The sequence below is a fragment of the Columba livia genome, chromosome 1 (genome assembly GCF_036013475.1).
Source record: "Columba livia isolate bColLiv1 breed racing homer chromosome 1, bColLiv1.pat.W.v2, whole genome shotgun sequence".
Taxonomy (NCBI): Eukaryota; Metazoa; Chordata; class Aves; order Columbiformes; family Columbidae; genus Columba; species Columba livia.
The window spans coordinates 4,107,170-4,179,258 of NC_088602.1; the positions used below are offsets into that span (position 1 = coordinate 4,107,170).

General features: G+C 43.6%; 1 protein-coding gene across 1 annotated transcript; it reads right to left on the minus strand.

Moving 5' to 3' along the window:
• Window positions 1–5,203: 5,203 nt before the first annotated feature.
• On the minus strand, window positions 5,204–54,761 carry LOC102086091 (retinal guanylyl cyclase 2). The gene is made up of 19 exons (XM_065074544.1): window positions 54,290–54,761; window positions 52,578–53,377; window positions 50,240–50,541; window positions 47,808–48,162; window positions 42,878–42,962; window positions 38,921–39,017; window positions 37,995–38,129; window positions 36,702–36,782; window positions 35,569–35,745; window positions 34,205–34,361; window positions 32,775–32,924; window positions 30,185–30,333; window positions 28,815–28,978; window positions 27,638–27,830; window positions 27,340–27,514; window positions 22,195–22,293; window positions 21,290–21,384; window positions 20,147–20,232; window positions 5,204–9,761 (listed from the first exon to the last, which is right to left on the minus strand). The coding sequence occupies exons 2-19, from the start codon at window positions 53,314–53,316 to the stop codon at window positions 9,626–9,628; spliced, it is 3,375 nt and encodes a 1,124-aa protein (XP_064930616.1). The 5' UTR covers window positions 53,317–53,377; window positions 54,290–54,761; the 3' UTR covers window positions 5,204–9,625.
• Between the last annotated feature and the right edge of the window lie 17,328 nt (window positions 54,762–72,089).

Consider the following 72,089-nt stretch of genomic DNA (forward strand, 5'->3'; position numbering starts at 1 on the left):
TGTTTTCATCTGAATTGTAACTTAGACCCGAATGTTGCAGATGTGACCAGTAATTAATTATTATCATGGGCTATAGCTGGTCTTTTTAATGTTGAAGTTTACCCACTCCATTATGTTTGTATTAATATTTAGTTCAGTTAAAATAATTCAGCGCGAAAATAATGGAAGTACAGTTAGATATTTGTTCTAGTTCTGAGAGATCAGTGTGCTCTTCATGTGTCCTCTTCCTCTCTATAAATAAACTCTGCTGAAACTGGGTGAGCTGTACAAAACTAAGAGCAAAATGTTTTTTTTTCCAGGAGCAGTTCTTGTAGCAAATACAGGACAGCATAAAAATAACTGCCGCAGCATGGATGCGCTTTTCCTTACACAATGCCAGCCTGGGTTAGCAGGAGGGTACAGAGACAAAGGTGGCCTTGGGATGGAAGCTTGGAGGAGATATGTTTCTTCACCCCCTCAGTGCAGTTTGTTTTCAGTTCAGCAAGGGCTCAACATCCTATTTCCACTATTTTCCCCTTGGAGCTGCAAGGAGCAGGGAGATCTGCCATGGCACCCTTCACACCTTCTACAAGCGTGTCCAGCACCTGGGCATCAGGTAGTGAAGATAAATGAGTTCAACACTGCAGCTCCCAGGACTTATAAAGATATAAGAGGTATTGCCTAAACTTGGTGTTCCCAACCTTTTCTATTTAGGATGACTAGTGCAGCAGGAAGGGTGAGAAGGGATGTTTAGATCAGATATTAGGAAAAGTTTATTTCATGGAAAGGGCTGTTGGGCATTAGAACAGGCTGCCCAGGGTAGTGGTGGAGTCACCATCCCTGGAGGGGTTTAAAAGACCTGTAGAGGTTCTTCGGGACATGGTTCAGTGACAGTATTGGGTTAACAGTTGGACTTGATGATCCTGAGGGTCTCTTCCAAGCAAAATGATTTTATGATTCTATGAAAGGTGAGTGGTTTTGAGGGGAAGGCTGTTAACTGGCTTTAGTGACAAGCACATGTCATTTAGTCATGCAGGTATCACCATTGCTTTCTCAGGAGCATCCCTTGGTGCTTTTCCTTTCCTGAGGCTGCAGAAGTCTCATGCAAGGTGGTTTGTTCTCAGTGCTCAGGGCCTCTTGATGTTCCATGTATGGGGAAAAGATTGTCTAGAGACATCTCAGAATGTGAAACCTACTGTTCCAGCACACCCAGAGGACTATCCAGCTACAGAATTTCTTCACTCAATTCCTTTCCCTCTGCCCATCTTCTGTGGACAACAGTGCTTGATTGTACCACTAAGGCAGGTTCATCCCACTTAAATGAAGACCTTTCTCTTCTAACCTCATCAGATCTCCTACCTCCTGTCCCTTTCCACACAGCGCGGTGTTGGACACTCTGCACCCTTCCCAATGCTCAGCCACCAGGACAAAAGTACAGCAGTAGGGGCAGAGAGGAAAAGATTTTCAGGCTGATCCATCCTCTTCATAATCCAAGATGCAGCATTCACTGGGTCACCCTGCAGATTGGACCTGGGACTTGGACCCATCATGAGTATCGGGTTGTATTTCCCCCTTGTTCTGACTCTGCTGCAGTCCTGACAGGTGCAGTCAACCAGAGCAACTTCGATGACATCTCTCCATGAATAAACTTTGGCACCTTATTTGGGTAACAACCTGTGATTATTCCCTCTGGTCCTTTCTATGGTGGTGTTTGGGGAGCTGAAGTTACAGATTTGGCCGGGCAGACAATCACCTCTGCAGGGAGCCCACACAAGTAGGTTAAACAAAAGCTTTATTTCCACACAATGTTCTCAGGAAACGGTGCCAAGATTTCACAGACAGCTCAGAACAAGGATTGGCAAGGAATGCTCTGCTCCTGTGATGATTTCTTATTGCAAACAGCATGGAGCCACAAAATTCATCTTCAGAGCCAAGCCTGAGCTTCCTTTAAAATCAAAAGTGTTCAGATTAATAGTTTTCAGGTTTGTTCTTTAGAGCAGTAATGTACCCATGCAAAGCTCAGATGCAGCGGAGCGTAAGCCATTTCTACAGCACCAGACCTGCAACCCATGGTTAAACCCTCTGGTACTACAGCAGACAAAATATTCAATAAGCCGTGGTTATTAAAGCAGTTAATTGCAGCATGTCTGCCATCAGATATTATATGCAATGTTTGAATAGTGAACAGCTCCTGGTGAGCAAAGACCTCAAGACTGGACCTTCGGCTATGCAGAGCCTGTTTGCTGCCTTCTCTTCCTGCCCACACTTTTCTGACTAGAATGGAGAAAGGTCAGTTGGTTTCCTGCAGGATTTCAGTATTCTGAAACGCTATTTCAGTTCCAGCTTTTGAATTAAAAAAATAAATAAAGAAGGAAATTGGATGTGGATGTTGGATCTCTGACATTTGCCTCCGGGGTTGCTTTGACTGAGGTAGCCCCACAGACGGGCAGCTGAGGCATCTGGCAAACAAGCTGTTAGAAAACCAGACCATTTTCCATTTAAAAACTGCAGAACATTTGCAAATTGGCAAACTCTAACAACAACAACAGCAAAAAAAAACTTCAACGCTAATAAATGCCTTCTGCTTAAGACCAACTGGAATTTCATGCATCGTATTGTGGTTTTCGTTTGGACATCAGGCTTGTGTAGATACAACATATTTCAGCTTTGGTCCTTGGCCCTGTATTGACTCTCCCTGAGCTTCTCTGTGTATGTTAATGAAAAATGCTTCAGACATTTAGCTTTGTGAAAATGAGTGTATTTATTTTCAGAGTCTGTTGTACAGTTTTTTTTATCGTGCCTGCAGTCTGTACTATCCAGTTTAGCTTCTGAGTAGCCCCAAGTTGAGAACAGATAGTGGCAAAAAAGGGATTTAATTCCTTTGAATAAAATTATTTTAATGTGTCAATGAAAGCAGTCAATAAAAGAGAAAGAGATGATAAATTTTTTCTTGACTTTCAGTAGATCCTAAACAGGTCCTTTGCAGGAAAGGAGACTGGATTGCACCAAGTAATGACACAGTGAGGGGTATATGTCATGGATCAAGGCTGATGTGGAGGCAAGAAGCAAAGAGGAGAATTACATGACCAGAATACGTTGTGCAACGACTTTTGCTGGTGGTCCTTCCGTGGACCCACTTCATCCTGCGCTGTTCAGCAGAATTTAGAGGTAGGTTGAGAAAGGAAGGAGAACCAAGGGATGCTGACATCTGTAGGTATCATGAAGTCAGGCTTGGGGAGGATTGTGGAGAACTCCAGTGAATGAGGAAAAGGATGGTGAATGAAATTTAATACCAACAGCTGTGAAGTAATGAACATCAGAGGAAAAGTGGTAGGTACTTCTTACACTGCACAGAACACAGAACCAGTTTCATCAGCTCAGGAACCCTTCCCTGTGGTCGTTGCAAGAAGATTGGAGGAATATCCTGGGGTGGGACAAGTACTGAAAAGCTTCACCTGCCTACCTGCCTCAGCAGTCAGTTGGCCACCAGCTGCAGGAAGCTGGAGGAGAGGACTACAATGACCCCCAGGGTCTGGAAATCATCCTGAATGCAATGGTTCTTGGTGTGTTTTGGGAGGTCTGGTCCAACTTTGTGTGCTAACCCAACCTCCCCTTACATCAAACTCGCTGTGTCCTACAGCCCCGTCCCCACAAGCTGACACGTCAGTCCCATAGCTCTTCATCAAGGCTGACTTTTGCCTGTAAGAACTTCATCTAAGGGCACCATTTCACACAGATTCAGTGGGAGCATGAAGAGTTGTAGTTCATTTGCCATCTCACAGAATCCCAGAATGTCAGGGATTGGAAGGGACCTGGAAAGCTCATCCAGTGCAATCCGCCCACCCGGAGCAGGAGCACCCAGATGAGGTTACACAGGAAGGTGTCCAGGCGGGTTGGAATGTCTGCAGAGAAGGAGACTCCACAACCTCCCTGGGCAGCCTGGGCCAGGCTCTGCCACTCTCAATGAGAAGAAGTTTCTTCTCAAGCTTAAATGAAACCTCCTGTGTTCCAGTTTATATACATAGCCCCTTGTCCTATCATTGGTTGTCATTGAGAAGAGCCTGGCTCCATCCTCCTGACACTCACCCTTTATATATCTGTAAACATTAATGAGGTCACCCCTCAGTCTCCTCTTCTCCAGCTCCAGAGCCCCAGCTCCCTCAGCCTTTCCTCACACGGGAGATGCTCCACTCCCTTCAGCATCTTTGTTGCCCTGCGCTGGACTCTCTCCAGCAGTTCCCTGTCCTGCTGGAACTGAGGGGCCCAGAACTGGACACAATATTCCAGATGTGGTCTCTCACCTATTCTTTTCTTCCAACAATTATTTTTAATACAGATGAGGTCAGAGATGAGTGTCACACTGAGATCTTGTGGCCTGATTGAAGGAGAATGTGTGGTTACAGCAGTAGGAAACCTTTAGCCCACCTTCGGCCCCAACACCCATAGACTTGCATCCAGCCAATGACCACTGTTACCATGTGTGATTGGGAGAGCGAAGTGGAATAAGGGTCTACCTGTGAGTAGGACCTTGTCAGACCATGTTCTCTGTTGCATGAGTAGAAGGGAGAAGGTTTCCCTGGTATCTCCGATGTATTTGACAACAGGACAAATCCATTGCTGATGCGAGGACAGAAGGCTGCATGGAAGGGAGGGCTCCTGCTGTAGCGACCATGGTGCTGTTCCTGACCTCACTGCTGAAGGCCATGTCTCTACAATGCCAAGATAACCAACCAGAGCTTCAGAGGAGGATGTGCTGAGGTTCTCGCATGAGGATCTCAGGAGATAACATAGTTTCATAGGTTCAAAGAATTACCCTCAGCCCCATTCCTGCCTTGACCCAGCTTCATTCCTAAACCCCAGAGAAGTATCTTGATATTTTCCAATAAGAAATGTGCTGTGTGGAGTGGTATTGTCCCCTCCCTCCTTTAGTATCCTCTGTCATTGGAAACTTTCCGAGACATAGGTCCTTGCAGCTCTTTTGAGACCCATCCATGTTGTGGCTGCTCCTTACCTTCCCCCTAGGTTCCTCATCATCTCCTCATACTTCTTCTGCCTGACTGTCCTGCCACTTCTGTATTTTGAGACCTGCCTCTAAACTACTGAATAAAGGAGTTAATACATGAACAGGACTCTCCATAGGTATCTTATCTGCACAGAGTGCTGAAAAGTAAACTGGGACGAAGATGAATATACAAATAGGAACAAGACTTTCAGGTGGAGGGGTAGGTCTCCAAGTATCTTTATTTGCATTTGGTTTAAATTCATTTTTAAGAATACTGTATGAAATACGAACTACATTCAGAAAGTGTTTATTGTGCATAAATATATCTTCTACAACTCTCAGCAGTTTGCACAATTACATTCACCCTGTAACGTTAGTGGTAAAACCACCTGCAATCACATGGTAGGTCCTTGTCCATAGAGGTTTCTAGAGTGGTTTCTAGAGCTTCACTGACTGAGGAATCCACCAAGTCCATGATCATCTGAGAAGCCTTCTGCAGAGCTACAAAATTTATGTCTGCTGCTTCTGGCTCCCATCTTCCTCATTACAACATCCAAACACTAGCTTTAGGAGCAAAATAACAAGAAAAGAGCCTGATACAGTAATCACAGTTAGTATGGGAAGAAACCTCTTGAGTAAACCTAAACCTGCCTAAACAGAACAATGCTGGGATAATATAAATGTATTTTATGGCTTTCTAACAGCAGAGGTTATCACACTCAAGGATGAGTCCTTGGCCTCTTCCTGTTGAAATCAAGAGGAAAAAAATACCACTGGCTTCAAAGAGAATTAAGAATTATCATGGGATTACTGAAGTCATCAGTGATCAGAACTTTGCTTCTCTGCTACCCTTTCCCACAGATTTACTATTTTATTTTTTTAAATAAATTCAAAGAATGCTGTTTATTTTAGAAGACTACAGGCTGAAGAAATAATCCAAAAACTGTGTACAGAAGGGAACATTGAAATTCTCTTGTTTAAATGGCCTTCAGCTGGAAAATTCAGTTTTTTGGCTACACAACATTTTCTTAAAGTTGTCTTTTCTCAGCCTAACAAAAACACACACTCGAAAGATTATTTCTTAGTGGTCAATTATGAAATAAAGAACTGGTTACTCCAAAATTGAAATATATGTATCTGTACATAGGTGTAGATGTTGAAAGGGAGAATATATGCACAGTGGCAGACGGAAGAGTTGTGAGTTTTGGTTTTTTTGGTCTTTTTCCCTCGTGCACTTACAAATGTTCAATTTGATATAGAGCAGAAATAGAAGGTCACTGTCCCTCCTGCTCACTGTTCAGCCAGCTAAATGGATTGATGAGAGGTTTTTCAGGAGCAATGATGGCAGAGATTCATGCAACTACCAGGTTTCTTGTGTGGTTGATAGCAAATTGCTTCGACAGTTTTTATGTTTTCTGCTTGTATGTATCTTCCTTTACATCTATTTTACTTGTGTGCAGGGAGAAACAAGTATTTCAGAGACGTTTAGCATATCTAGACAAGACAAGTGGCAGAGTTTCCAGGCCCAGGTTAAAGGTCCGTGATGAGATATCTACGTGGGTTCATCCAACTTGACTTCAGTCGTCCATCATGTAGGTTTTCCCACTTGAGCTGATTAGTGCAGCTCCTGTTAGAACTGGTGTCAAGAACTTTTTAGGACACAGTTCATCCATTTGAATACAGATACCCAGGATAGGATTCACTTTCAGATTAAGGCATCCAAATGTGTACGTCATTAAACACAGAGTCACAGAATCACAGAATAGTTTGGGTTGGAAGGGACCTTCGAAGCTCATCCAGTGCCACCCCTGCCATGAGCAGGGACATCTTCACCAGCTCAGGTTGCTCAGAGCCCCGTCCAGCCTGGCCTGGGATGTCTCCAGGGATGGTTCATCCACCACCTCTCTGGCCAACCTGGGCCAGTCTCTCACCACCCTCAGGATAAAAAAATTATTTCTCAATCCTGGCCTGAATCTCCCGTTTTTTAGTTTAAAACCATCAACCCTTGCCATATGGCAACTAAAAAGTCTGTCCCCATCTTTCTTATTGGCCCCTTCTAAGTCCAGAAAGGCTGCACCAAGGTTTCCCCGGAGCTTCTCTTCTCCAGCTGAACACCCCAACTCTCTCAGCCTGTCTGAGTATCTCTGAGTGCACCAGGCTCCCATTGCTTACATGGAAAACTTGCTGATGGTCAGTGAAATTTAGGGATGACTTTGCAAGCCAGTCATATGCACAAATTTTAGGCTCAGCCTAAAATCAGTTTTGACTTGAACTCCACTAATTGAAATGAGAACTGAGATACCCAGCACACAGAAGTATCTGCACATAGGAGCCTAAGAAACACCCCTGGGAAGTGTCTGTTTCCCTTCTCTGACTGTTGGGGGACCTGTCCGGGTGACTGTCTCCAACTGCATCTTACAGGCCAACATTTAGCCAAATTGTTCTCCTTTTGCTTATCATTGCGGGTGTTTCTCCTGCTTTGGAGGCCAGCCTTGACTTCACATAGGCCTTTCTGAGGAAAATCCATTGATGCAAGAGTATCAGACCAAGAGCAGAAGGAGATGCCACCTGTCCCCCACAGAGAGGATGTGTGCTCTGCCTGCCACATCTTGAAAGTCTCTTTAGCCAAGGTATAAGATTAGGTTGATGTAAAACACACCACCATGTAACAGAACAGCACTGATCAGTATTTTTAACATGGGAAAACAACGAAAAAAAATCCACAAATTATGCAGAAATCGTTTGATTTTAAACCCACATTTGCACAAACCAGTCCAGATGATGTCCTTCCCTGGAGCTGTATTTTGGGGTATGTTTAGTCAGAATTGCCTGGCTCATGTCTCTTCCAGAGGGCTTTATTCCTGAATGAATTTGCAAACAGAGGGTAGCACAGTGCAGAAGATGAAAGCTCTTCCAAGCCCTGTTTGACAACTCAAGTGTCATAAAAGCCTTTTGACAGATGCCTTTCAAGGGCCAACATGTCCAACCTGGAATATCAACTCCCACCAAAAAGTAAACAAAAGCTCCTGTTGCAAAAACAGATGCCATGGAGTAAAATTTCGTTATTAAAGAATATCAATGATTTCCCCTTCCATTTTCACTTTTTGTGTGTTTGTACCCCAAACAATTCTTAATCTGAGAGTATCTATGTTTTACACTCGCTACAGTGAATTATTTTTGAAAATAGTATCTTTCTTAGCTTTGTGGAGTCTGGCTTGCCTCATTTCATAAAGATATTCACAATAAGCAAAGAAGGTTTGGCCAGTTGCTGACTCTTATTTATCATCTGAGTGATGAAAATCTGCTCTGGTCACTCTGAGTTCAAACTGTGCTTGAAAAGGGTATCTGTGTTTTCAATGAACAACTTCTGGTGGTAATATTGACTAAATTACCATGTCTGCTGTTCTCTTCAGCCTTGCAGAGAGAGAACAACAATTCCCAGGAGTTTGTTTGAAGCCAGATGTTGAACAGCAGTAAAAAACTGGGAAGAAGAAGTGGCCAACAACAAAATTTTTTGACCTTGATGAAGTGTGTCCTGTTAAAAGTGGCTACAGGCCAAACGCTGACCCTTTGCAGAAAGGTATTTTTACCCCCTGCAAGGCTTACTTTGAAGAGAAGAGCCTTTAGACCACTTGTAGATTGGGAAGGAAAACGAGTGATGTTTTAGGCTTTGCACTGCCTAACTGATGCACTTCTCATTCCCTCAGTCCAGCTTTTGCAGGAAGGAAAATTCATATCTTATTAATATTACTCAGCTAAAGGAACTGCACAACATAATTCTCAGTTTTCCAATATCTTGACATTCCGTTTTCATCCTGCTCTGGGACGAAAAGTATGAAATGTTTTAGCTATGGTATATGTGAGTGCATATAAAGCAAAACAAAATGTTCTTCCAGTTGAGATCTGGAATTGAGAAGATGACATATTTTGACATTTTGAGTAGAATCACATTTTGGCATTTGGAAACAAATATTGATTCATACCAAAATGTTTCATTTCAAAACTGTCATTTCAGATTGAAAATAGCATTAAAATGGCATTTGCAACTGAAATGTCAATTTAAAAGAAAATGTTTCAGCTTAAATTGACATGCAGGAACAAAACATTTTGATCCAAAATTTCCCCTTGTGGGGGAGTAAAAAATATTTTTTGTTGTTGTCAAAAACATTTTCTTCTCAATTGCACTGATTTTCGTGAAACCAGAGTTTCCTGCAGCAACAACAACAAATCTATTTAATGCAAAACAGTTAAATAATTTTAGCACTTGGCATTATTGTTTAGTTCCAAGCCCAAGTACAGTCGGACATGTTTATGCTGCCATGCAGACATAGCTAAAATATTCTTTGGGCTTATCCTTGTGACAGATGCTGATGAAGAGCTGACTCTACCATCACCATCACTTCCCTCCCCAATGGACCACTGCCAAAAACACACACATACAGCTCTGAACTGGTGCACAATTTCACCAGAGATGATGGTCAGGATGCATCTGCCTGCTCCTGTTTACCCTGTGCAAGAACTAAAGGGCTTCATCAACTTTACTGCTTTTGGCTGGAAGGGAATTAAATGGAGGATGTGAGTTCTTCTGCTGGTTTGGCTTCAAGGTGTCCATCCCAATCTTACTAGTTCGTTGCTGTGCTCTTCTCAGATTTCATCCTCTTCAATACTTATTTCGGCCTCTTTCATGCTCCCCAGCTCTTTAAAGGTTGCTTTTGTCAGTGTCCTCTTTGTGCTACTCAGGACAGATTTGAGTTTCCTGGTCAGCACATCTGGCCAGTTGCTGTAAAATAGAGAAGAGACAAGGAATTAGCAACCCTTCTTGCTAAGGAGTAGCTTTTTGTTTTGCATCATTTTATATCAGACAAAGCAGAAACATCAGATGTTCTCAGAGCCACCAAGAAGCATCGGGCAAGGAGGGATGTTGGCAGAGAACTGCAGGAATGTGGTGGTCCCAGTAGACCATACAACTGCTGGAGCTCTTGCATGGGTTAATGGGATACATAGAGCTTTCAAGGACATTCACTTCACAAATGTAAATTGCATTTATATAAAAACAACCAGAAGGTTTCAGCAGTTCATGAAAAACATTCCTAACTGTGCATCACGAGCCTCATGCAGCCCCTAGCTTGTCACAACAGAGATTCTCTGTTAATCAGCTGGACACCTCTGGATTTGAGGTCAGGCACTGCCACAATGAGAAAGCTGAAAGTCCAGCTGCTCTGACAGCCCCGTGATCCCACCAAGTCCAAGACGGGCAGAGAACCAGAAAGCCCTGACATCCGTCTCATCTCAGATCCATATGCAGTGTCACTGCCTTGGCCTGGCACTACTCATGAGAGAATAAGCTCTACTGAGTATCAGGACTTGAGATCTGGGCTAACTGAGAGACTACAAGATCCAGGCTAGTAAACTGATGCGATGGAGCTGGAGAGTATCATCTGCTATGATGCTCTAAGTGTCCATGATGCCCAGGTTCTATCCTCTGTTGATGGGTACTAATTTATTATAACATAAGGGGGGCTTCAGAGACAAAATAAATATCAAGGACTTGTAGAAAGCCAGAAGCTGAGCGAATGTCTGGGCTCTATGCAGGTCTCAGGTCTGCAGCTGTCCTGTCTGTAAAGCATCATCTGAAATCAAATTTACTGTGTATAATAGAAGAAAATATTATTCCAGCTGTTGTAAAATGAAAAGAAGCAAATTCTTACTCATACGAATAACACCATTGTGATTATACAGATACTAAAAAGAAATAGTTCATAAATTGTTATGCATATACACATACGTATGGTTTTAAATTGTACACACCATTATTGTGTACAATGAACAAGCAGTTACTTTAGACTAGAAATATATGTAAAACTGACTACATGAAGCAGGCATCTTATTGCGAAAGGACAAGAGGTGACGGTTTTAAACTAAAAGAGGGGGATTCAGGCCAGACATGAGGAAGAAATTGTTGCCCCTGAGGGTGGTGAGAGCCTGTCCCAGGTTGGCCAGAGAGGTGGTGGATGAGCCATCCCTGGAGACATCCCAGGCCAGGCTGGACGGGGCTCTGAGCAACCTGAGCTGGTGAAGATGTCCCTGCTCATGGCAGGGGTGGCACTGGATGAGCTGTGAAGTTCCCTTCCAACCCAAACAGTTCTACGATTCTATGACTCTATGATTTTACTTGAAGAGTGTAAGACATGAGGTCTTGAAAGGAGGGGAATGAATACTATTAGGCCCAAGGACTATTCACATTAATGATCAATTATTAATATAGAATTGTTAAACAGCCCAATGAAACTGCCCTTAATGACAGCACAGGATGAGTTGCCTTTAAAGTGTGTATAAGAGTATTGCAAAGTCAACTAATAACTCTGACACCAGAACCAGGTATGCAGGGCTGACCACTCTGATACCCTGTGCTGTAGCACTACATATCTAATTATTTTTTGTTATAATTCAAGAGAATTGTGTTTTATTGTTTGATGTAAGGTTCTGTCTGATGGTCTGGTTACCTGTTGCTAATGACTGGCTATTAAATCTGGATTCAATAAGAGAAGAACCAGGACCTCCAAACTCAGCAGATTTCATGTTCCCTTCAGTCTCACACTGTGGGAGACCAAGAGCAGCCAAGGACAACCAAGGGCAAAAAAAAAAACAGGAAAGGGATCTAAAGGCAAACTGCTGAATCTTAAGAAATCTTTCAAATGTATCAACCCAATACAATTTAGGATTCAGTGGAGGATCTACCCTGAAAATTAATTCATTGAACTTTATGAGAAAGAGCTAATGCTCTCATCAAACATAATTCCAAATGGTTTGCAGTAACTAAGGAAACAAGGAAAAGAATGGGTTTTTTGTTGGCGGTAGCTTAGGTTTGCTTGGGGTTTTTTTGCCTTTCTGGTGTTGGATGAAGAAGGTATGCCTTCCAGTGTGTTGTTGGGAGATGAACCTGCATACCAAGGTAGAAGAAGTATCTAAGACAGTAGAAGAAAGGGGGAAGAGAAGAAAGATATGATGGGAAAAAAAGTCAATAGAAATCGCGTTTCACTTCCACAATTCTAGTTTTAATCTTTGGAGAGTTCATGCAGGCAAAATCATTTGAGATTATCATTGCAGAGGGGTTGGAGGAGAAATAGCAAACTAATTTTATGAGTTTCTGCATAGGTTTTGCATTTGGGGACAGATTTTTTATTAAAAACCCTGTCTTGAATGAGGTTTCAGACTTCACCTTGAGATCTTAACTACTGGTCAGCCACACATTGCTAGTCTGTGTTTTGACGAGCAAGATGAGGTGACTGGGGTGTTTAGTGTATTCTCTGAACAAGAAAGAACCTTGAGGGATCTCTTGTCACTGAGATCATGGGATGAGAGGTGGGAAGAGAGGGAGAGGCAAAGTTCTGAGGTAAAAAAAGGAGAGAAAATAACTAAAAACTTGAGCCTTAGCACTTTGAAGTGATCTTAGACTGGTTCTTTGTCCTTGCAGGACACAGTCTTTGTATGCTTATGTATCTAAAGGTCAGCAAAGAGCAATACAGATGACACTAAGATTTATACACTGTGGATCCCTCCATAAATACAGCAGCTACCAATCACATTGGGGTGAAATCTCACCTCTTTGATCTTCCTAACGAAATCTGACTGACTTGCATGGGGTCAAATCTCATCTCTACAGTGAGATCAATCTAGGGATCACAGGGTCAGTGACATCTCTCTGAGTCAGTTTTCCAGTGAGCCTTGAAAGAAAGAGAGAAATCCCTTCCTTCATGTCAGAAGCACTGCAAGATGCTAGGGTTGGGATTCAGCTGCCTGAGGATACTGTCTATAGCATTATTTGAGGTGCCATAGTTTATCCTGCATGGTCTTCAGCTGCTGTTACATGTGCCAGCTTTGCATAAGTGTGTCTGACAACCATGGTGCTCCAGGTTGAATCCCACTTGAATGGATGGTTTTGTAGGTCCATGTTAAGATCCTATATCCTACTGCAAGAGAAAAGAGAAAGATGACTGGTGGTGTAGCCGACAGGTTTATCTTCAGGTAACCGGAGGTGCACTTTGGTGTTTCTCACTCTTTGCTGCATGTTTTTATCAAGATCTGGCCAGAATCATCAATTCTCTTTGAAAACAGGTGTTCACCAAGAACAACAGAGTCCACACTCGCTCTTCCAAGGTTAAAGGATTCTCTTCCTGAGTATGAGGAGCAGAGACTTCGCCTTCCTCTAGACTCCAAGCCAGATGAATACTCTGAAACTACTGAGATGGGGATCCCTATCTTATCGCAGAACAGACTGTGAGACTGTTAATAGCTTACAGTCCTAGACCAATGGGACTGTAAACGAGGTGAATGGACTATAGATCACTATGTCTGAGATCTGTGTATAGCATTCCTTTATTGCTGTCAAGGAAAAACAAGCTTATTGATAGCATAACCCTTTTCATCATAAATTTCGAAGGTAGATCAGCTGGAAACATTACTAAACCACCAAGCGGACGCATAGGAATAAAGTGGCTGTTGAGGACATAATTGCCTCCATTGAGAGGTTCATGCATGCAAGAAGGCTTGAATTAGGACTGTTGAAAAGCTCCAGGTATAAATTCCGTATTGATTTTGCTGCCATTTCCCATAAATCGAGCCAAGTGGGCTAATGAGGACCTTCTGTTCTCTATAATGTAGCGCTAATCAGCCTTGCTTCAGTGCAGAAGTCTGTGTCTGTGGGAGATACATGCACTAGATGTTTTTATATCAGTATATGTGCAGTTTTTGTCAAGCAGAGCGAACCCGAGTGAGTGAGTGTCTCTGGCCTTGGAGGAGTAGCTTGTGCTCATAGACGTAGATCAGCAGTGTAGCCTTCTGTGCCTTGGAGCTTATATGTACCAGTCAGTGTTCACACATGGTAGTGATTACGCAGGTCTCTGCACAATATGTACCGTATTTAAATATTTTTTCTTTTTTTTTTTTTTTTTTATTTTAAATGAAGAATTTCTGCTGAGCTCCTAGAATAGGGAGAGCCTCAGACAAAAATTTAAGAATCTCTTAAGGGAGATAGAGCAGTTTAGCAACATGCCCTGAATCATTAAAAGTTGTGGTTTGGAAAGAGTCACGCTGCCAAAAGCACAATGTTGGGTTTTAGCCCTGTGAGAAAATTGGATGGAGCTTTAGTCTTTAGATTAATCTATCAGCCTGAAATGGTGTTTCTTAGGTGTTGTTAACCAGCCCGTATCTAGGGACTTTGGGCTTTCATCCACCTTTGCCCTTTACTGGGTGGAAATAAAGTAAAATTTAGTTCAGAGACACCGAGTAGAAGCACTATTGGTGTTTTCAGAGATATTAATAAAAGAAACCCCAACCATAGGGCATTTTCACAGGAAGTCAGACCCTGTATGTGCACATGTGGGTGTGCATGTTCATATACCAGCCTGTTCTGGTAGCACCTGTTTGATCAGGCTTCTCAGGTCATGCTGCTATACTCCATGTAACTTCTGAATTCCAACCAAATCCTTCTAAATCCACATTTATTTCTCATAACAGTAGGTACCATGGTGATGAATAACAGAGCTGCATCTTGTTTTATGGAATCACATCAGACAGGAGTTATATATGACAGGAAAGTAACTATAGACAATTCGGATTATTCCAGGCTTGAACTCCAGCTTTATCTCTGTGTTTACCATGGACTGGGCTCTTCCTGGCACAGTGCGATCGATAATATACTGCAGGTAAACACAGTTATACTGCATGACTGTCAGGAATGAATGTGATAACAGGTAATAAATTTGCTAGGAAATCACCCAGCAAGGCTACTACTATCATCAGACAGCTTTGCTGCTGTTCTGAGCACCTTTAGAATGAGACGCTTTAAAAGAATAATGCACATTTTTGAGGGGAAAAAAAAAAAAAAGGCATGACACTAAGACCAGCAAAGTGCAGACAAAGAACACAAAAGCAGACACAAAATAGCAGAGCTACGTTGGGACTGTCCTACAGCTACTACCTCAGATCTAGGCCCTTTTGCCAAGGAGTTTTTCAGCTTTCCTCCTTTTGAACTCTGCAATTTCTTCCGGGGGTAACCCATGAGCTCTACACCTGCAGTGAACATGTAGGCCATTAGAGAAAGAACCAGTTCAGGTTTTATCTGCAATAAAGAACAGACCGTAATGGAGACCGAGTGAAAGGCACGTGTTTCCAGATGCAAAAAAAAAAGGAAAATAACTGTTTGGCCTGGTTCTGAGTTTATTTATTCCCCTCTTGTATCGCTTCAGCTCAATTTATTGCAAAGGGCAAGGTTAGCTAATTTAATTTTAAGTGTCCAAAAGTTAGGTGCCTGCTCCAAGACAGGCATCTTTTGTAATCTGTATAGCCAGGCGCTTCCAGAGATCTCTTGGCACATCTTAGACACCTCTCCCAGGATGAGATGAATGACTTTGGTGACTGAGGAGCACAAATTTGGTATTTATCATGCCTATATTCTGAATCTATTAGACAAGATGAATCCTGAGAGAATTATTCCATTATTCCTCCAATTCTCCCCCTCATTCATCAAAGTGAAGAGCAGAACAAAATTGCTGTGAAGATCTTGACTTTGGTTAGTTCAGCTCCTGTCCTAGTGACTTTTGGTCTTCTAGGGGTGTTGTTTATAGAAACTCTCAAAGCTATGGGCACATTTCCAAATGAAAATCCTATTTAAGTGTCCCTAGAGACAGCCGGCTTTCCCTGAAAGCTTAGCATAAATTTAACAGCCTTTCCCAAAAGAAACTGGAGTCAAGTTTCATCTCTTTTGCCAATTCCATCCTACAATGGGCAACGTCTATAGCAAGCTGTCCTTCAGGCTTTCTGAAATGGGATGGTAAAAGTTGGTAAGTCAGAAGACCAAGTATGTCACTCATCTCCCTGGGACTACAAATTAACATGATCCTGGCTCTTGGGGGTTTTTTCCTGCATTTCATCAGTTATTGAATTTTTCCTGGTGTTACATTTTTTTTCAGTGTTTTGCCAAACACATCTGTGATTTAGTCCAGCTCAGGCATGTACCTGTTAGAATTGTATACCCTCATATTTTTTCCTGCTTTTTCGGCAAAGAGGAGGGATCCACCAGTGCTGACAAGGTGCCGCCTGTCCCAGTGCACCATGGGATGCCAACTTCCAATATCCTATATTAATAAACTAGCAAGTTTGTTCTTTTTCCATGGCTGCTCTTCAGCTGCAAAACTAGTCTGCTGGTGTACCCTCGGAGAAACCTCACAGTCTTCCTTTAGACCTATCTGACTGTGAAATCTCAAAAGAAAATCTGTCTTACAGGTAGGCTGCTGTTTGACTGCTCAGTATACCTGTTTTTGCCATCTCATCACCTTGTTACACCTCCTCTACGTCCACTCTAATCTATTATGTTGTGTGGCGGGCTTTTGTGGAAAGCTTTTTTCTTTGCCTTCTTTGTCTCTTGCACAACAGAAGCCCAACCCACAAGATCCTGAGGTACAGCAACTCAAATTCTAACAAGCTGCAAGGCAGAAGGAGAAATAATTTTCATCACAAGGCAGACATCCACCAGAGAAGGTGTAGAAATTTGCCTTAGAGCAAGGAAAGGACTAAGGAGCCTATTGAACTGCCTGCACTGTTCTATGTCATGTAAAGTTAACCTAAAGCTCCTATCTAAAGCAGAAAATAATGATATTTGACCCAACCAGAAAAAAAGGAGGTTATTCTTCAAAAAGTAAAACTCTCTGGGGGGAAAAAAAAAAAAAAAAAAAAAGAAAAACAAAAACAAAAAAGTGAATGATTTCCAGTAAGCTTTTAACTTCTGAAAACAGATATCCAGACCATGGGCAGCTTGACACAAGGTTAATTTTAAGAACAGACTTTTAGTTCACTTGATTTTATGCATGGTTGGAAGAAAGCAGGAGTGGTAAGAAGCATATTAGGTCCTTTAATTTACCTACCTTTCTTAATTAAAATGCTTTGTATCCTGTAAGTGCTATGTCACCCATAGCACCTGGGTTTTAAGAATAAAGTAGATTTATCTCAATGTCCTTGCAAAACTGTAAATATCTGAAAGCCCAGTGCAGACAATGGAAATCAATGAGAATGTTCTAACTAATGCTTTCAATAAGTCTGTAATTTGGATTAAACACAGAGGCTGACACATATCAGTTAAATTCAAATTACGTAGGTACAACAGTTGTTACTTTGTTAGACATTTGGTGGTGGCTTGAGGTTCATTACTAGACAATCACAAGTATTATCTCTGCAATTTCAGCAACAAAAGAGGGGGTTACTATCACAGTGTTTTACGGGACCACTAGTATTAACTCAACCACATTATTACATGTTCTTCCACATTTTTCTTTTGTTTTCTAACCTGCATGTAAACTCACCTTTGTAAGGCTAAGGACCATCTCCAGGTGGAGGATGCCAAGCCTACTGCAAGCACAGTAGGATAATGAAGCTTGATTTGTCCCTAGACATATATGAACAGCTCTATGAGCTACTTGATCATAGGTGTGCTCATGACTGACTGACAGAGCTGGAAAATTGCCTTCACATATCGAGAAGTCCTCCTGCCAAGGACTGTGCTTACAGCATTGATTGGCTGATGGGTTTTACGTCATTGGAAATAGTAAGAAGTTAGCACTTTTAAGGTTTTTTTTAATGTTATCTGCAGTGAAGGCCTGAAATACTCCATATCTCCAGGGTTATGTCTTGTCATGGCAGTAAGAAATGTGGAAGTTGAAGCTTACTGCATTGAAGCAAATCACCTTTCCTTGTTAAGACTTAATGAGTGTGATTCCCTGTGGTGGCCTAAATCAAGAGCTCAAACAGCAAACCAAACTACAGACTGAAAATCTTCAACACACCTCTCAGAGGAGGTTGCTGGCTTCTGTGACACACAAGGAATTAAAAGATTAGGAGTGTGTGGAATGAAGCAATGGGGAATGCGTCCCTTGCTCTTACAAGTAGGAGCAGAAAATCTGATGCCAGATTTGAGGGACTGGGTTGTGCAAGACCTCATGGAAAGGGAAGACCTAAATGGAAGATCAGTGTTTTCAGGACAGAGTGGAAAGATGGTTGAAGAGGACTTTATTCAGCACCTCCTTCCTCAGCACAAAAGCCTAGAGATGAAGAAATTCCTACAGAAGTATATCAGGCAGTGTTATGAAACCATCATATTGGCCAATATGTAGACATAACAGAGAAACAACTTTCAACCTGTTGTAAACTGGCATAAAATCAAGCCATCAAGATAAGCCTGGAAAAATAGGAAGCCATGTCTGGCACCTGTCTGATAATAGCACAGCCTGTGCATGAGGCAGTTCTCCAAATATTTGCTTTTCTTGAACATCCGTTTATGTCTTTCTGCTGTTTAAATTCTACAGGGTACAGCTTTTATTTTGACCCTTCACTAGGACAGATGCACTTTAACGTAAATTTTGATTTTTCCTCTGACTACTTTCACATTCATTCATCTGCTGCATGACAATTTATGAAGACAGATAAAATGCAAAAGAACAGTGAAGATCGGGGCCTTGGGGCAAGAGCAAAAGACCATGTCCCTCTCTGCAGTGTTACTGGTGGGTTCTTCTGAGGTTACACAAAAGGATCGAGATTCCCTGATCCTGAGTACATGGGCAATTTTTTTGCCTCCTTTTATTGACCCCCTGGACCTGATGCATTTTCTGTCATTTACAAACCATGTTTAGAAACAACTCAGGCCTGTATTAGTCTGACTTTGGCACACACAACCAGAGGACAGGCTCAAAAGTCAACAGAGGCCTAACACATGACTTTTAGATGGTAAAACCAAGATGAGAAGAACCTACGCTCAAGGTAGATGCCTCGGTGCTTCTTTGGTTGCACGGTAAGCCAGCTCACCTTGCTAATCTGGCAAAGCTGGAGAAGCTTCATATTTCCTATGAAGAATGCATCATTGATATCAACACACATTATTCAATAGCTCATTTCCATCAAGTATTAACAAGTATTGCCTCCAACCCTAAGAAATTGTGTCTCTCAAAATTATCTTCAAGTTACCTTCTATTTTCCACCCTTATTGACACCTGAATGGCTTAAAAGTTATGGCCCAAAATACTGTTAATTCTGTGCTACTCCAAGAAAGCTCTGGGAGGGCTCTGAACACATGGACTGCCCAGTACGCAATTGCCCAAGTAATTAACCATTATCTGCAAAGGGAGGTAAAAACTGTCTTAATTTTACTAAGAGGAAATGAGGCAAAACTTAGAACAAGATTGCTCAGGGGAAGCCAGAGTCAAAACAAAAATGGACCATGTTTGCTGTCAGACATCCACCTCTGAGCTAGTGACTGTAGGACCTCTTTACAGTCACCAAAACAAGTGCCTTGCAAGGGCGATTCATCTTCTGATACAGACGCCCAAGCAGGCCAGTCGAATCATACCCCTGAGCATGTATTTCTCTTTATTGACTATAAAGGGAGTCAGGGTTGACTAGCTTTAATGTGGGTAACCACACTGTTCTCGTCAAACAAATACGACTCCTGGTTTTTATGTGCTGACCACAACATCATTCCCAGGCACACAGCATGTGACAGCTGAACAGGGAGTACTCCATTTGCAAAGTCAGGCATTTCAAAACTATGAAATGGCTTAATGAATTTTAAGCCTTCAATCTTTGCTCACCACTGTTTGTATGGAGGCAACATCATTAAGTCATTACATTATGGTGCCATATTTTTACAATGCAAAGTTTTCTTATTTTTCTGTTTGTGCTATAGGGAAGAAACATGTTTATGGTAAAAGAAGCTGGTGTTTTCTGCAGGAGTTTGGTGGAAGGAGAGAAAAATGCAAGTGTCATCCATACAGTAATGACACCAGAGTTATGAAAATGTCCCTACCTGTGCATCTTCAATATGCACACAGAGTAGGAGGGAGATTCAGCAAGGGACCCCCTGGTGTTCCATCTCCAAGGGACTATAGGGAGGAAGCAGCAAGTTTTTCCATGCCACTTCTTGGGAATTATGATTAAGGGAAGGAGTTGAAGGAACCACATCACTTCTTCTGAGACCCAGTACTAAGCCTGGAAATGTAAGTCATCTAAGGAAAATGATGCAGACTTTGCAAACAGTTATCACGGAAAGACAGATATTCATTCTGTGAACTACAACAAGGACCAATTAATTAATGTATTGAGCAGTGATGAAGTCACACTTACCCTGGCTTCATTTCAGGAGGTTTAGGTAAGGGCTTCAAAAAGCCTTTTTTCCCAACTAACCAATATGTGTCTTCTACTCCTTTACCCTAAAAAAAAAAACAAAAATCCAGATGAATACCAGCTTTCTGACCACCCTTTGCTCAGTATGTAACTTCCTCACTGGGTTTCTGAGGGCTTCATAAATGTCCAGAGACAGAGCAGGGCTGGAAAACTTGGTCTCTCCTTCACAACAGTTCAGGGATTATTTGAATTTCACCATCCTAGAAGAAAAGGCTTTGTTCAAACTGTCATCTACAAATGACCCTTATTGAACTGGGTCATTGAAACCACACAGCTTAACAGAAATGAGAAACTACAGGACCTCTAATCATCTTATTTGTCAGTACTAACATAATTAATTGAGAGATTTTACAACAGTTGCTGGGCTGAGTATCAGAAAAATGTCTTCTCCCACTACTGATGATTTAGCTGAAGGTGAGCTGCACTTGATGAAATGCAGCCATCTATAATATATCAGAGTCAATCACCCTTGACTGGAGAAGTGGAGCAAAACAGATGCTTCTAGGGCGACATCCATCTCCACATAAACTGGACCTTGAAAATGTCAGGTTAATAATTTCCTAACGTGCCAATTTGTCTCCACTAACTATCTAAAGGTTTCTTTCCATTGACTAAACCTGCAATAATTACCTCAGATCTTCACTTACAGACATATGAACTTGGGTGAGATGATTCCACTTGTCATGAAAGATTGTTGAGAGACCTGAGGCCACATTCAGACCTCTTACTGTAGGTGTTCAAGGCAAATAAAGCTCCTGCTTCTGTCTATTGACTATATAAGTGGCAAAGTGGTGTTTTGAATTATTTAGTGTTGTCTTGTTTGGACACTGTGAAAAGTAGAAACTTCTGTCAAGGGTGGACTAAATAGAGTTCTAAATAAATACTTTAATCTAGCACGTACAGCTGATTGCTCAATCTTGTCAATAATTACCTCATGTACTGAAACAACTGATGGGGAAAATATGGGACGGATCCAAAAAAAGAGTGGTGGATGAAAGCCAAACAAGAGCTTAATATGAGAATTCCTTAAAAAAGAAGATTCCCCAGTGAAATGTTTCTTTCACACAGCCCTGGCCTTCTTACCTTCAGTTCCGTTTTTCCCCTAGGTACAATCTGATAGCCTTCATTTAGACTCCGAAGCGTATCCACTGTACTTTGGCTGACATGAATTCTGTAAGCTGGGAACAGAAAGCAAACCAGCTGGATCACTATACTGCACACACACTGCAAATTCCCCACTGCTTCATGCCGGCAAGAAAAAATGCCCAAAGGCATGTAGGCATGTAGCTGGTGTATTTGTGCGGTGCTCCTCTACATAGAGCATTATGCTGATGGACAGATCCTTCCAGGTAGGGCTGGAATGAGCATGGGGTGAGAGGAGATCTACACCAGAGATTTCCTGGAGGACACCAAACACTAAGTGTGGAAGTCCACCTCTTAATAAAGATGGTAAGTGGTTTTTCAGCAATGTCTTAGCAATACTGTGGCCAGCAGGACCAGGACAGTGACCATCCCCTGCACTTGGCACTGGGGAGGTCAAACCTTGAATCCTGGGGTTAGTTTTGGGCCCCTCACGCCAAGAAAGGCCTTGAGGTGCTGGAGCGAGTTGCGAGAAAGGAACGGAGCTGGGGAAGGGGCTGGAGCACAAGTGTGATGGGAGCGGCTGAGGGACCTGGGGGATTCAGCTGGAGAACAGGAGCTGAGGGGAGACCTTCTGATCTCTGAACTACCTGAAAGGAGCTTGGAGCCAGGAAAGGGCTGTCAGGCATTGGAACAGGCTGCCCAGGGCAGTGGTGGAGTCACCATCCCTGGAGAGGTTGAACAAATGTGGAGATGAGATTCTCAGGGACATTGTTTAGTGCCAATGTTGTGTTAATGGTTAGACTCAATGAATTTGAGGGTCTCTTCCAACTAACATGGTTCTATGATTCTATCTCTCTTGAGAAGTTCATCAACCACCCATCCCAGGGACTGCACCAAAAACTCACGCAGGCCTGTGGACTCCATTCTTGACGCCGTGTTCACCGTGTCTCCGAAGAGACAGTACCGAGGCATGGTAAGCCCCACCACACCCGCCACACAAGGCCCTGAAAGACATGTCATCTGTATAAGTCAGAAGGTACTGCAAAAATTCAGGGGTTTACTGGCAAGCAAATCTCATCCTCTCCTCTGGTATTCAAAAACCACTTGGAAATACAGGTTTTTAAATAGCTCATTAGCCTTTCTGATTGCTACAAGTAATCAAAATGCACTGGTGTTTTCTGACTGAGAAAGGTCTTGGGTGGTAGGACCTCAGTTCACCATAATCTGGGAGAAATTTGTTCAGAGTTCCTGGAAGCTCTAGGACTATCAGAATTTCATTTTAAAAAGTCACCTCTGACCTCATTTTCCATCTGAAAAATGTTCAGATCCTGTGACATACCCTGTGTCCCAGTGAAACAGGATTGAAAATCAGCCTTGGAAGTCAAGAGATGCTGGCAGCACGCTGGACCACCCTGTGTCCCCTCCTTGGAAAGGAAGACATCATTAGCCTGCCTGTCTAGCCAAAGACTGTTTATTTTCCCTCTCATTCCTTAGATGAGATCCACTCCCTTCCAAAGTAGCTCCCGAAGAACCAGTGCCAAGTTCTCAGGGAGAGGTATGTGTGCAGGATTCACAGGAACATGTACACAGATAAAGTGTGTGACAGCCAAAACACACAGGCGACTGTCATCTGGGGCACTTGGGTTAGCTAATGTTTGGACTGTGCTCCGAAGGACGAGGCGCTAAATTTCATCACCCACAATTTAAAATGCAAAGCTTGCAAAATAAATGAAAAAATTAAAAATGAGAGAAAAATAAAAGAAAAAAGAGAATGCTCTCAGCATTGAAAGGAGGTATGGGGCTTTTTGCAGAGAAAATAGAAGTTTATATCTATTTTCTATTGGATATATTTACGTCATAAGTCTTTTCAGGCTCTCCCTGCCTTTTTAATTTCATGATTCTTCTGGGTTAAAGTTTTAGAAAAACTGACATGTAGGAAATCTGTTCCCATGCAAGGTTGCAAAAGATGTGAATATAGTATGTCACCAACACTATCTGAAGTGAATGCTATATATAGTTTTCCATAATATAAAAAGTTGTAGGTTAAGATTTTGTTATTATAACACCAACATAATAATAATAGTAATAGTAATGGTAATGGTAATAGTAATAGTAATTATAATAGAAATAGTAATAGTAATAGTAATAGAAATAATGTAATTATAATAATAATAATGTAATTGTAGCCTAATTTAAAAGTGATAAGTTAGTTGTTTTAGGACAATGTAATTTTACTGTAATTTTAGCCTTCTTAGTTACAAAGGTGGAGTCTTCATATAGTTTTCAGATATATCTTAAGGACAGTGAAACTCCACAGCTGAAAGCTATGGGGAACTTTGCAAGAACCCTTCTTTCTGTGACCTCTGAAAAGTTGTTGCTGCAGAGTCAAAGTAATAGGATTTTAATATAATTTATGGAGGATGCAAACTGAGAGGTAAGAGATTGTAACTCCAGCCTAGTAAAGCATCACTTATTTAAAGTTTTTTTTAAAAAAAAAAAAAAGGGAAGAGTGGTTCATACAAAAAATATTACACGGACTTAATCAACATGTCTGGATCAAACACAGCATGCAGGGACTGCTGGAGATCAGGAAAAGCTGATTTAATGCTGTTTTGTTTAAATTGTCAATGTGTCATGCAACCTTGGATAAGACACTGCCCCTCAGAAACTCTTCTAATTTAGTTCCCATCCTTATCAGCACTCAAGAATTTGGTTCAAGCTCTTCAGGAGAGGATCTTTATCCACTAGAGGAAGCTTTTTCAGGGTCTTGTCTTTATGCACTTCTATGGCACAACTGTAAAGACATTGTTGATACTACCGGATCAAGGTTTTAATGCTTGCCTAAGCAGTCCTTAATGTGTGCACACTAACGTGGCATATGCATAAGAAAGGATCTGGTTATAGACATTTTAATTCATGCTTCAATATCAGCTTTGCCTGAGAAAACACTAATTCAGGAACACCTCTCTTTGTCTTGTAGTGGTGACACAATGGTGGCACTCAGAAGTAAATATCAAAGCTCCTTCTGTGATAGGTGTTGCAAGGACACAAAAAGGTGGTTCTTGTCAAAAAACAGTCCTCAAGGGGGAGGATTTCATTCCATTTTAAGAAGTACAAATATAAGCTGCTGAGCTCCTGCTGTAGTCAGTGGAGGACAAATCAATGCAGTCGACTGAGCCGCTGTGAAAGCCTCTCCACACCCGCACCTGAACAGCTCTCCAGGGTCCACCACATCTCTACTGACCACAAAATGAATGCAGGGTCCTGGAAACATCTCCAACTGGGTGCCTAAATTTAGGTTTCCTACTCAGTCAGTGCAATCATACAATCATTTCTGCAAAGCTCACAACCTAGGATAGGCAAGAAGTTTAGGGTGAGGTGCTATCTATCTAGAGCACTGCTTGTAAGTCTGTCCTCCTGTTGCAGAAAGCTGTAAGTTCAAAACCAACCCTGCAGTGCAAGCATGGCCAAAGGACTTTTCCACGATGATAGCATCCAAGAGTTAATTCACTTGCTGCCTTCGCTGCCTGCGTGTGTTCCCCTTTGTCTAGACAGCCTCAGCAAAGGACTAGCAAAAACTTCCAGCAATAAATCTCCCACAGTAACAAGTTTCAGAGGAAACCAGAGACGAGAACATTATGGCCGAGTTGTTTAATTACACAGGTTCGCTGGTTTGTTTTGGAATGGTGCTTTGCCAGGGTTTGCAGGGTCACTTAATGAGCCGTGCTGTCTACGACTCTGCAACAACCATCACTGGTGCTGTGGAGGTTAATAAGTTCAATCGAAGTGCAGGGCTGCCTGCCAGAGGGCCTGACTGATAAACACATCCTCTTCAGCCTTCATGGAAAAGATTGTCTTGTCACCAGTGCTTGCTGTGGCCATCCAGCTTCAGCCCAGACATGGTCAGGGTGGAAACAGCTGAGTCAGCTGAGTTTTTCTGCACAGGCAATCAAGTTGAGCGAGGAGAGCTAAGACTCAAGGGTCCATTTAAAGCAGGGGGAAAACTGTAGACCAAACATCGATCTTCTTGTCCTCCTCATCTTACCATTGCGTTGCCACAAATGGACTGTGGGCATGGGCCAGAAAAGTTCCCAGAGCTACAGCTCTCCATTTGGGTTTGGATGGACGTGGGCAGACCAATCCCAATGACATTTACTGCTTTTCCAGAGAAGGGATCATGAGCTCTTCTTGGCACCAGTTTCCAGAGAGCAGTTGGCCCATGAAACTGGTGGTCACACCCATTCTGCATCCTTTCCAGGACAGTGAAAGTGTTACCCAAGATCTCCTCTCCCCCCAAGCACTTCCTCAAAGCTTCCATGATCTTGGTGATTCCCTCTTCATGCTTATTTCCTCAGGAGAAATGGGGTCTAGGGTTAATCAAACTCTGCTGTCAGCTCAGTGGCTCAAAGAGCTGGTTTGCTTTGGAGCATGCTTTTCTCACTCATCCCATGACAGTATGATGTTGCCAGATCTGCACAAAACAAGATCTGGCTTCTGCTTCTTTAGAAAGGAAAGAATAAACCAAACAATTCCTCCCCCTCTTCCTCTTACACTTTACACAACAGTTCACAGCAACATCACTTTCCAGATACCCGAAGTTCATAAAACCAAGAAAAAATGTAACTACCCCCCAAACATATCACCTAGGGATGGAATTTTGGCTGGGTGTGTGGAAGACGTGTTGCAGAACCGCTGTCAACAGGCAGCAGCAGATGTTGCACACAAAATTCCCCTCTTTCCATGCTGAAAATGTGCTACTGGTGCCCCAGAGGCTCCTGCTCTGGGCAAGATGAGCTGGGGCCATAGATTCATCTAATTCCTGCCAGAATATAAAACCCACAGTGCTCCTGCAATCATTCCTCAACACTTTAGACTTTTGTGATGAACCAGCTAAGACCACCCCTCTGCAAAGACAACAGAAGGGAGGTGTATTTTCAGAGATAACCCCAAAATAATGAATTATATGGTCTAGGAGATACAAAATACTGATTTTAGCTCTTCTCAAGTCACAGTGCATTCTTGGTATATTCTGTGTAAGATCTTTCTCTTTCTTTGCTCTTGTTTCCTTATGTATACATCAGGGGCCAGGATATAAGCATGTAAAACATGTGCATGCCAAAGCTGCAAGAATGTGGGCATTATTGGAAAGGTGGAAGGATTAAAAAAAAGGCCCTTTAATACTGGGTGAGACTCCCGGTCAGTCTTACTCGTTATTCAGCTTCCCGCAGTGGGCAGCATCCAGTACTTTAAAGGAAGATGCAAGAAGTCTGGTGATGAAGAGGTGGGAAAAAAATATTAATGGATGACCCCAATATAAAATTATGAATGTTCGTATGTCTTAAAAAAATGTTGATTCTATGATAACGGCAGACGACTTTACCTCCATTTAAAATCTCAGTCATACTTTCGGTTGCATGATGACTGCAATCCTCCTGTTTGTATTGTTTAGTTTAGTTTTGCAGTTTAATTTCACTTTATATAAAAAAGAACTTATTTTCTTTTTAAATGAGCCACTTTCCTGTTCATTTAACAGATTGTGGCTTCTGTATTAGAGCTAATTTACTTTCTTTATATTATGTAGAGATAATTTACTTTATAACATGTTTTCTTTTTTATATATATACCTGTATCACATATTCTTCCATCTACGTCCTACCTGTAATAAACCTCTACAATCTTTTTACTTCTTTCACTCTATTTTCCTGTTTTTCTGTGCTTTTTCATTTCAGAACAGAGTTACAAAGATGTCTGCATATCACACCGGTGAAGATCCTTTGGCACATTGAAGAGCCACCCTTACAATGAAACCCTTGTGACAGACATTTCTGATGTAGTTCTTGACTACAACAGAATATACAATTTTTCCCCCTAATGGAACTAAGCCATTTTCCTTCTTGGGGTTTGTGTTTCCATTTTAAAGCCCTTGTTGCTATGGAAGATTTTAAAGCATCTTCTAAAGGTGCTTGCTTTGGGGCAGAGAGGAAGAAAGCATTCAAAGCTGAAAATACAGTTGCAAAGGAGTTCTTTGATGTTCAGGCGTAGCTGCCTACCTGTGTGTAGCCCAATCCGTATCCTTAGGGGGATGTCTGGCATGTGTCTCATTTTGAATGTCCCCACCGAGCTGAGGATGTCCAGGGACATGTTGGCTATTTCAGCCGCGTGCTTGTTTCCGTTGCGTTTTGGGAGCCCTGAGGCAACCATGTAGGCATCACCAATTGTCTCCACCTGGCAAATACCGTGGCATTTATAAATAAATGCATAAATTGAAAAATATGGGAAAGAGCAGTAGAAACTACAAGAATGTTTGACCCAAACACAGCTTGATCCTCATGCCCAGGTACTCCTCACCTTGTAAACATCATGGTTTCCAAGCACGGCATCAAATAAAGTGTAAAGATCATTCAGAAGGTCAACTACTTCAATGGGTTCACTGAGGGCTGAAATGGTTGTGAAGCCCACGATGTCACTGAAGTAGATGGTCACCTGGTCAAAATACTCCGGCTCCACAGTGCCACCAGTCTTGAGGGCTTCTGCCACTGATCTGAAATAACAACACAAGACGACCTGGGCACAAACTCTTGTTGTCAGGCGTGCCCAAGAGCCCAGAAAGTCCTGTCCTACTGTGCTCAAAAGATATTCCATTAAATAGAAGGTTCCATATGGCTGTAACAAGCACTGATGAAAGTTTCTTACTTTGGAAGGTGCTTGTCAAAATTGAAGGTCAGCTTTGCAACGTATTAGAAAGCAGCATAGGGGAAAGGGACCTGGGGGTCCTGGGGACAGCAGGATGACCATGAGCCAGCACTGGGCCCTTGTAGCCAAGAGGGCCAATGGCATCCTGGGGTGGATTAGAAGGGGGGTGGTTAGTAGGTCAAGAGAGGTTCTCCTGCCCCTCTACTCTGCCCTGGTGAGACCCCATCTGGAATATTGTGTCCAGTTCTGGGCCCCTCAGTTCAAGAAGAACAGAGAACTACTGGAGAAAGTCCAATGCAGGGCAACGGAGATGCTGAAGGGAGTGGAGTATCTCCCATATGAGGAAAAGCTGAGGGAGCTGGGGCTCTTGAGCCTGGAGGAGACTGGGGGGTGACCTCATTCATGTTTACAGATATATAAAGGCTGAGTGTCAGGAGGATGGAGCCAGGCTCTTCTCGGTGACAACCAATGGTAGGACAAGGGGTAATGGGTTCAAACTGGAACATAAGAGGTTCCACTTAAATTTGAGAAGAAACTTCTTCTCAGTGAGGGTGGCAGAGCCTGGCCCAGGCTGCCCAGGGAGGTTGTGGAGTCTTCTTCTCTGCAGACATTCAAAACCTGCCTGGACACCTTCCTGTGTAACCTCATCTGGGTGTTCCTGCTCCATGGGGGGATTGCACTGGATGAGCTTTCCAGGTCCCTTCCAATCCGTGACATTCTGGGATTCTGTGAACTCACTGGGTTCTGGGAAATTCTTTTGTCCAGTCTAGCTATGTAGTGCCAAGGCATTTTATTTATTTTGTTTTTAACCACCTAAAATACTAGTACTTACGGGGGGAGCATTTGTGACAGTAGTTTTTCTGTCTTCTGTTTTTCAATCTCCAGCTCTTCGGTCCGCTCCCTGATTAAATCTTCCAGGTTGCTTGAATACTGTTCGAGCATCCTGAGCATTGAGTCAATGATATTGGTCTTTTTCCCTTTGTTTATGGTTTTGAACTGGAAAAACAAACTGGAGAGTTATTTGCCCATCTCATTACACCATTGTAGTACTCTAAGTTTGGAAAAGAAGAAAAAGCAAACACTTATTTTAAAGGAACAATGGTAAAGACTGGTTTTGTTACTGGTAATAGTTCAAGAATAAAGGAAAAAGGCAAAATAGAAGGCGAATTTGCATTAACAACTCTGGAAGCTGTCCGGGAACATGTTGCTGCTTTATGAACTTTCAGTAAGGGTTAAGTGAAACACCACCTTCCATGGGATGACAGCATGTATGTGAGTTGTTATGGAGTTGTCTGCACCCTCATTTGTGCCATGACTAGCCTTTAGGGTACCTTGCAGCCGTCTGCTCTCAGAGGTGCAAATTTCAGGGCAGTAACAACAATTAAAATGTGTTTCTTTCTTATTCATCTTAAATCCATCTCTGCACACTGGCATGTATGCATACAACCACCCCCTATCCCAAACTCCTCATTTTGTTAGGCCTTCTTCACCTGAAGCTGAGCCTCTGGACCATTTGGATAATCTGTGGCTTCAGATGCTGCTTTAGACTCAACAGTGGAGTCAAACAGGTGTAAAATTAATCACAGTTTTGTAGAACTGAAAGGTTAAAATTATGGATGTTGGTTCATCTAGTTTGACCTTGTGAAAACGTGGGAACAGTACTGCTGGATTAGTTAAGGGACTAATTTTGCAACTACCTGTCCATGGGTCTGGCCAGTAATAGATGTCTGGAAATGCTGTTCATACAGGGCTTAGGCCCAGTTTTATTTCCTCATGAGATGCTCACAGCCTCCCCTAATCTGCCGTTCAGAGACCTCCTATGACAAGCACTGTATTTAGATTTAACAGCCTTTGGTGAATTTTCCTTTTAAATGAATCACCTTTTAAATACTTTAGAAGATCAAACAACATATCGATCTGAAGGTGCCATCACAATTAACAGATTTTTGATCTCCATCAGACCATCTGGGCAGGCACACTGCAAATGTGAAAACACCAACCCCAAGTTCAGGACAAGGTGTAAGCCAGGACAGGCCTGGCCAACAAAAATAAATATCTAGACACCATGAACCATAAAATGCAATAGCAAAGGCGAGACTAGAGCCCTGGGATTTATTCTGTCATTATTTAAGGGCTCACTTAAAGAAATAAAACACTTTCCTGACAAGTAAAAGGACTGCATCTGCTGCTCTATTCACCGACCTTATGAAATATCTCCTCAAAGGTTGGACGTCGTTCAGGGGCTTCACCCCAGCATTGCTTCATGACCTGGATGCACTCCAGGGGGGCCAGCTCAGGGGCTATGTTTGGACGGCACAGGGGAGGGGGCTTCTTCACTTTCTTTATAATTTCTGTGACAAAGAGAAGAATGGGAAGCATGTTGTGAGATGGAGGGTCTTGGTAGGGAAAACAGACATGGACATTTTCACCTGTCCCCTGCTTGCTCCTTCAACCATCACTGTTATTACTGATGGCCCAAATGCTTTGTCAAGTGAACCTGAGGATTTCAGCTTTCTTCTGCCAGGAGTATCGTGGAGAATTCAGAAGATAATTGTGGTAGATTCCCCATCCCTGGAGACATTCAAGGCCAGGCTGGATGGGGCTCTGAGTTGAAGATCTCCTTGTTCATAGCAGGGGGATTGGACTAGATGAGCTTTGAAGGTCCCATCCCACCCAAACTATTCTATGGTTCTATACTTCTATGATAAGAGATTCATCCATCTCATTCCTCTGGTGAACCAGGTTATGAGCAATAGAGTAGCTGGATGGGGGAAGGTTGTGTGACAAATGTTTGTGTGAACTCACAGGCTTGTATTTAATAGAATTACCTCTGATTCTCTCCATTAGGATCTGTGGTCCTCTAAGGGAGCAGAGGGCTATGGGCGAGCCCAGACAGGAAGGATACCAGCCTCTGAAAATTCATCATGAACTGGGATCCAGTACGTAGGAGGTTGATGAGAATGGAGACAGTGGAAAGTATTTTAAGGGGGAGAGTTTGGGTTCAAAACAACATCTGGGCAGTGACTCCCTATCCAGAGGTTAAAAAAAGCTAATAAGGAACTGAGAAGTCAGTCCTTGAATCTGTGCTTTTTAGATAAAACAGCCCTACAGTGAAGGAGAGGGGCTGCAGGTTTTGTTGAGAGCTGAAATATGGATGGAGGAGTCTGTGATGTCTGAACCCAACCTTGACTTGAATTTTCAATTTAAGTGTTTCTTAGTAAGAATATCCTGAAGGAAAAATGTGGTGTTCTCTTTTTTTTTTTTTTTTTTTCACACAAAGTGATTTTATTTGAAGGTTTCATCATGTGTAGTGCAGAGCAGTCATCTGGAGTGAAAACCACCCTCTTTCTGGCAGGAACCCTGCATTTCCACAGCTGCGACTGTGAGTACCCAAAGCTTTTCAGTGTTGACAGCTCATTTTAAAGTTCTTTGGCTCATCCCACCAGTCTCCACCACATGAACTAAACAAAGCACCTGGCCCAAATATTTCCAAGGGCAGCCAAGGGGAAATGCCTTCCTCAGAGAGTTTTAAAGTTCACGCCATGAGTGAAAGCTCCTTGAGGATTAGGATGCAATGAGTAGAAATTCATCATTTTAGCACGTCAGGAAACTGGAGTGCACTACATGCAACATTTGCTGGAGGTTCCCTATAGGGACAAGGTGGGGGGACACCTGCTAATTACATCATAGGCTACATCATTGATCCAGCTCTTAATTACAGAGCAGGTTACATCATAATCATCATTGTCATTGCATTGGTGCAGCAGGTTGGGGTGCAGCAAAGTCAGGGCCCCATTTTTCCACACACTGGAAAATGGGCAGATATTGAATGGCCATACCCCACTTGGTGACTGTCCAGCTTAAAATGTGTTGAGAATGGGCTTTCACTGAAATCAGATCTGTTTTGATTGTTCTCACCCCCTCCCTGTTCAAATGTTTGTGAGTTGTCTGCAGTGTGTTTGCTTTACCTATGCATGGACAACAGTTTGAACTAATGAGAGTTGCACCATGAGCAGTTCCTACGGAGTCCACCTATTTGCTATTTCTGATACAAGCCACCTTATCTATGTCAGCAGGGTCATGATGTATCATTTTGGTCTCTGCTGAAGAGAGAACATCTTCAGAACCTGAGAGAATGGCAGGAAGATGTGCCAGGGGAGGTTTAGTTTGGACATGAGGAAAAGGTTCTTCACCCAGAGGGTGCTGGACACTGGAACAGGCTCCCCAGGGAGGTGTCACGGCCCCAACCTGACAGTGTTCAAGAAGAGACTGGACAACGTCCTCAGACACACAGTGTGAACCATGGGGTTGTCCTGTGCAGGGACAGGAGTTGGACTCAATGATCCTTGTGAGTCCCTTCCAACTCAGGATATTCTATGATTCTATGAGAGCCTTTTTGAATGGGGAAGGAATTAAAGAAAAATAGATGGACATACGGACAAAGCAGGATGTTAGAAAAGGGTCCAGCTAAAAACCTCAACCCCCATGACAGACAAAAATGGGACAATGGGTAAGGAAAGGAATTCCCAAGATACGGGGAATTCTGCCATCAGATTTCACCCCACACCTTGATGAAAAATCAGAGTTTTGACAGAGAACAGGAGGTGAGATCAGAACCAAACATTTTGGTGTTTATTATGGATGTTTTGTTGAAAACAGCCTTTTGTCACTCAGAAAGGTCACAAGATTGGGACATTATGTCCATAATAAAGTTTTACCCAAGAGGCTTGGCCAGACCTTTCATGAACACTGTGTGTAAAGCCTTTAGAAATGTACTCAAAGATTTGCCTACCTTCAGCTGAGAGTTCTGACATGCAGTATGGTGGACCCCGAACAATCACTTCTTGTAGGATGATTGCAAAGCTGTAAATGTCCCCTTTGAATGTGCCTTTTCTGTGCATGTCTGGGTCTCTCAGTAATTCTGGAGCTGTCCATAGCAATTCTAAAAAAAATCAAGAGTATCATGTTGAGCTCAGACTATTGCAAATTAAGTGCTTAAATGAAGGTTTTAGTAATTTGAGGAGAGGTTCAAACATACTTCATTATTTACTGTATCAAGACTTTATTTCTTGTGACGTGTTAGAAACATTAAACTTCAATCCCAACAAAAAAAATAATATGAATTTTCCAAATTTCACTCTACCTTTAAAAAAAAAATATTGCCTGACCAACAATTTATATCCTATGGTATCAGTCCTGAACTTCAACATAAGAAGACTTCTCACCATTGTCAAGAGCTTTCACAACTTTTTTGGTTTGAAAATATCAGACAGACAAAATGTTGGTGCTGAAGCATGGATTTCTTGTTGCTCTTTTACAAAGCATCTGTAACTAAAATATTTTCTGTAGTTCTTCTTAAAATGAAAGCAGATTCCATAACAGAAGTTAGTGGCAATCTGAAGTATGATCAGTCTTCATAATCATATAGTTCAAGGAATAAAAGACACAGCAGTAAAACACGGCCTCATCAAGAAATGAGTCTTTGTCAAACTGGATTATTTTTACCCTGATAACTGCATATTTTGGGTAGTGAGAAAGAGTAACATCCCTGCTACTGCAATATTTATAACTTCTGTAAGGGAGGAGAAGGTCTTCTGGGAATTGCCGTATCTGAGACTCTGGAAATGCATAGGAACCAAATCCTGTGACACTACATATCACTTGAAACCAAGTTTCAAGGATGAACTGGGATACCAGACCAATCCCAAGGTACCAAGGAACCAGGTGAAAGAAATCCAGTCGAAGTCTCCAAATCTGGTCCCATGAGACACTGTTCCTAAGCGGTGGGACACGTGGCAGCCTTTGGTGACTGGGATGAAAAGAACCTATTTCAAAGCCACCTGTATCGTCTTGTGTTTCAGATGGTTCAGTTTTACAACACCAGGCTCTTTGCATTTGGCTTAACCTAAAACTTCAAATATAGGGTTGGAAATAAGGATGTGAAGCCAGTTCCACGAGTCACAGAAATTCAAGATTGGGCACTACGACAAGCTTAAGTTCTGCCACTGCTTACAATAAAATATCTTTCCATTCCCATGACACTCTGCTATTCATTTCACTTTCAGAAGTCTGTAGAAAACTTTGTTTAACCTTCCCTGTAACAATGCATTTCATATAAGCAACTACATGTTGTGAGGCTGAGCCCCGCAATTGCATTAGGACCAACATCTGTTAAATCAATGGACAAATATTTCCCCAAAAATATTTCCTTATGGCACCTACCTTCTGGGGGTGGCTGGATATATGGGCATTTCTGTGCTTCTAAGAGCTCATTATAACCATAGTCAGTGATCTTCAGCACAAACCGACCATCCACAACACAGTTACGAGACTTGAGACGTCCATGGGCAAAATCTCGGTGATGCAAATATCTAATTCCCTATGAAACACAGAGAAAACTGAGGCTATTCCTTAAGAACTATCCATCAGCATTTAGAGACACCAAGTATAATTGTCACCTTGGACAGCATCAAATACGGCACTGACTCTATATTAGAGTGCCTATCAACCCAATAAACTGCGAGAAAAGTTCAGAAATGGATTAGGAACAAGAATTAGGCTATTTGCACCTTAAAGTAATACTGTAAAGGACTGGTAGCTTTAGGAACACCCAGATGTCTCCCTCTGTAGCCCTCGGACTCATTGCACTTAGAAGTTGTGCTTTTAGACAAGATTAAGAAGGTGGATACAAGTGGTACCCAATGAAAGCCATTACGAGCTGGATGCCCTTACCCAGCTCCCTCAAAGATCAGAAGGTGGATCATGGGCCGTAAGAACAGTTCTGTCAGTCTACCCTCTGTAGGCCACCTGTCCCTGTTCTGTAGTTCACCATTAGGAGTTGAAAACACACGAGACTTGATTGAAAGTGTGTGAACACTCTTTTAAAGTGACCATAGATTCATTTTGGTTAGTAAAAGACCCTCAAGATTATCGAGTCCAACCTTTAATCCAACACTGTCACTAACCCATATCCCTAAAACTCTCATCTATGCATCTTTCAAACCCCTCCAGGGATGGTGACTCCAGCACTGCCCTGGGCAGCCTGTTCCAATGCCCCACAGCCCTTTCTGGGAAGAAATTGTTCCCCAGATCCAACCTCAACCTCCCCTGGCACAACTTGAGGCTGTTTCCTCTTGTCCTGGTGCTTGTTCCTTGGGAGAAGAGACCAATACCCTCCATGCTACAACCTCCTTTCAGGCAGTTGCAGAGAGCAAGAAAGTGTCCCCTCAGTCTCCTTTTCTCCAGTTCCCTCCAATCCACATGGATGCATTTCTGATTTATGACAAGAAATGGCTTTTGGAAAGCACTTAATTAATTTTTCTAGGTGATCTGTTCTAGCCTGGGGTGTAGTTTTAAACTCTCATCCTGCTGTGTGGATGTAATCCTGTTCCCCCAAATAGTTCTTCTCTCAGATTATAACCAAACAGGAATAAGATGTTTCCATAAAAGACCCTGTGCACCAGTATAATTACATTCACATTGCTTTCCCCTGTATTACTATATAAATCCCAAAGTCTTGGATGAAGTAGCTATGTCAATATCAAAGTCATATGCAGGTCACATCTCAGCAGGGGCAATGGATTTACTTTAATTAGATCCATCACAAGAGAGGACTTGAACATCCAGTCCAGTTTCATATCTTCGTTCCTCAGCAAGTCCTCCAGGCTTCCTCGGGAGCAGTATTCTGTCACTATGGCAAAGATGCCACAGTCAGAGAAAAATCCCAGGAACAGATTAACATTTTCGTGACGCAGATCCTTCATCTGAAACAAGACAGTGAATCACAGCAAGACCAAGTCAGACAGACATCTGCTCAGCAGCTTCTTTATATCATCAGATGTCCTTACTACTTTTGTAGTCCCAAAAAGCCTTTCACACAAGGATGGGGAAGAAATCAACCTTTTTGCTGCTTACTTTCAGCTCTCCTACACTCTTTTTAAGCCTTGCTTTTCTTAGTCTATCCATTATGACTAGGATAAAATGGCTTTGCTGGGGTAAATTGAGTTCAGCATGTGGAGTCTTGGCTCTGGTTCTGGTTCTGGAAAGCAATACAATGCCTGGAGGATCCAAAGTCATCCATCAAGGGTGCCTTTGGAGGCACACCCTGGTAAATTTGTTATATTTATATGCATAAAAATGCCACTCCTATGTTAGCAGTAGCTGCCAGCAACTAATAGCTTTGAATCTGGAAAATAAATGCATTCACATGTCATTTAGTAACGATAATAAAATTGAAGACTGAAAGTAAACTTTTAACAGGAATCTTAGCTGGAGACAGAAAGCAAATCCCAGAGAAATGCACAGCATTCTCTGTGCCCCACTGTTAGGCAGTCAACAAATAACACATGAAAATAGCTACCAAGTGCTTCATCCTGCCCTGACAGAGGCGGGGATGGATGAGTTCCTCCAAACCACTCTGCCTTTGCAGACAAGGTTGCTTAGAGGAGTCATTGTACATTTAGCACTGCACCAGCTTTGACGTGTCAGGTCCAGGGTGGAGGTTTGCAAGCTGCTGACTCTTGACACATGGGTCATCATTAAGTTTGTCAGATGCAGTCATGCATGGTCCATTCCACCAGATTTCACCAGGCAAGGCTCGTTGGCAGCCATGTGTGATCCAATGGATAAACAGAAGACAAGGAGAATAAAAATACTCTGCAGTCGCAAGAGTTCCCCAAACAACCTTCCCTCCACGTGCCCAGTCGTCCCCTGTTCCTACCTTCCTCAAGATGCTGGTGGAGCTTTGCCGCAGATTGTGAACGGCTCCCGTCTCGAATTTTTTCAGCCACACCCAGTCTCCCTGTCCACAATACAAGTGGGTGAATAACAGAGCAAGTCTCTGAGCAACAGCTAACATTGGGACCTAGGTCTGAATTTCAGGTCCTTGAATTTGAAAAAGATTGGGGATTTTTAATGTTCTTGGCAGTAGATTCTTTCTATATTGCACCTGAATAAGAATATCCACAGGAAACCCTCAAAAACTGAGGCGAGGCAGGACCTCCACCTGGATCAGAACTTCATAGCTGGGAAGAATCAGTGTCTCTCAAAGAATGATAAATTGATTGAAATGGAAAGTAACTCTGCCCAGAGCTTTTCTCTGGCATTAATAATCCAGTTTATTTGCTCCTTTTCAATAAAATCTGCCATGCCATTTTTTTTTTTTTTTTAAAGCTGTCTTTTTAGGAAAGAACTAAAAGATGGGGTGAGTTTTTTGGGCCATTGTCTCTTCTTTTACTCCATACAGTCCTACTGGCACAAAGGAAAGTTGGTAGCCTTTATTCTGTATATTTCGATCCTGGCTTATAAGAAAGGTACATATTAGAAATGTCACCACATAAAGGCTCTGTCTTGTAGAAAGATTCTTTATGGTGCCTTTAGGTGGTGACATCTCTAATGTTAAATACCACCACCCAACAGGACTCCAAGTGTCGGAGTGAGGGTTCAGGCAGAGTCACCTTAAGCACCTATAAGTTCATAAAATCATAGAATCATAGAATGGTTTGGGTTGAAGGGACTTTCAAAGCTCATTCAGTGCCACCCCTGCCATGAGCAGGGACATCTTCACCAGCTCAGGTTGCTCAGAGCCCCGTCCAGCCCTGTCTCCAGGGATGGTTCATCCACCACCTCTCTGGCCAACCTGGGACAGGCTCTCACCACCCTCAGTGTAAAGAATTTCTTCTTCATGTCTGGCCTGAATCTCCCCTCCTTTAGTTAAAAACCATCACCCCTTGTCCTATCGCAAGAGGCCCTGCTGAAAAGTCTGTCCCCATCTTTCTTGTAGGCCCGTTTTAAGTATGGAAAGGCTGCAATAAGAGCCTTCTCTTCTCCAGGCTGAACAATTCAAATTCTCTCAGCCTTTTTTCATGCTTGGGAGTAACTTATTTTCATTCTCGGGGGCTGTCAGCAGTATTCAAAGCCTGAGATCTATGGTACTGCAGCCCAAGATGTTCTCCACTTGAGCAGATCAGTGAACCAAAGCATAGAGAGAAGGCTTCACAAGGTCCCTACGTACCTCATACAAAGCCACGTTGGAGGTTTCATGGGTGGCAGCTGTGCTTTTCAAGGAATAGGAGTGGGTTGCAGATTTCAGGCTTCTGCCTTCGGCTGCCACGCTGTTTGCATCAGTCAGACTGTCCAAGGTCAGCCTCTGGAGGGCAAGGAGAGCAAGTTAACCTACATCCAGTTAACAGCTCTGGATATAAACCTCCACCACAGCTCTGCCTTGGGCCATACATTTCACCCATGCTAGCAAACACCCAAACTTCCCATCTCATCTCTCTGAATATCTGTCAAAAGCTCATAAGGTTGACCTGGTTTAGTAATTTGAAACACTTCAGCAGCACTTCAGGTGATGGAAATGCCATGGCTTGGGGGAGAGTCTACAGGGGTAGCTGTCTCTCTGAGCAGGGCACGGGGAAGTGTCTCCTCCAGAATAGACAAGAAGCCTGTGTGCCAGTGCCCTAGGTAAAGGGATTAATCCACACCAGTCTATATCATTGGCATGGTCCTGGGCATGGCCCTGGCCTATGCCAAATAGCACTCCCCCATGAGATCCCCAGCTCTGGGCAGGAACGATTCTCTGTAGGTAGTTCGTATGCAATCACCTTATTTTAGAGCCTAAGATAGTTTAAATACACAAACACGAGCTATGCTACACCATCCAACCTCAAGAACAAAGAATAAGCCCTGGCTGTTAGAATAAACACAACCAAGGGTACTATTTTACATCATCATAACAGCTCTGACACTGCACGTGCATCTAATTTGAGACTCAAAAATACTCAGCATATGGGAAATCTTCTGATATCCAGGGAAAAATGAGGCATGGATAAGTGAATGAGCTTCCCAGACCTTCATGGCTATGAAAATACCATGCAGCAAAACTGTCTTTGAGTGTGCCACTTCCACCAGATTACTTTCATGAGTGGAAGTATTTACCTTTTTATGTAGCTCTGGGTTGATGAAGACAAGGTCATCCAAGGTCAGTATTATCTTGTTAGGCCCCCGGAATAGCTGGCTGTTCAAGATGCTATGCCTAGGAGATTTGGAGAGCCACAGTTACGATTTTTAGGTAGGTAACCAGTTTACACTACTGCTGAGTCTCCCACATCTGGATTCCCCAATTCCCCACAGTGTAAGGAAAGTGCAGCACTTAGTGTGGCAGCAAGGATGGACACAGGTGAATGGAGAAGTCAAACCACAATGTCCTGACTTGGACTGAAATCTCCTCAGTCAAACAGCAAGGGTTACACCACTCACAGACAAAAGCTATAATCTCAAAGGGTCTCATCACAAATAGGCATCTTGAGTCAATCTGGTTACAAATAGAAATTGGATATGTATGTGATGCATACTTTGTTTTGCTTGGTTTTGTTTTTCACATCCTAAATCCTTCTCCATTAGGAGACAATAATAGGTTTTATTAGACCAGCCAGTCTGGCTGATGAGCAAACTGCTTTTGGGCACACCAGTCTTTCTGAGGATCTGAAAACGAACCATGGGTAATTTACAAAAGCTGCCTGGACAAAAGTCACCACCAAAATGTACTGGCTCAATCTGTGTGTTGCAGCATGGTGCAGCACACAGCAAGATACCCCCTTGTAATGACTGCAAGCTTGTACAGAGAGAAAAGCTACAGGGAATGAGCTGTTTGGTGTGCATGGCATAGTGTAATGCAGTGTGAAGGTCTTGGAAACAGTATTGCTGAGCCAGGACTGTTTCTCTTGGCCAGGAGTAATTAGATCAAGAAGAAGGTCTGTGCTGATTCAGATATACTTCTTTCAGGACCCGAGCCAGACGGGATGTCTATCACACACTGTGTAACACAGGACAAATGTGATTCTGGCATCTCCACAGGATGCTGCTGCCCATTTTCTGAAGGGTGACACTTTAGGCTACCAGATTTGCAGAACTGCCATGAGCAAGAGACAAAATTCAGTATAGTTGTCAGACCAGGAAAGACACTCTCTGTTGCTGAACTGAATCCTGCTGTTTGCCCAGTTTCTCTTGAATTTGCAGGGCAGAAGAGACTGCAACAAGAAATGGTGCACTGTCAAGGACTACACGTTCATGGGACAGCTCAAAGAGGCTTAAGTCCACTTTGTGATAGCCAATAGGAAACACTCCAGAGTTTCAATGTTAGTTTTTAGCTGGGATCTATCTGACACTAATACCCACCAAATGGCCTTTTTAGGGGTTCAGGGTAGAGGCAGAAGGCACACACCATCATTTTGATTCCACTGCTTCAATGGATGTCAAGGCCTAATGCTGAGCACAAAGTTGACTGTATCTGGGACAGTCAAAAGCTCATCAAGCAGGAAAAGAGAAGGGAAATGAAAGCTCCTCCATGGCCCCCAGTATCACTTTTTTGTTCAAAACTCTTTGTTTACCCTCCAGCTTATGTCTGATCTGTAGACACCAAAGACTTTGCTTGATGAAGCTGGCAATAGGATGCCTTTTGTGAACCATATTGCAGATAGAATTTCACAGAATAACAGAATGGTTAGGGTTGAAAGGCACTCCTGGAGATCATCTGGTCTAACCCACCTGCTAAAGCAGGTTCACCTAGACTAGATCGCACAGGAAATCTGTTTTACAGAATATCGGCAGGTCACCATGACTTGCTTTTCCACTGCATGTACCACCCTGGGCATTTGAGAACAGACAGCTTTTTGGAGTTCAAAGGGAGCCTTGGCCATGTAACCACAGGCATCACATGAGATTATTTTTATATTATCTTTCTTTAACCACTTTTCCCCAAGCCATCTAACTCAGCTTCATGCAAGAAACTCATCACTTATTTACTTTTCCCCTGTCCTCCTGAAAACCTTGTTTGGTCAATCACAACCTCTCCCCCAAGCATGGAGAAAAGCATTTCTCTGCCAAAAGCAAAACGCAGAGAGTGAAATGACTCATTTAAGGTCTGCAGTAGATCCCTGGCAGACCTAAGACCAGAGCTCCCACGTTTGAACTCAGACCACGCTGTGGTTTAAATTTAGTTCCAGACATGCCCTTCCCTAACATAAATCATGCTTTGAGTCACGCTAGAGTTTTTTTTCTTCTCTTGCAGATGGTCATACATCTTTACTGATGACTGAGCCTTCCCAAGGACAGTCTGGTACTCGTGGAACAGCTTACAAGCAGAGTAGGCAGAAAGATCGTCTTTTATTTGCGTAATTGTAGAGGCGGGTGGCCAAGGGATAGAGCAGAGTTTTAAAGTGGGGGTGTATGGAGGCAACCTCCTCAGTGCCAGCAATTATATGGTATCAGAAGCAGCTGTGTGTTATGAGCAGGGGAACTGTTTGGGGTTTTGCTTGTTGGGTGGCCTTATATCATCTGGATTTGGAGGGATGATTCAGGAGTGGAGAAAAAACATAGTTTTGGGTGATCTGAGAGGCAGAGCTGGATGGGATAATCCAGGAACCCTGCTCTGCTGAACATTTAGTTTTTGAGTAAATACGCCTTCTAATTTCAGCCTCTACTCTGCCCTGGTGAAGCTGCATCTTGGAGCACTGCATCCAGTTCTGGGCTCCCCAGTTTAAGAAGGATAAGGAATTACTGGAGAAACTCCAGCGGAGGGCTACAAAGATGATGAGGGGTCTGGAGCACCTTTCTGATGAGGAGAAACTGAGAGAACTGGGGCTGTTCAGCCTGGAGAAGAGAAGCTGAGAGGATATCTTCTCAATGCTGATAAATATCTCCAGGGTGGGTGTCAAGAGGATGGACCAGACTCTGTTCAGTGGTGCCCAATGACAGAATGAGGGGCAACGGGCACAGACTGAAACACAGGAGGTTCCATCTGAATATGAGGAGAAACTTCTTTCCTTTGAGGTGCCAGAGCCTGGCCCAGGCTGCCCAGAGAGGTTGCGGAGTCTCCTTCTCTGGAGACATTCAAACCCACCTGGACACATTCCTGTGTGATCTGCTCTGGTGACCCTGCTTTAGCAGGTGGGTTGGTCTGGATGATTTCCAGAGGTCCCTTCCAACAACAACCATTTTGTGATTCTGTAATTTCACTCTAATTTCAGTCACACACCATGTAGACATCTATAATGAGAGACAAATTCCTCCAGGGGACAGTTTGGAGTGGATTAGCGTAGGTTACGGCCATAGTGTCCTTGACAAAGAGCAACCCATAGCTCCTGCACCACTCAGTCCATGCTGCCTCATGTCCACCTTGGATACAGAGCTGGGATACAAGTGTGACCTATGCAATTGTTGGAAACTGTCGCTTCCCCAATAGACTACTTGGTTTGCCTCAAAGATCCCATGCCCAGACTAATACATAAGCAATGTGAATGACCTGGATTCCAGTTCAAAACAAGTAATCGCTTGGTAATAAAGAGGCATCCTAACTAATTGCTCCAAACCCTTTCCAGTGATATTATTTCTCCTTAGTACACAGAGAAAGTAAAGAGAGTCAGCCTAGGTGCTTCATCAGAAACGTTATTATATTAGACACAGAAATCTAAAAAAGAATGATCTGGAATAAGAAAAAAGTCATTTAACATGGCAGCCCACTCAGCCTCCACCACAATGTTCTTAGAGCAGATTCCCATAAGTGATCTATACGGCGTGCTTTGCACTCCCAAAGTTATAGTCACCTTCTTAAAGCTTCAGAGCCATCATCCAGCTAATTCTTTCAGCAACAGACTGCAAGGTTCTTCCAAACCCAAACTGGATTAAGGGTAAAATAGCTCCCCTTGAGACTGCAGAACCAATGCCTGTAGTACTCAAGCCACTATCTCTTAATAAAGTCAAGAAATATGTGGCTGAAGAGTGAAGACCACAGTCAAACCTGCTTTGTGTTTCCATGGTCCAAACTGCTGGTTAAAGTGCAGTTCTCCCACAGAAGGTAAAAGTGGCACCAAATCAAATAATTAATGCAATTCTCACCTGATGAGAGAAGCCAGGCCCACAGCACAAAGCACCAGGGCAAATATCAGCATTACTGCCAAAATCATGACTGCAGGCTCAATCCCTGTGCAAAGAGGGGAAAAGAATCAGTGAATTAGGCAATAATATTGAAAATATCAATATCAGATCATTAGACTACAAAGTCAAATATTCAGCCAGGAGAAGGCTAGAAGACAATTTTTATGAAATCTTAATTAATTTATGAATAGACAAATACTAACTTTATTTACTTTAATTATTTACTTCCATGCATTTTTTTTCCTAAACCAGACCTAGAGCCCTGGATCAGTGGAAAAATAGTTTTTCTTCAAGTAAATAAAGACTGGACTCACACGGAAGTATTAAGATTTAGAGGCAGCGTCTGCAAAGTTCATAACTTTTGAACATTTGACCCTCTTCTCTCCAGGAACTGAAACACTGAAAAATCTTTATCATGTGGTACCATACTGACAGCCAGCATGAGTCACCAGCTCATCGGGGATTTTTCATTCCCCATTACACATTTCTAATGCTGAAAAGAGCAGAAGAGAAGGGAGAGAAGGTTGATGTCTTCCTCAATGGAGTCGTCAACAGAAACTACTGGAGACAGACGCTTTGCTCATGAGTGTCTTTGCCAGAGAGCTAAGGAAAGCCAACATGAGTGGACGAGCTAAATTCCAGTGAGAACAGTTTGCTGTCTCTGTCTCTTCTGTCTTCTGTTTATTTCTATTTTATTCTGTCTGTATTCAGAGATCCTTAGGCACAAACAAGAGAAATTTGGGTTGAGAAAAGGTTCGTGACTCTATGTCATGCTTGCACATGAATTACAGGCCTTTTTGCAAGCACTGAAACATAGAGCTTCCCCGTGAAAGCTGCAGGGATTTTTGAAAGTTGGTGTTCTTTTCAGGAAAAGAGAGAGCTTTTTAGCTCAAATTTTCCTGATGGCTTTGGACTTCCTTTCTGCTTCAACCCAGGGCCTCAGTCCCTGTTCGCCCTCACACATACAGTGGAAGAGGATTCCCAAAGAAGTTGTGGATGCTCCATCATTGGAAGTGTTCAAGGCCAGGTTGGATGGGGCTTTGAGTGACCTGATTTAGTGCAAGATAACCCTGCCTATGGCAGGAGGGTTGGACTAGATGATCTTTAAAGGCCCCTTCCAACCCAAACCATTCTGTCACTCTATGATACTATGATTCTACATAAGACGTCACTCTGCTTTTGTGCTCCAGGCTGGCACTAGCCCTGTATACCTCCATCTGAGAAGGAACCTGGGCACAGTAGAGTGGAAACTTCACACCCATTTCTCCATCTCATAGACAGTGTGGATGTAGATGAAGGCTTTGCTTCACTAAACTGTGATGGAGACACAGCCAGCTTTCTCTAGGAGGTGCTCACCTTGAATACAGAAATGAGCAAGACCACACCAAGCTGGCCTGGAGGCCAGGGTTTATTCTTCATGCATGGTCAAAGTCAGAGTGTTGTCGTCCCCATAAGAGCAAGTGAGTGATGTTCATTCCTAGGAGGCAAGGGAGCTTTGAAAGATGTGTACCTTTCCAGAAGGACTGGTGTGAGTATAAAGCCAGAACATATCCCATAAAGGTCTTGCACAATGCTAGATCCATGGAGAAGGAGGGACTAGATCATCTTAAAGGCAGACTTTCAGGAGACCTGGCACTCTGATCTTGTGGTGACCTGCTGGGAAACTTGTTACTGAAGAGAGAATGACCTTTGAATAGCCTAATCATAGGGGTATGGGCTGGTTTTCTTGCTGGACAAAGGAGAATATGCCTCCTGGAGAAACCAGTGATCAACTCTAAGGGTATGAAAGTCCCATCTCACATCTCTACATGGCCTTCTAATATTTTCAGGGAGAATCCATAACCCAGACCACAATGTGGTAGGAATAATGTGGAGTTTGTTAATGCTCTGTTCTGTATTCAATCAAAGGCTTTTTTACTGGTGATGTCTCCTAAGCTTCCTCAGGTGTCCCCCAGAGATTGTGCAGTCTGAACAAAACTCCTGTGAGAAAGAGCCTGAGAGAAATTGTTTTGATTATTACCATTGCATATTATTACCCATGAGGGCTTGGCCACACTTTAGAGGGCTCTATGGCAATGTGGCAGTGCAGAGAACCAAGGAATAGCAAAAGGTCTCTCCCTGGTCATGTAATTTGCTTCAAGTAGGGGCACTGTTACACATCACGACGTGAGGGCTCTTCCACAGCTTGTAAACATCTTAGGTCTGTCCAATTTCATTCACTGAAGTGGCATCTGACAAGCTGAGAGCAAGAGCTGGTTGGAGCACAGAATTCACTGGGGTGAACGAGAGATAGTAAAAGGACATGAAAAGTAAAAAATAAACACCCAGATAAACAAACACTGAGGACTCAGAGATAGTGAAGGCAATATCAAAGACCAGAGCACTCGTGTCACTGATGGATGGGCCATTGCAAGAACGATGTGAAGCCTTGAGGAAGCTCAACCAGAACTTTATAACTAATCAGAAGTGAAGGCAAGGTTATCATGGGCTCATGGAAAAGAGCAAATTTATGGCATACTTGAGGGGACTTGTGAGATTGCGCTAAACTCACTAAGGGACAATTTAAGGGGACTACGGGACTATATGAAAATTCTTACAGGATGTTCAGAGGAAGGGAAAAAAATGAGGAAAAGGAGGGATGGGGATGAGTTGGGGACGCTCAAGCATGGGATACTGGTCACACATAAGCATGTCGTGCATTTCTCCAGCCAAACCCTGCACCTGATTATCACAAACTGTCCTCCCTTTTTCTCCCTTCTGATTTTTTTTTCCTGGATGAGAGTAATCTTTATTCTACGTATGTCTGGCATTTGCAGACTACAAGTCAGCCTAACCAGCAAGTAAGATTAGAGGTCCTAGAGCCTGCAACCCACAGAATCTTAGAATAATTTTGGTTGGAAAAGACCCTCAAGATCATAGAGACCACAAGTCTGGAGACTGGCTCCTGCAGAGACCAGAGGGTCTGAGAGCTGACTATTGTGGAATTACCAGTGTGGAACACCCACCAGAGGATGCATTTATGTATCTGAAGGGACTGGGGTTGTGAGGTGTGCTAGCAAGCTTGCAGCCTGATTAAGCGGTGAATATAATGAGGAGCATCTGAGGGAACTGGAGTTGTTGAGCCTGGAGGAGGCTGAGGGGAGACTTTCTCACCCTCTATGACTGCTTGAAAGGAGGTTGTAGCGAGGGGGAATCAATCTCTTCTCCCAGGTAACAAGCAATGGGATGAGAGGAAATGGCCTCAATTTACACCAGGGGAGGTTTAGATTGGGTATTGGAAAGAATTTATTTGCTGAAAGGGCTGTGGGGCATTGGAACAGGCTGCCCAGGGCAGTGGTGGAGTCACCATCCCTGGAGGGGCTGAACAGACGCGGAGATGAGGTTCTCAGGGATATGGGTAAGTGCCAGGTTTGGGTTAATGGTTTGACTCGATGATCTTGAGGGTCTCTTCCAAACAAAATGATTCTATCATTCTACGATCAGACTATTTTTATTGTCCATGTTTCGGCAATGCTGGTTGTGGGTAGCCATGCCCCTGAACGCATTGATCTCCTGAATGAGTTAGTCTGTTGGCGGCTGGCTGTGTCTGCACAGTGTATCTGTGTGTGCACACGCACTGGGAACACTTGCTCAGCCCTGCTTCTGGTGGACCTGGGGTCAGGAACCACAGCAGCCTGGCATCTTCACATCCAACTCCCCCTCCAACCCTAAATCTATACAAAAGCCAGCCTGAGATCTGGATTTCATTCTAGTAGTGAAATTCAGTCTGTGCAATATTAGTAATAATAACAATAATAAACTACTGCTTCACTGCCAAGTGCCTAAAGCTTTATGCTTTTGTAAAGGTGGGAACATAAAATCTGATCTCTCTAAAAATCAGTGGGATTTTTCTGCGGACTGCAATGGGATGTTAAAATGCCACATCATTCCTAGTGGCAGTGCAAAATTAGATAGATGACAGCATTATACTTGCTCTTCTATAGCTTGCCAGCTGCTGTAAGACCAGTATATCTCCAATTTCGACGGAGTGACACTGATTTAAACCAGCCATGTCTGAGCCAAGGGGAACATTTTTCCCAGCTGCTGAACGAAATATCCTGTAGATGCGGTTAATTTTGTCTGTTTAAGTCATATCCCGGAGCAGTAGGAATAAATGCTTAGTGTTATAAGTAAATATGTCAAATTGAAGCTAGGTATTCTACACTGAGATTTTGGCTTCCCTGTGAACTTTAAAACTGCACCACAGTTGCCACAAATTAAAAATATTAAGTAAAACTGATGTCCGGTCTTGGAAAAAAAACCCACAAAACCGTAAGTAGCACAGGCATCTCTGCCCCTAAGTCTTCAATTTCTCTTGTCTACATTAGCTCTAATTATTTTGAGTAATGATTATCATCTTTTCTTGATGAGGTGAGCTCTGATGATCCTTAAAGCTGCATAGCTAACTGGGTGAAGAAGCTGGGGTTAACCAGGAGAGGTGAAGGGAGCATCTGCTGTTGTGCAGCTCCCTTAGGCTCCCTTCAGTGCAAATCCTCTTAGTGCCCTATCCCTCAGAAGGATATATAATCAATATATCTCTCAGGGATATATTGATTGCTATCAAAACAGGCAGATGTTGACTGTTAGACCTGGAAAACCTGCAAAACAGTGGCAACAACATTATTGACCAAACAAGCAACGAGAGAGACTTGTGGCTCAATAGTGGGATGTCTGTGTAAGGCTCCCATCATTAATAACATGATGACTTTATTTTAATTTCTTGAGTTTAGACTTTTCTCTTTGGGGAGCTCTGATTTAAAGCGGCAATCACCTGGACTAAGAGAAAAGATGGAAGAAATAAGAAGACTGGACTCAATGCCATTGGAACCTTTTGGTTTTTTGTCTATCTTACCTCCGGTGCAGAGAACATCTGGATCAAACCAACAGCTGGAGTCTGGCTTGGGTGGAGCTCCACTGGGAAAGTGGATGGCCCGGTCTAGGGACTTCACAGAGTCTGAAGACATGTCCAGCAAGTGGGTTGGGAAGAGCTGGTTCCCACGACCATCTGTGTCCAGTATCACGTAGTTGCTCAGCCCCTTCCCACTGTTGTCTGTTTCTACTTGGTAACTAAATCCAGGGAAACTGAAGTTTTTTGTGTGCTCAGCTATGTTAGCTCCCGAGACTTTGTCCCCTTTCCTCCAAGCACTGTCTATAGCCATTGCCATGAAGTAAATGGCATCATAGATTGTTCCAAAAAGTGGAGAAACCTAAAAATACAGGAGAAATTTAGGTCAAGATTAACTACTACCAACCTCTGTTTTGAGATTTGTGCCAAAAAAAGGTCCCACTGGCTAAGCTGTAAACTCAAGAACTGAGACACCTGAGTTTTAAGGCTCACAGGGTGAAGTGTTTGAAGAATTTTAGGTTGAAGGTAGCCCTGGATCAACCTAATATATGTGTGACTTTGAATATCTGCCTTTTCTTATGGTTGCTTCCCAAAATACAATTTTGAAATATTTTTAAAACCATGTAAAATTGTTTTATCGTGGGAAGAGCCAAGACTTTGAGCTTGACATTCAACTGGCATTTTATCATAGCCTCACTCAAAGCACTGCACTAAAACATCTTCCACAAATAGAAAATCAAAGCCAGAGGCTAGCCTTCCTGCCCAGGTAGGAAAAATGTCATGCCCAAAGGATCGGTTCTCTCTGTCAGAACATTGTTTATTCCTAAGATAAAAAACCCACGAAGCAGAGCCACAGTGAACCCATCCTCTGGGGTACCAGAGCCTTTTCTCCTTGCATTGCTCCCTTCTGTGCCAGACTTGACTTAGGAATTTATAACTTCACCCTTCTGTAGAAACACACGTGGTGGCTTCTGTCATCATATGGACATTCACAGTTGGTAGGTGAAGAGAGATTATAGGCATGCAATCATGATTAAATGAGGAGTGCTGTTGCGAGCAACAGAATTTTACATCTGTGGTGGGATTCATTGACCAGATGTAGACACCTACAATGAATAACCATACACTGAATATATTGAATGTGGGATCTCATTATAGTGAAGGAATATGCTTTCAAGGTATAATTCATCTCCTCCTAATGTAGACATCCACACAGATTTGATAAATTGTGCCTTAAAAGTACTTATAATTTATTGAAATATCATAGTGATATTTGAAGATTAGCTCAGCTGAATCCTGCATCCCTTCACCAGCATGACAGATTCCCCAATTCTTCTTGTAACGTCTACAAGGTAGTAACTGACTTCACAGAATCACAGAATCACAGAATGTCAAGGTTTGGAAGGGACCTGGAAAGCTCATCCAGTGCAATCCCCCCATGGAGCAGGAACACCCAGATGAGGTTACACAGGAAGGTGTCCAGGCGGGTTGGAATGTCTGCACAGAAGGAGACTCCACAACCTCCCTGGGCAGCCTGGGCCAGGCTCTGGCACCCTCACCAGGAAGAAATTTCTTCTCATATTTAAGTGGTACCTTTTGTGTTCCAGTTTGAACCCATTACCCCTTGTCCTATCACTGGTTGTCACCGAGAAGAGCCTGGCTCCATCCTTCTGACACTCACCCTTTATATATCTGTAAACATTAATGAGGTCACCCCTCAGTCTCCTCTTCTCCAAGCTCCAGAGCCCCAGCTCCCTCAGCCTTTCCTCACACAGGAGATGCTCCACTCCCTTCAGCATCTTTGTTGCCCTGCGCTGGACTCTCTCCAGCAGTTCCCTGTCCTTCTGAAACTGAGGGGCCGCAACTGGACACAATATTCCAGATGTGGTCTCACCAGGGCAGAGTAGAAGGGAAGGAGAACCTTGGTTTTTTATAGGCTGCTAGTGACATCTCGGTAGTTGTGCTGACAAATAATATGTTTGAATACAGTGCTAAAAATAATGAGGCAAAGATGATCCTAAGCATTTCCCTCTAGAAGCATCCGGTATTTGATTTGTCCATCACATCCCCCAAAATTTTCAGGCATTTGAACATCTTATTCTGATGCCTCAAAACTCCATGATCCACCTCAGGAGACATCTCTTAATCTTGAGCCTACTGTAGTTAGCATGTAGCAAACAAAATCTGAGCACCTCAGAGACAACCCCTTTCTCTTGAATTCTCAGCATGGTTCTGCCGTTGAACCAATGGAGTTAGATTCAGGAGAAACATCCTTTCCCATAGAATACAGACCACATTCTAATTTCACCATATGTTTCTCAAAATAAGAGCATGATGTATTCTGGGTTATGTCTTGCCTGTACTTTTTCTGTAACTATTGCTTGTCTCATGTCTCCCACTACTGGGTCCCGGAAAGTCCCGAGAGATTACATATTTACCTGGCTGGCTTCCAAATCCCTGGTTATTTCACCACTTTCTTTAGCTTCCCTAAATGCATCATAGAAAGTCCTTTCTCCAGATGCCAGTGTGATAGTCAGCACAGCATCATATGCTTCCTGGAGCTTGCTGTCATTATCAAAGACATCAAATGAGTTGTTTTGGTAGGGAAGGCTGTACAGTAAAGTGTCATATGGAATGAAGACGTATCTTCCATCTGCTAGTCCCATTTCCAGAGCTTTTGTGAGCAAGGTGGCCTGTTCCTCTCCTCCAATGAGCACAGAATGCATGCACAGGACTATAACTGAAACACAAGGATTGCAGTGTTGTTAATCCGTGTGGGGGTTTTCACCAAAAAATAGCTCCCTCCCCCCCAGTAAAAGAGCTGTCTGAACTGCTGTATCAGGTCAGACTCTAATGGATTGCCACCAAAGTGATGTGCTGAGGAAGCAGAGGGCTACACTCATTTTGTTCAGCCTCTGGAGGTCTGCACCATCTAGCAAAGGAGGCTGTAAGCATTACCCATTCCGGGAGCCATACAGAAGGAGGAGTGAGGAGACATTTTCACAAAAGTGAGGCACAGGCTAAGGTGATGGGAAGTCATGGTCCTGTGATGTCGTCGGCTGAGGGATGTGAGCTGCTCTTTTCTGTGCCCTGAGCTGACAGACACCATACAGTCCATATCAGCTCCCAAGCTCCACCTGTTCACTCTATCACCATATACACAGATTTTAGGTTGAACACCATATTGTCTTTCGACATCTAGTCCATGCTTGTCCATCCCAGAGTCTGTGTCTTTGCCTGCAAAATGCCATGAGGACAACGTCCCCATGTCTGGTGGGGAGATCTGAAATAGAGGTGTATCTGTTTAACAGGCTTTCCATAGTGCTCAGTGGCCCTTCATAGAATCATGGAATCATTTTGGTTGGAAAAGATCATCCACTAAACCATGTCACTAAGAACCTCACCTACACATCATTTAAACACCTCCAGGGATGGTGCCTCCACCACCTTCCTGGGCAGCCTGTTCCAATGCCCAACAAGGCTTTCCAGGGAGAAATTTTTCCCAATATCTAATCTAAACTTCCCCTGGTACAACTTGGGGCCATTTCCTCTTGTCTTATCGCTTGTTCCTTGGGAGCAGAGCCCGACCCCCCTGGCTCCAAGCTCCTTTCAGGCAGTTCAGAGATCAGAAGGTCTCCCCTCAGCTCCTGTTCTCCAGCTGAGCCCTCCAGGTCCCTCAGCTGCTCCCATCACACTTGTGCTCCAGCTCCTTCACCTTCATGAAAGGAAGCTCTCCAGATGTTTCAACAGTGCACCATTTCAAAACTCAGTCAGTGAGAGGAGAAAATTAGGGCAATGATGGGAAGGAAAACTGCAAAGGAGACCTGCCTGCTGCTAAACCTCCTACTAAAAGGAGAGAGAAGGATGTCCAGAATATCTGTGGTCCCTCTAGGCAGTGATTCATCCCATACTATAGCACAGAGCTTAAGTTAGTCAGATAAATCATGTCTGAAGAGGCACTAGTTCTCTCCATTGATTAAGAAAGGAGCCCGTCATCCCTAACCTACATGGAGAGCTGTGATGGTGAGGAGACAAACCCATCTAAGGGGGATTTGATCTGAAGTGCACATTTAAGCAATGATAACACTCCAATTTGGACATCACATTGCTACCCTTGTCAGTCTTTGGCATAAAAGTCAAAGTCTTCACTAAAATGCATTTTCATCTGGATTCACAGTGCTGACTGCAGGGTGTACATCCAGGATCAGAGCTCCATCACAGACTTGCTACCAACACTCTGAACCCAAAAAACATTACTTTTTTCCCATGTTTCTCAAGAGAAAACAGAACATTCTTTACTACTTGTGCTGTGTACTTGTACAAAGGCGCTTTCACTGCCTTAGTAAGTAGTGTATAACACCGGATTTTATTTCTGATGCATTAGTTGAACACATATAGCAAGGACACATCATCAAAGCATGAGATCTTTTGATAATCCATAATCGCAAACACCATAAATATAAAACTTTCTTTTAAAACTCTCCTCACACTTGACAGGGTCAAGTACAGACACCTGTCTACTAAACTTTGTCTTTTCAGACAAGCTGGACCTAATCTTTCATGTAGTAGTAGACTATTTTGCCCTATCTCTATCGCACTCAAAATTCCCAGCATTCTTTTACATGAAACCCTGGATCTGGTAAGGTCAGAGATAAAAATGTGCTTGATTTAAATGGCTTCAATATTTCATTCTCTAAGTTATGCCTACTGAATACTAATGAAGTCCTAATATCGAAAAAATAATAATAATTTTTAAAAAAGGCTCAAAGTACTTACTTCTAATGCCATCAACTGCTTTAATCTCATTCCAGGTATCTTCAATGCCCTTTTCTCCTTTACGCACGGATGTAACAACTCCTACAGGAAGTCCCTGGTTCCTGAGGGCACTCGCTAACTTGTTGGCTGTGCCCATCCAAATACCCTCGTTGGAAGCAATGATGCCAACATGAGCCCAGTTAAAATATTTCATTATTGTAAACAAAACTCGGGTTGGAGGGGGTAAGGTCCTCGCAAACGTAGGGTGATGGATGCTGGAATCCAGTTTATAATTGATGCACATCCATGAGAAGATGGCTTTATTCCAGTTTTCCCCTAAAAGTGTAGCCACCTCACAGAAGCCAGGGTTCAGGGGGCCTATGAAAGCTGAGGAAAGTTTTCCAAAATCAATGAATCTAACCAGAGCCCTTGATGTCTCACATTCTTCCTGCAGGACCACATAATCCAGCCTGTGGCCAAGATTTAGTGAAGGATCTTTGCTTATTCGTCCCACTGCGAGCCTGGCAGCCACATGGGGAAAGGCTTTGGAAAATAAAGGGTCACAGTTCCAGGGCCCGAGCAGTCCGATTTTAAAAACAGAACAATGTGCTGGAGGGCAAAGTAGGATTATTCCCAACAGCAACCAGCAGAGAGCCTGGAAAGATGTCTTGACTGAATTTCCAACATTGAACTGATGCGATGTGATGTGCCTTGACAGCACCCAGAACAAGCTGTTAGGACACAGTAGGAGAAATGACATTGTTTTCCAGGTGGGTAGATCTGCGACAGGTTCTTCTGGAAGCCAGGTAGTGCATTAACAGCTGCTGGAAGAAAAGGAGATTATATATGCCTTCCTGTATACGTATTTATTCAGTGCATGCAGATACAGCTGAGTCAGCCCAAATTACACAACCTTTCTCAAGGTGTAAATCCATGAGATGCCAAAACCCTGGACATGTGCCACACAACACACTGTCCCACCTCAAGTGTCCAACCAATGTCAGTTAAACATACCATAGCCCTTACGTACACACTTATATAAACATTTTAAAATGCTTTGCAATATATTTTGGAACCAGGCAGTGAAGACTGACTCCACTTTGTTTGCAGCGGTAAACACAGCACTATGTTTTTGGTTCTCCAGAAGGATGATTCTCAAATCACACAGAGAAACATGCATATAAGCAAATAAAAAAGTTAAATGCACTAAGACAGCAACTTTTGCCAATGCAAAATCCTCAGTGAATTTTGAATATGAATCCCAGTCTATGCAAACATAAATATTCACACACACGCACACATATATAGACCCATATATACATATACTTAGAGATACATATTTATGTGCATATGATTTGATAGCTTTCTGGAAAGGTTTTTCAAGGATAACTCATGGCGGAGTCTCTTAAACCTGGCAAAATGAAAGGTGGATAAACAGGTAATCACCAAATGAAGGAAAAGGAGAACTATTATTTGAATTTAGATGAAAAACTGTTAAACAACTGTCAGGGCAAAAGCTTTGTGTTCGCTCTTGGCTTAAAATATTCTTGGTTAGAGACTCGGAGCCATAGGGTTTTTTTGGGAACAACAACCTCACCCTTCACAGCCAGGCAAAGAAATCGCAAACCCACAACACCCTCCCCACCATCCACAGTGTCACCCTGTGGCTTAGAAAATTTTACTGATCCAAGCAGGTTTGTGCTCTAAAAATAGCAGGCCCCTTATGAGCTTACCTGTTCGTTACTGGAGGAGTATTTTTATCCCGGATCCTCAATCACCGAGAGGTGCAATGCAGAGCACCACAGCGTCTGCTCCAAATTCACCCACAGGTCCTCTAGAGTGATGGAGAGAGACCTCCAAAAGGAGACACCAGCCAGCAGAGCAACTTCTCACCGGTGGCCGTGGCTGTCCTTGGATGTGGGTCCTGCCTCAAGGAGAGGTGACGCATGGTCAACCTCTCCTCCACGTGCACTTGGGTGCCCACCTCCTTCAACTTCTTGCTTGCACAGGCCACTCCAACTGGGTGGGTGCTCCGGAACCCTCCACACCGCGTCAAAAGCTTCCTATGTTCATTGTGGTGAGGGCCATCCTTCTCCTCTGGGGTTCCACAACTTGGGGTACATCCCCCCACCCCCTTAGTTGTTCGATGAAGGTCTCACAGAGCTCCAAGGCTGCCTCACCCTGAGCTGCCTCAGCACAGAGAGGTTTTTGTATCTAACTTACTAATCGTAGGGATGGCGTCTTAAAGCTCTGCCCTTGGATTAATGGGATTTAGCTCCTGGGATCTGCCCCCGCAGAACAGGTCCTTAAATCTACACCACAGCACGAATAGCTCCTCTTCTGCCCTGTAAGCACCAGAGAAAAGAGATATTGAATGTTTGGGGTAAGCAGAATATTCGATTTCGGGCTTTACCATCTTGCTGATGTGCTACATTCCCCTTTTCCCCATTTCTTCCTTGTACCCATCATGACATACACAGAACTTCTTATACTTGCGTCAAAATCTTCTTGGTTATTTCCCAGGTCCCCTAGACCTCTCTCTGTAGCTGAGCCCTCCAATAACCCTCTCCACACCGCCAAACACCTTCCTTCCCCAGTGGACCTGGCAATAAAACTGTCACCCTGGAAAGACCTTGAATATCTCTGTGCCTTTCCAAGCTAGGAAGCCCCATACAATAATTTAGCTCAAGTGACAGGACCAGCACTTGTGGTCTAGAGGGAACCATTTATAATTCAACCTTTTAGCAGTATTAACTTCAAATACATCATATGAATTATACATCTAATTGCTGGGTGTTCAGGAGCGGTCCTCTCTTCATCACTAATGATTATGGGAAGCCACAAAGTCTTTCAGATGCAGTAGGGAGAGCAGCTCTATCCATTCATTTCATTAATTTCCTTCCTTTCATTAATTTCCTGGACACACGTTTCATTGAAAACTAATACAGCTCAAGATGGTTATCAGCAGTCACCAAATAGCTTCACATTTAAAAAGTGCCTAAAAGACACGTTAACATCAAGCTAAAATAAGAACTTGGCTTTGTATGTTCCTAGTGCACCAGGTTTTGAAACCAGATTGTGACCAAAGTCTGAAATTAAATAAGGTTTTTGCAGCTAGGTGTCTGATTCTTTTGAACGGAACTTAAAAGTTTGATTTTTCCATATACAAATATACCAACACCTCTATTCATATATCACATGCTCACTGCTATCTCTTTTCTTTTGACATTGACAACAGTACTGTACGTTTTAATTCCACTCAGTGTCAGCAGTTTCAAAGTCTCCTGGAACAGGTGGAAAACTCCAGTGACTCACTTCTAGGGGATGTTTACAGCATTAAAATCTCCTGTGTTGAAAATAATGTGGGTCAGGCACCCAACAATGAAAGATTAAAAAGTAATCGACTTGGAGGTCTATTTATTAGTGTATTTACTCTAACCCTTAACAATTCATATACTTCTATAGCCAAATAGGTTGAATCCTTCATCACTCTCTCTTATTCTGCTTCTTGCTTACCAGTGAAAGAAAAGACCCTCCTGCAATCAAGTGAAAAGCTGGTTGTCCCACACAGCTCTGCCACATCTGTCCCACGTTTAGATCATCCAGGACTGGGGACAACACTCCTGCCTTTGCTAAACAAGCTCGAGTCCTGGCATTGCATGATTTGCCTCAGGAATAAATAAGCAAGGTAAATAATGAAAAAAAAAAAAAGTTATTAAAGTAATTTATCTGGTTTGAATTAACTTTACAGTTTAAGACCTGGTGCAAGCCTCCAAACCTTGCTTTTGTCTCACATCTTGAGCTCATCGTTACTGCAACCACCACATCACAGAGCAAAGATCTCTTTGTAACACAGTGTTATTTGCACGGCATCAGATAAATTCCAAACACTCTTGCACGCTTATTGAGGTGAGCGAGACATACTCGTACAAGACATAACGTTTCCCGTGGGAAGGTTAAGCCACAGCTGTATCGCTTTGCTTTAAATTTTTAGAGCAGAAGAGGGTGCTCTAAACTCTCGGTTTGACCTCCCACATCAGCCTGGCCAAGCAGCCTCCCAGGAGCTGCTGCTGCTGCTCTGAGCTCTTCAGGCATCCTGGAAATAAAATGCATTTTCTATCGAATTATACCAGAGGGTACTGCTGAATAAAGCTGATTTCTCTGCAAACCCTCTGTGGCTGGCATAGGCAGGGAGAAAGCCTGGCTCCCGTTAAGACTTTCACTACAGAAAAGTCATATCTCCACTGATTATAGAGAAAATGGAGCGAAGGCAGCATGGCAGTGCTCGTGTTAGCCTTTCTTCACGTCCTCTGAGCCTTAATTAAAAGCTCCAGCCTTGGAGAATCTACCAGGTTCCCACGTCTATTATTCCAACTGTTAATTACCCTCAACATTAAAAATACCCACTAGTGTGTCTGGCTTCAGCTTCCTGCAACAGGCTCTCGCTCCGCCTTTGCTGTGAAATAAAAAACCAGGAAGCACAATAAACATCACCTCCCTGTAGACATTTGCACACCATAATTAGCTCGCATCTTAGTCATCCTCTGAGCAAAATAAATAGACAGATCCATAAGGCTTTTGACATGGAGGATGCTTTCAGGATTTCATCCTTGCAACGCTCTTTTGACATTCATTTTTAACTTTCTTTCTTTTTGCTAGATTAAAACCAGCATCCGTTAGTGACTCTTGCTCCTTAATGCTGAATATAAAGGTGATGGCATCTTTTATCCCAAATTCTATTTTTCTCTACTTTAATTCTATAGCTCAGATGAACACTGGTGCAGCATCACAGTTTTCAAGCCCATCTCTGCTTTCCTTAATGCAAACCTCTGCGTTGGAAGTGTGGTATGAATTATTTGTTCCCAGATATATGCAAACCCGTCTGGTTTTAGTTTAGTAGATATTTTTCAAATATGTCTATTTAATGAGAGGTCCAAGAGCAATCTGCAAGTTTTATGAATAATGATTTTTCTGCTTCTTCTAGATAATGTGATACAGTTATTGAGGAAAAAAATGAGATCCCAGAGGCTTCACTAGAAAACAATAATAAAAGAGGCATCCTCACCTACTATTTTATTTCAAAATATCATTTAATAATTTTTAATTTTCTTTATGACGTGGACACACTCACTATGTAGCACTAATTTTCTCTCTCAATATCAACTTTCAGTAGGATGACAGCTTGTAGGCGTTTAAGATGACAATGTCACCACTTGACTTTAGATGCCAGACTTGTGACTCGATCACAAAAATTATGTAAAGTCAAACTGACAAGATTTATTATCGTTCCAGCCTCACTGCCTGGCATTAGTTAACCTCCATCCGTTAATTCTTTACAAGCTCCTCTTCACTTTGTCCTTTCAATGACTTTGAGTTCACTTGCTATCAACTCAGTCTGACATCAGTTTTTGGCCGTGCACCAAAGGAAAGGTTTGATGTCCATGGTTTTGGTGGGGCTGGTTTTTCTGGGGGAGGGAGTGTCCTGCTGTTCCATATTATCCTGTTTTCAAGTTGCAGCCTGGCATGTGGAATCCCTTTTTTTCCAGATTGTCTGGTTTTCATCACAGCAGCTCTAAGTCGGCCCTGTAGAGTCCTATAGACTCCAGTTCAAGCAAGTCCACTTCTTTCCCAAAATGGCTGGATTTATTTAATTTTCTTGGGAGCTGATTTTGGAGCCTGTGAGATCTGAAGTCTCTGGCATTAGTGGAACAGTTGAATATATGACATTACAGGTGGTTTGGATAGTCAGTATTAGAGCTGGCAGGAAACAGTCTCGTAACACTGGATGAGATATTTATACACTTATTTATTTAGGCATCAAAACCTGAGTGTTTAATTTGACAGCCTCATCTCCAGAAGCTCGTTATACAGCAATACATAAAGAAACACTGCTTTTCCAGGGGACATTTCCAACCCTCTAAGAATCCAGCTACAATTTGACCTAAGAAGTGGCTACCGTTCATAATTTTTTTATATGAGGCTTAGCAAGGCTGGATTTTAATAAGCAAGTTAAAGCCAGGTACTGGAGGAGATGGCATGTCTCCAGTGGTGTTAACTGAAAAAGCATATTCTTGAAATACATCAGATTCAAAAAAACGTCACATGTCTGGATCTATGTCTGGAGACCTTAGAAATTGCCAGGTGTCTTATCTGGGAATAAAGATATCAAACAGGTCTGTCTCATAGCAGGGAAGCTTAAAGAAGATGAGTGTTAGATACATGTTTTGCAAGGCCGGCCTGCACGGAGAATCCTGGAAACCAGCCACATCAGCTCAGTGACAATGACAATGTCATTGATGGCCTTAACAGAAAACCTGACGGGAAGAGCAAACCCACCCAGCACTTGTAGAGTTCGGGAAGTTTACAGTTCCTTGGATAGTTAAAAAATAAATTGTTTCAGCACAGTGTGGCCAAAAAAAAATAAAAAAGAAACACACTGGATCTTCTGGCAGACAAAGAATGATGGGTTTTGGCCAGAGCCTTTCACTGTGAATGGTAACAAGACTTCCAAATGCGTCATTTGACTCATGAATGGCTGGCTGATGATCTGCATGATGACTTACCCCTTGCTATGTTGCAAACTTTCCTGCGACCACATAACCTCGCTGGAGCATTCATCAGATCCTGCCAGATCTGATAAATGGTATTTATCCCTAAAATAAAGCTTGAACATGACACTGAGTTGCATTTCCTTTACACCGAGGCTTTACAAACCCCATGGAGGAAATAATCCCAGAACATTTGTCCCAATAGGTCTCGCCTAGCCTCTGGCACCTTTGGCATCTTGAAGAAAAGAGACAGTTTAACAGTATTTGCTAAACATCTGAGCTTTCAAATGTTTGCTGGAGAGACTTTAACTCAGGTACTGAACTACAGCATAGTGCTGGTGTTATATCTTCCTCCAGCTCTCGCTTTGCCTATCACAATAAGAACCTTTGTCCCCTGTTATCAGGCTACTTAAACATCCAGACAATATTTGGTGGCAGAACAGCATCATTAGCACCGTTTAAATGTTTAGAAACTGAGGACATAGAAAGTTTAGCTATCTAGCCCAGGTTGTATAGGAAACATGTTCACTTGACCCAAAGATTTATGTTATTTTTAGTGTGGGATGAAACATGATCCAGGAGGTATGTTCCGACTGTTATAACTGTTGACTTCCACCATGGCATTTGACTTCCACTTAGACATTTTTAAGACAAGGTCTCTGCATGACCAGCCAGATGTTACGCAGAAGGTCGTACAAGAGTAGAGAAAGAAACCACCCCAGGTTCCGAGGTGCATGTCCGTGCAGCACTAAATCACTTCTCTGGCAGCATCTGGACTTCCCTGACACCCAACTTCTACTGTGTAAGAGTTCTCCTGTCACAACACACTTTATTAATTTACCAGCAGGATATACAATAGTTTATTGTATCCCTATTTTCTAACACCACTTCATCCATAGTGGCCTCAAGTGGCACCAGGGGAGGTTTAGATTGGATATCAAGAAAAATTTCTTCCTGAAAAAGGTTGTCGGGCATTGGAACAGGTTGTCCAGTCCAGCAGTAGAGTCATCATCCTTGGAGGTGTTTGAAAGACACGTAGATGAGGTTCTTAGAGACACGATTGAGTGACAGCATTGGGTCAACAGTTGAACTTGATAATCTTGAGGGTCTTTTCCAACCAGAATGATTCTATGACTCCATAAAGTGGAGTTTCAGAAAATAAATAAATAAATGAACAGTCGAAGTATGGAAGTATGGAAAACAGTCGAAATACGGAGCATGAGTTACATATTAACTTCCCTGGGTAGACAGAAGGTCTTAGCGGGCAGCAGCCTCCAGCAGCTTGGTGGCTTTATCTCTCCTGCTTCAGTTATATATATTTATATTTTTTAGGGTTTTTTATGCTTTTTCTTTCCCAGTTATATGTCAGTGAGCTGCTCTGCATCGCAGTGTAGTGGGAGATTCACCACCTGGCTGCAGTCTGGCTCTGCTCAATCCCTGCAAAGCCTTCTCCCATGGAGAGCCCACGCCCAAACCTTCCCATTCCTCCCCTGTGTGCCCACAGCGTTGGGCAAGTGCCGGCTCAATTTACTGGGAATCAACTGGCCCTATTTGAGACTGGCAGAACAACTAATCTGCAGGCATTTCTATTGGTGTTTTTTAAAACTGCATTTTAAGCATTTCTAAGGACCCTATCTGAAGGAAATAGTTTGATTTCACTTAATTTCCAGAGCCCGCACCAAACTTAACTAGGGTCAATGTACCTAGTTTCGGAGCACACCTACTTAATTGTCATTCATAAAGACAACCCTTGAGATAACTGTTTCCAAGAGACATTTGAACCACATGGACTGCTGCAGGTGATTATTTTGTAGTGCTGCTCAAACTCAGTTAACTCAGCTAGAACAACACATCTGTTAAAAACATGCTTCAACTCTTCAGTAAAGCTAAGACCAGAGATAACAGAGAAAAACACCCCCAGTGTTTCATTTTCTCTACCTCCTGGGGGTATAGAAACAATCCGTCCTAACTGTCACCCAGCCGTTAAATAACCAGCAATGCCTGCAATTCAACTTACTACAGAAGAGGCTAGAAAAAAGAAAATAATCGATCGCTCTTACCTATATTCATAGCAACAATGTGATTTTTTAAAGGGAATTATAATTAAATGAAGACATTGACAGAAGCAAAACAAGGGATAAATCCAGGCCTAAACATCGTCATATTCCAAAGTTGGAGTCTGCAGGAGTCCCAAACAAACCGCCAGGTATTAATCCCTTCGTCTGAAACATGCATATCCACTCTAACACCTCGCTAAGTCCCCATTATGTGTTGCTGCACAGCGTGGTACACTGCAGCAGGGCAAGTGCAGCACGCCCTCGGAGACAGGGAGAGAAAAAACAGATCAAAACTACTGGTGAAAATAAGCACTGACCCAGAAGACAGCCAGGCATTTTTAAATAGCAGCAGCCTGCTGTGTCCTGGCACAGCGGCCGTCACGAAGGGTCCCTTCCAGAGAGGTGAGAGAAATAAACAGCATGTTCCTTCTGGAAAAGGGAATCTTTCAGAGAAATTCAACTTTGCAAAGTACAACTGTGGCTGAAGAGCTGGAGCATTAGTAGGTGGGGATCAGACTGGTATCGCTGGGGTCCATGGAACAATTATTTTCAGCCAGGGTGAACAGAAGAATCATAGACTCATAGAACAGTTTGGGTTGGAAAGGCCCTTCAAAGCTCATCCAGTGCCACCCCTGCCATGAGCAGGGACATCTTCACCAGCTCAGGCTGCTCAGAGCCCCGTCCAGCCTGGCCTGGGATGTCTCCAGGGATGGTTCATCCACCACCTCTCTGGCCAACCTGGGCCAGGCTCTCACCACCCTCAGTGTAAAAGAACTCTTCTTCATGTCTGGCCTGAATCTCCCTCCTTTAGTTTAAAACCATCACTCCTTGTCCTGTCGCAACAGGCCTTGATAAGAAGTTTGTCCCCATCTTTCTTACATGCCCCTTTTAAGCACTGAAACACCACATTAAGACCTCCCTGGAGACTTCTGCAGGCTGAACGCTCCCAGCTCTCTCAGCCTGTCCTCAGAAGAGGTGTCCATTCCTCGGATCATTTCTGTGGTTCCTCTGGCCCCTCTCCAACAGGTCCATGTGTGTCCTGTGCTGAGGACCCCAGACCTGGAAATGCTGTCCGAGGAGCTGCAGCTCAGCTCTTCCCATGCCCATTTAAGGGAATTGATAATATCTTTGTCTCTTTAGGTGTGAAAGTGTCTCTCCTAATTAAAACTCCCTGAAGACCTACATATCCTAAGCTGATAATGATAAGCTGCTCAGGCTGATTGTGTGTTGCTCTGTTACCCCCAGCACTGCTGTGGATGGGTAGCAGACACGAGGCACAGATAGTCATTGCTGAGAACTCTGCAAGCCAAAATGGAAATCACAGAATCACACAATCACAGAATGTCAGGGATTGGAAGGGACCTCGAAAGCTCATCCAGTGCAATCCCCCCATGGAGCAGGAACACCCAGATGAGGTTACACAGGAAGGTGTCCAGGCGGGTTGGAATGTCTGCAGAGAAGGAGAATCCACAACCTCCCTGGGCGGCCTTGGCCAGGCTCTGGCACCCTCACCATGAAGAAGTTTCTTCTCAAATCTAAGTGGAACTTTTTGTGTTCCAGTTTGAACCCATTATCCCTTGTCCTATCATTGGTTGTCACCGAGAAGAGCCTGGCTCCATCCTTCTGACACTCACCCTTTATATATCTGTAAACATGAATGAGGTCACCCCTCAGTCTCCTCTTGTCCAGCTCAAGAGCCCCAGCTCCCTCAGCCTTTCCTCACACGGGAGATGCTCCACTCCCTTCAGCATCTTTGTTGCCCTGCACTGGACTCTCTCCAGCAGTTCCCTGTCCTTCTTGAGAGCCATGGGGCAAAAAGGGAAGAGCAACATCAAGGTCAGGGGAAGCACTTAATTTGCTGCTCTGGGAAACACCTATGGCCAGGCGAGGCTGGACATATTTCACAGAATCACAGAATATTAGGGATCGGAAGGGAGGTCAGAAGATCATGCCTCTGCTGGAGCAAAACACCCAGATGAGGTTACACAGGAAGGTGTCCAGGCAGGTTTTGAATGTCTCCAGAGAAGTTTCTTCTCAAATTTAAGTGGAACCTTTGTGTTCCGGTTTGAACCCATTACCCCTTGTCTTATCATTGGTTATCACTGAGAAGAGCCTGGCTCCATCCTCGTGACACTCACCCTTTATGTATTTATAAACATGAATGAGGTCACCCTTCAGTCTCCAAACTAAAGAGACCCAGCTCCCTGGAGGAATCAGTAGAGAGAGATGAAGGGTGGGTCAGGAAAGCCACTTCCTAAACTGTCTTTGGCTCTGACAGGCAGGTCCCAGCTTCATTGTCCTTTGTTCCCCATTGGACACCAAGAAGTCCCAAATGTGATGCAAACCCAGACTCCAACCCTGGCCAGGCTGGTTCTCATTTGACCTTTTAAATCAATTTCAGGGTGTCTCTGTGAGGCTTTCAGTGCTCAAAAGCAGTCAAAACAGAGAGGTATGATGAGAAACCACTTCCCCAGGTTCTGCCTCCTTCTCACATTGTTTTAGTAAGGGTATAGCTATGGGGAGGGGCTGGTTGCCTTTTCCTACTAGGCCTGCCAGCTGTGAAAAAGAGACACCATCCTTGCCTCCTTTCTTCTATTACGTTACCTTCTACAGCTGTAACTAAAGCAGACCACCATGCAGTCTTACGCAATAAAACACTAGAGACTGGGATACGTTTTGATACCTTTTGCTGTGTTTTAAAGAGCATGCGACACCTCCCAAACTGGCATCTGGATCAGCATCACCACAAGTGACTGAAATAGTGAGTAGATAATGCAGCAGGTGCAGCAAAAAGCTGTCACTTCTGCTTCTTCCCTATGACTGTAGACATATGTGCAAGCCATGTTTTACCACACATTGAGCAATTTATGCTGTTTTTCCTGAGAACTACACTCTGCCAAAAGATTTCATATCTTTCTGTCAGGGCGGATTTCAAAGAGATGTGTAAACACACAGTCAGGTATTCAGCTGGTGGAGTGAAGATGCTCATCCACAGCAGTATTAATCTCTGGTTGTGATCCTATCCCAGCCTCTGGGCATTTTCCTTTGGGTGCAAAGACCAAGGAGGAGTTCTCCTGGGCCAGGATGAACCTCAATACAGTAAAACACGTAAGGATATGCTTAACATTTCACAACATTTTCCACATTAGCTCAGCTCCACATGTTGCAGCAGGGTTGGCAAATGTCTCTAGTTGTCTTCCTGGGATTTTCTGGTGGCTGTTCTACTCTCTGAAAGCTCCTGTGCCGTGAGAAGCAACAGAGATGGGTATGTGGGTGAGCTGTGATCAAAGTGACTTGTATGTTATTCTTAGGATGCCAAGGCAGGTCCAAAGAGATGGGAGGGTACTCCAAGAGGTGAGAGAACTGGTTTGAGGGTTTCCTGCTTTGTCATAGGCTTTTTGTAAGACCAAAGGCAAATCACGTCACCCACACAGCAAAGATAAGAAGCCTAGCTGCAAGACTTTAAAAGGGGAGATATGAGTCAGCCCTAAGCAAACCACCATGTACCAATTAACAGGCTCTTCTTCCCATCCTTCATCTGTGTTTCTTCTTCTTCCTTGTGTTCACCACCATAGGCAGAAGGACACCCACATGAAAATTCCTGGTCCTGTTGCCATTTGCTAAAGCCCCGACATGGGGGAATTTAGAGCAAACTTGGCATGTCTGTGACTTGCAGCGTGATGTCCCACATGTTTCTACAGTTCACAGCCCCCAGTCGGGGACATGGGACACATTGGACCTTCCCTTTCATCTCAACTGGCCTTAAGCAGCTCAGTGGGTGCCAAAAGTAGCTCTGGAACCCACGGGCTTATTTGTCTTCCCTCTCCCTTGGTTCTTCCAGGAGAAGATCAAAACAACCTGACATCTGGTTGCACTTTACTGCCGCGCTGGCTTATGTCATGTCTTTTTTCCACAGCCTTTTATTTTCTTTATTAATCACCCCTGAGCCAACATAGCTGACACAGGCTCTGCTCAGGCAGCGTGTAGCCCACGAGAGAGCGCTCCCTCGCTGGGCAGCTGCACTTTTCCAACTGGTTAAGCTGGAAAACAACTCAACTGGGGTAATTCAGTTCTTGGATTTCCCTCTAGTCCTCTGCTCACCCCCAAATCTCACCAAAGTTAGCTCCTTGCTAATCAGACATAACACACCAGCATCTGGTCTGTCAGAGGGGTTTTTTGGTTGTGTTTGTGGTTTTTGTTTGTTTGTTTGTTGTTGTTTTTCCATGAAAGGTATTTTTTATTATCCTTTTTTAATCCTTTTAAATCCTTTTATGATCCTTATTTTTTATTATCCCTTCCACTAAAGGATACAAGCACATGCAAGTGAAATAGGAGGGCATGACAAAGGAGGGGGTTTCTGTTCTCGCAGACACACAATTTACCAAGTGCAAGTGTTATTTTCTGGTTCATCATCCAGACTAAACTGCCACCAGCAGGATTTTGATCCTTAGAGCAAGCTAAAATCAATGCTCATAAAATACATTTCACTGTCCTCAGCCTTTCTTTTCATATTTGGGGACCTCCTGTCCAAAAGAGCCTTGTTTGTTCCACTAAGCCACTGAGCAAAATTTGTTTCTCCAATTAAGCAGTGAGCTGCCCTGCAGAAAAGAGTAGAGAGCCTCTCTCAATGCCTCATTTTAATTAAGTTTCCCTCATGGTGAAAATCTGAGGATGACAGACAGTTCAGAGGGCTCCCCGAATGCCAGACTTATAACCACTCCTGATTTTATGTTATTCTGAGCTGGGTTGGTTTTTTTTACCCTGCTCAGACGATCACCGGGTCTCATCAAGCAATGTGTGTAAGTGCCCTTGCGTTAATGAGCAAGTCACAGCGGCAGCCCTCCGCCCCCCACTTACCACACCCTGCAGCTGCAAAGTAATGCTATAAAAACACTTAATGAAGCGTGATGCCTGAAAAACACCCAGCTCACTCCTCCAGGGAACGGGAATGTCCTCAGCCCTGATTAAAGTGATGCTCAGGCCCAGTGGTGGGAAGATGTTGGTGTTGTCTGCCCATTGTGCTCTGTGTTGGATAGCAGTGGAGCCTGTGGTTTGATCCACCACCCTTCTGCTTTGGGAGAGGGGAAAAAAGATTGTCCTGTCCAGAGAAGTGGGGCCAAGACATAGTGAATGGCAAGGTGAAGCCCTTGCTTTAAAACCGGGGGAGCTGAGTGGCCTAGCAGTGGGGCTGGGGGCTGGCCCAGGCAGTGGTCTCTTTGCATGAACAGCAATGGACATGGGGTAAGAATCATACACTCATTTTGGTTGGAAAAGACACTCAAGATCATCGAGTCAAACCATTAACACAACACTGGCAACAAACCACGTCACTAAGAACCTCATGTACACGTCTGTTCAACCCTTCCAGGGATGATGACTCCACCACTGCCCTGGGCAGCCTGTTCCAATGCCCCACAGCCCTTTCCAAGAAGAAATTGTTCCCAAGATCCAATCTGAACCTTCCCTGGTGCAACTTGAGGCTGTTTCCTCTCATCCTGTCACTTGTTCCTTGGGAGCAGAGCCCGACCCCCTGGCTCCAACCTCCTTTCAGGCAGTTCAGAGATCAGAAGGTCTCCCCTCAGCTCCTGTTCTCCAGCTGAACCCCCCAGGTCCCTCAGCTGCTCCCATCACACTTGTGCTCCAGCCCCTTCCCCAGCTCTGTTCCCTTCTCTCAACTCGCTCCAGCACCTCAAGGGTTTTCCTGTCACGAGGGACCCAAAACTGCTGCCAGGATTTGAGGTTTGGCCTCCCCAGTGCCCAGCACAGGGACGGTCACTACCCTGGGCCTGCTGGCCACACCAGTGCTGGTACCAGCCAGGATGCTCATGGCCTTCTTGGCCACATGGGTCCTCAAAAAATGCCTTGGGCATTTAATTTATCCCTCCTTTCCTGACATCCTTTGAAACTTTACTTCCTCTGAGCCCTTCAGCTGTAAGAAATCACCTCCCATCTGTGCCTAGTGTGAGACACCTCCTTTGTGGTGGCACAAGTCTGGGTTTGAGCCCTCCAGCTGATACCAGGACATGTTTCCATGTCCACAGGGTACCCAAGCTCCCATGGCAGTTAGTGTTATTGGAGCCAGCAGGGAGCCTTGAAAGTAATTCTTCTCCCCCTAAAACATCGGAGAATCACAGAATCATATAATGTCCTGAGTTGGAAGGGACCCACAAGGATCATCAAGTCCAAATCCTGTCTCTGCATAGGACAACCCCAAAATTTTCACTGTGTCTCTGAGGACATTGTGCATTCGCTTTTTGAACACTGTCAGGCTTGGGGCCATGACACCTCCCTGGGGAGCCTGTTCAGTGTCCAGCACCCTCTGGGTGAAGAACCTTTTCTTAATGTCCAACCTAAACCTCCCCTGGCACTTTTTCCTGCCATTCCCTTGGGTCCAATCATTGGTCACCAGAAAGAGCAGCTCAAAAACTCCATTCAGGTGCAACTCTAAGTATATAATGGCATATATGATGTCCTCTGGGTCTAACACATCAGTGTGCTGTGCCTTATGTAGGAGTTGCATGGTCTCCAGGAGCCACACTGCCCTAAACTATCTCCTGTTCCACTAAATACATAGGTGTGGTTACACAAATCAGCACCGCCTGGTTCCATAATGCCCTCTGAGTTTCCCAGGGTGTCCCACCTGGTCTCCTATTGACTTTTCAAAAAAAGTAGAGGTCTCCCATAGGTTGTCATACTATCATCAGCTCCACGCAGATGTCTCAGATACTCCAGCGCATCTCAAATGACACAAAGTGCCCCTGCACAGGTGACTGGTCTGAACCCAGATGTGCTCCTTCCACTCTTCCAGACTGTTAAGAGGCATGATCCAGGCCAATGGCTGAGATACCCAAATCTCTCAGGAGCATGGAAGTGCTCTGTGTGCCGGTAATCTGACAATCGAGCAAATTAAACTGCACCAGCAGCTGACAGTCTCAGCAGAGCAGAGTGGTGGTCCCCATCCCACTGCCAGCAGACAGACTTCCACATCGTTAGTGTTGTAATTAGCATCCTCAGGAGATGGATGAGCAGGTTGTGGAGGTGAGCTATGGGCTTGTCATTCTTCATTAGTGAGAAGAAGAAAGGGAGAACAGGAATTTTGTCTCATCGTAGGTCCCAGAGGGTAGAAGGGAAAGGAGACGTGTGTTCCACATCAATGGGAGGGAGCACTGATCTGCTCAGCCAAAGGTTTCTTGCAACCACTACTCTGTCTTGTATCCACCAGCAACAGACCAGAGAGCACCAGTGAGGACTGGAACTGGGAAGGGTGGAATAGGAGGGAAACCGGCCAGAGAGGAAAATCATTGAGGGGGAGTAAGATCAAACACGGTGGACAGGCATGAGGAGACAAGAAGTGAGCAGACCTACACAGCCTTGAAAGGAAACACCAGAGAGGGTTGTCTTGGCCCCGAAAGGTCCTCCCTGTGCTGCAGCCACAGTGCAGATGGGACATGGCAGAGCCTGTGGGTCCCTGTGTACTGTGATGCTTGTATTGCGGGGCAGAGTGACCAGCCACAGCACTCAGATACCAAGATAAATACTAAATTGCCGGGTCCAAGCGTATAAATGTGATGCCTTTTCTGCATATTACAGCCACATGCAGCCCAGCTATGTTCCAGAGGGATTGTCCACAGATTTTACCAAAAAGACCGCAGAAAAAATTGTTAATTGCTGAGTTCTGGGTGGCACAGGCTTGAACACTGAGCCCAAGGGAATTAGTTTAATTTCCTGCTCATACAGTTCATTATCTTGTACTTTCAAAGCCAATGGCCCTGTGTGCGCACAGTTATCAGTATTTCGTTGGCAAGGGATGGTGAGGGACAGAGATGAGGATAGTTGCCTAGAAAGAAAGGGTGTAAAAGGAAGCTCTCATCACATCCCAGTTTGAGTGGATGGGAGCTGATGATGGGAGCTAACCACAAATTAATCACCCTGAGATGGTGCCTCCAGTTCCAAGCATGCCTGTGAATGTGGCCACCACTGCACCTATGCAATCAGGGATGCAGTAAGAGGGGTCACCTTGGATTGGTGTTCAGCTTTGTAATCTTCCAGAGACCTCCTAGCATCCCTTGGCTGAGCCTTGCTGTCCCTCAGCATCATACTTAGGCTCCATTTAACCGGTAAAACACCTTATATCTGCAATTCTCTGTCCTCCTGAGCAGGAGAGGACATGGGATGTGTCAGGCTGGGGCACTGGTGTCTGGTTCCCTCCTTGCCATGAGCCAGGGTGTTGAAATGAATGTGCCACTTCATTTAGGTGCTAAAGGAAGGGGAATAAAACACCTCATCCCGTGCCTTGTTTCCCCATCTGTAATGTAGGGACAATACCTCCTCACCTCACGGGGGTGTTGCAAAGAAAAAACCATGAAAATGGTGAGGCACTTCATTGCTATGGCAACAGGAGCTATTGAATTATCACAGATGAGTGGATGGAGTCAAGTCAAAATGATAATGGAAATGTATTTGTGCCTCCTGCTCACTGTTTATACATAGGTCTTTGTTCACTGGTGTTCCCAACGTGTGTTCATCCAGGAACAGAGCTCAAAATGTAGTCACCACTCCCTGGCCATGGGACATGGTCTCCTGCAAGGTTTTTATGTATCTTTATCAGTGTTCTTTATTTCTGAGGTCTTGTAAAATATACAAGTCTCCTCCAGAGTCTGTTTAGCTGGAACTGGTTTGATGTAAACATCCAGTCAAGGATGGGAGTACTAACCCCTATTATTTCATTGTCTGGCAGTAAAACAGATAAATAGAGGAAAAGTAAATAATTCCCCTGAGTGGACATCTGTACTGATGCTAAAGGAGCTCCCAGCAAGAAATACAGAAGGGGTCATGCTTTGCAACCACTTAAGTTTTGTAGCAGGAGGACCATATCAAAGCATCTGTTCTGCACAGAACTTGTCCAGCCCTCACCCCTGAAGATGAACCCTCCAGCTGGGTAGGCATATCTGTTCACAGCATCCATCTCTTCACAAGGAAGCTTTGTTCCAGGGAACAAGACACGTTGTTCCAGGGAAATGAACCCCTGACACCGATTCAAGCAGTGAGTAAGCAAAAAGAGGCATAGCAATGAAGGACGATAAAGTTTATTGCTAGACAGGTTTCTGTTTGCACCACTGAAGTGTCAAAAAGCTGTGGATTTAAACTCACTTAGCTTAGTGACATGGCTAGTTCAGTTCAGAAGGACACCAAGAGAGAGGACTGGCTGTACAATGAACAAAACTAGAGGTCTTCACAAACTGTACAGCCTGGAGCTCAGCAATGTTGGCTTAGACTTCTGTGCTACATGAATGTGATGCATGAAGCCAAACACACCAGTCTGAGGTTTTCAGGTCTTTTGGGAGGCATCAAAGATACATTGTGGCTCAGGATTCCCAGCAAACTTGAGGTTTGATTAAGAGTTAGAACATGGCACACTCTAGATGTGGGGCTGCATCCCCAGCACATGGAGGGAGGGGATTCTGCCCCTCTGCTCCGCTCTGCTGAGACCCCCCTGCAGTGCTGGTCCAGCTCTGGGTCCTTAGCACAGGACACACATGGACCTGCTGGAGAGGGGCCAGAGGAGCCCCAGAAATGACCCGAGGCTGGAACAGCTCTGCTGGGAGGACAGGCTGAGAGAGTTGGGGTGTTCAGCTGGAGAAGAGAAGCTCCAGGGAGATCTTATTGTGGTCTTTCTGGACTTAAAAAGGGCTGATAATAAAGATGGGGACAGACTTTTGAGCAGGGCCTGTTGAAGGTCCCTTCCGACCTGAACTATTCTATGCTTCTACAATTCCATGTAGTAAATAGAGGCAGAAGACAGGAACCGAGCTGGAAAAGGGGAAGAAATTACTGTCTTGGCACTGCTGTCCTGTTTCCTTTGACAGTCTGCTGCCATAGATAACTGATGGGCATGCTTTGAGAATATAACCTCAACAGTTGGTCTTGACGACTTATATCTACTTATCATCCTGAATTAGCCTGAACACAGCTTGATGTTTTGTGTGCAAAACGATAATTAATCTTCTGTTGATAACCTCTCTTCCAAGCTGTGGCATCTTTCACGGTCTTTTTTAAAGGAAGCTCCTTTTCACTGACTTTGAATCTCTGCAGGTCTCCCTTGTAGGTTTGCAGTGTTACAGGTAAGGTGCTGTTGTCCAGGCAGGTGGGCTGCTAAAGTCATTACCACTGTGGAGGTAGGGAGTGATGCCAAGAGCAGCCATCCTGAATAGCAAGGTCCACACCAGCACCCAACCCTGTTCTCCTGCTATCGAGGGCAGTCAAGCCCCATGTTTGCTGTCAGCTCCCCGTGGTGGGAAATGGCAGCACTGAATCCAGTTGTAGAGCAATAAACCACTCTGTATACCTCGGTCTTTGTTGTTTGATCTCCCCTGATAGCAAACTATGCTCTCAGCTATCTGGTCAGGGCAGTTTTTACAGATTTTCTCTAAAGTAATAGATATCAGAATCTGTTCCTGTAGTTTTAAGGCTCAGCTGTGCATCATTATCTAAAATTCTTTATGTAAAATCAGAAGAACAGTTGACTTCAAGGACCCCTGGGTAACATCCTGAGTTCATCCAGCTCATATAACTACAGGAGGTGTGGTCTACATCCATCCCCGCAGAATAGCCCATGCCAGGGCATGGACTCCAGCACAGTTGTGCAGTTGTCCAGTCCATTTCAGTGTTAGCATGAGCTGGTGATGTGTTTTCAAACAGACGCTGTTCTCATTAGGCAGCATGAAGGAGACCACTCGGTTCTGGGGTGAGAGAAATAAGCTATGTGTACACAGCCTAAGCAGTATTACTTGGCCCCAGCCCTAGAGAATATTCCTTAGCAGAGTAGGTGAAGCCACAAAGTCCAAAAAGATTAATGGAAAACCACCAAAAATATGTCACAGCTTCCCAGAAACCTATAGAAAACTGAAAACCTTTAGCAGAAAAGCCCA

Excerpts from the sequence above, each read along its gene's own strand:
- LOC102086091 (XM_065074544.1), bottom strand. The coding sequence starts at position 53,316 with ATGTCATTTCTCCTACTGTGTCCTAACAGCTTGTTCTGGGTGCTGTCA. Across the intron at positions 30,334-32,774 it reads GTCAGAACTCTCAGCTGAAG|AAATTATAAAGAAAGTGAAG; the intron begins GTAGGCAAATCT and ends TCTTTGTCACAG. Across the intron at positions 21,385-22,194 it reads AATGGAGTCCACAGGCCTGC|CTTACAGAATTCATGTCAGC; the intron begins GTGAGTTTTTGG and ends TTCTGTTCCCAG.